Source organism: Phaseolus vulgaris, chromosome 8 (assembly GCF_051622355.1).
Source record: "Phaseolus vulgaris cultivar YP4 chromosome 8, ASM5162235v1, whole genome shotgun sequence".
In the NCBI taxonomy this organism is placed as follows: Eukaryota; Viridiplantae; Streptophyta; class Magnoliopsida; order Fabales; family Fabaceae; genus Phaseolus; species Phaseolus vulgaris.
Genome location: NC_143505.1, coordinates 3227429 through 3297751, shown reverse-complemented (window position 1 = coordinate 3297751; position 70323 = coordinate 3227429). Strand labels below are relative to the sequence as shown.

At 30.0% G+C, this 70323-nt stretch overlaps 9 protein-coding genes across 21 annotated transcripts; 5 read left to right on the top strand and 4 right to left on the bottom strand.

Annotated features, from left to right (window-relative positions):
• Positions 1-1173: 1173 nt before the first annotated feature.
• Positions 1174-6796, bottom strand: LOC137826882 (KH domain-containing protein At4g18375). 7 transcript variants are annotated; one of them, XR_016514597.1, is made up of 10 exons: positions 6047-6778; positions 5053-5469; positions 4706-4963; positions 4333-4593; positions 4175-4242; positions 3972-4037; positions 3243-3350; positions 1711-1823; positions 1544-1626; positions 1174-1409 (listed from the first exon to the last, which is right to left on the bottom strand). XR_016514597.1 is itself a non-coding variant. In XM_068633038.2 (7 exons), the coding sequence occupies exons 1-6, from the start codon at positions 6617-6619 to the stop codon at positions 3992-3994; spliced, it is 1623 nt and encodes a 540-aa protein (XP_068489139.1). In that variant the 5' UTR covers positions 6620-6778; the 3' UTR covers positions 1174-3350; positions 3972-3991. The 7 variants fall into 7 exon arrangements, 2 of the variants coding, with proteins under 2 accessions (XP_068489139.1, XP_068489138.1); XR_016514595.1 differs by having other exon boundaries at positions 1174-1626; XR_016514596.1 differs by lacking the exon at positions 1711-1823.
• A 6685-nt stretch (positions 6797-13481) lies between these two features.
• Positions 13482-19192, top strand: LOC137823503 (polypyrimidine tract-binding protein homolog 1). Of its 4 annotated transcripts, none has more exons than XM_068628672.1 (10): positions 13482-13917; positions 14894-15103; positions 15733-15795; positions 15878-15951; positions 16058-16153; positions 17184-17241; positions 17317-17421; positions 17503-17584; positions 18231-18343; positions 18575-19192. In XM_068628672.1, the coding sequence occupies exons 1-10, from the start codon at positions 13735-13737 to the stop codon at positions 19007-19009; spliced, it is 1419 nt and encodes a 472-aa protein (XP_068484773.1). In that variant the 5' UTR covers positions 13482-13734; the 3' UTR covers positions 19010-19192. The 4 variants fall into 4 exon arrangements, 3 of the variants coding, with proteins under 3 accessions (XP_068484773.1, XP_068484774.1, XP_090149646.1); XR_011083137.1 differs by having other exon boundaries at positions 13534-13917; positions 18231-18464; XM_068628673.1 differs by having other exon boundaries at positions 13534-13917; positions 18231-18296.
• Positions 19193-27021: 7829 nt separating this feature from the next.
• Positions 27022-28776, top strand: LOC137825994 (expansin-A1). Of its 2 annotated transcripts, none has more exons than XM_068631828.1 (4): positions 27022-27214; positions 27389-27513; positions 27599-27887; positions 28137-28776. In XM_068631828.1, exons 1-4 carry the CDS (start codon positions 27147-27149, stop codon positions 28444-28446), a joined length of 792 nt encoding a protein of 263 aa, XP_068487929.1. In that variant the 5' UTR covers positions 27022-27146; the 3' UTR covers positions 28447-28776. The 2 variants fall into 2 exon arrangements, with proteins under 2 accessions (XP_068487929.1, XP_068487930.1); XM_068631829.1 differs by having other exon boundaries at positions 27212-27283.
• Positions 28777-35546: 6770 nt separating this feature from the next.
• Positions 35547-37727, top strand: LOC137825823 (1,4-dihydroxy-2-naphthoyl-CoA thioesterase 1). Of its 2 annotated transcripts, XR_016514967.1 has the most exons (4): positions 35676-35990; positions 36115-36306; positions 36427-36532; positions 37379-37727. XR_016514967.1 is itself a non-coding variant. In XM_068631613.2 (3 exons), the coding sequence occupies exons 1-3, from the start codon at positions 35859-35861 to the stop codon at positions 37529-37531; spliced, it is 477 nt and encodes a 158-aa protein (XP_068487714.1). In that variant the 5' UTR covers positions 35547-35858; the 3' UTR covers positions 37532-37727. The 2 variants fall into 2 exon arrangements, 1 of the variants encoding a protein (XP_068487714.1); XM_068631613.2 differs by lacking the exon at positions 36427-36532 and having other exon boundaries at positions 35547-35990.
• Positions 37728-40592: 2865 nt separating this feature from the next.
• On the bottom strand, positions 40593-41588 carry LOC137826283 (putative calcium-binding protein CML46). The gene has a single exon (XM_068632194.1). It carries the CDS (start codon positions 41260-41262, stop codon positions 40645-40647), a length of 618 nt encoding a protein of 205 aa, XP_068488295.1. The 5' UTR covers positions 41263-41588; the 3' UTR covers positions 40593-40644.
• A 5524-nt stretch (positions 41589-47112) lies between these two features.
• On the top strand, positions 47113-51462 carry LOC137826410 (Biotin/lipoate A/B protein ligase family). 2 transcript variants are annotated; one of them, XM_068632369.2, is made up of 6 exons: positions 47113-47465; positions 47560-47620; positions 48286-48484; positions 49236-49474; positions 50045-50193; positions 50959-51462. In XM_068632369.2, the coding sequence occupies exons 3-6, from the start codon at positions 48303-48305 to the stop codon at positions 51169-51171; spliced, it is 783 nt and encodes a 260-aa protein (XP_068488470.1). In that variant the 5' UTR covers positions 47113-47465; positions 47560-47620; positions 48286-48302; the 3' UTR covers positions 51172-51462. The 2 variants fall into 2 exon arrangements, with proteins under 2 accessions (XP_068488470.1, XP_090149807.1); XM_090293681.1 differs by having other exon boundaries at positions 47296-47465; positions 49401-49474.
• A 3004-nt stretch (positions 51463-54466) lies between these two features.
• On the bottom strand, positions 54467-55509 carry LOC137824273 (uncharacterized). Its single transcript, XM_068629838.2, has 3 exons — positions 55308-55509; positions 55111-55172; positions 54467-54770 (listed from the first exon to the last, which is right to left on the bottom strand). Exons 1-3 carry the CDS (start codon positions 55372-55374, stop codon positions 54633-54635), a joined length of 267 nt encoding a protein of 88 aa, XP_068485939.1. The 5' UTR covers positions 55375-55509; the 3' UTR covers positions 54467-54632.
• Positions 55510-57424: 1915 nt separating this feature from the next.
• LOC137825846 (cyclic dof factor 2) lies at positions 57425-61212 on the bottom strand. Its single transcript, XM_068631630.2, has 2 exons — positions 60625-61212; positions 57425-59081 (listed from the first exon to the last, which is right to left on the bottom strand). The coding sequence occupies exons 1-2, from the start codon at positions 60817-60819 to the stop codon at positions 57765-57767; spliced, it is 1512 nt and encodes a 503-aa protein (XP_068487731.1). The 5' UTR covers positions 60820-61212; the 3' UTR covers positions 57425-57764.
• Positions 61213-66877: 5665 nt separating this feature from the next.
• LOC137825637 (uncharacterized) lies at positions 66878-68459 on the top strand. Its single transcript, XM_068631363.2, has one exon. The coding sequence runs from the start codon at positions 67550-67552 to the stop codon at positions 68225-68227; it is 678 nt and encodes a 225-aa protein (XP_068487464.1). The 5' UTR covers positions 66878-67549; the 3' UTR covers positions 68228-68459.
• The last annotated feature ends 1864 nt before the right edge of the window (positions 68460-70323 follow it).

The window sequence follows — 70323 nt, the reverse complement described above, 5'->3', positions numbered from 1 at the left end:
GAAAACAGTGAATATATATATAATATTCTTTAATTTATAATATAATTGATTATTGTTTAAGATAAAAAATTATTTGCTAAACTTATAAAATAAATAATTATTCTTCTGACTAATTAATTAAAAATTATTACAAAAATAAAGTTTTGAGAACATAATCAATTATTAAATGAAATAATAATTATCTACTAACCAAATGAAATCCAATTTTAATTAAACTCACGATAATATATTAACACAATTGATTACATGTTCATATAAAACAGAAAAAATATATATATAACTAGACAATATAGAAAATGTGATCATCAAAATAAAAAATAGTATACATATATAACAATTTATTTAACAAACAAATGAAACATATATAATAAAACATTTATTAAAAAGTAAAATATACAAGTTAATAGAATAAAATAGTTAAAAGTGATATAGATCCTAATTATTTAAAAAACCTTAAACTAAAATTCCTTAATAAAAAACTATTTAAGAATTTAAGCTTTTGTTATAGAATATAATAAATGCTGTGTACAATATATGCACCTAATATTCATGTCGGTACCAATATCAGCAGATTTTTATTAGACAGATCAATTATTAATTTCTCATAATTGCTACCAATAATATAATTATGTTGTCAATAGGTATATTCGCTTAAAACCTACAAAATTCAGAAGAAATATTCCCCTAACATGCCTCATCTCTTACTAATACTTCGTGTATTAGCCGAAACAAGAGGACACAAAATTAAAAGTAAAAGAAAGACATGACAAGATAAAATATTTTATATTAATAAACTAAAAATATCTTAATAGTTAAAAATATGATAACAAAAACAGAAATAAAGACAAAAACAAAATATAAATATGTACATACTTATTTATGTCTTTATCTTCAATTTTAAAAATAAGATATTACATATATATATATATATATATATGTATTCAATCAATACTAGAATTTTCCATTGAAATTATACTAGAATTCTCCATTTAAATTAAGAAAGATTCAAAAAATACCCATAGAAACTAGCTTATTTGCAATCCCAATAACAATAATAAATATCTTATATTTAAATCATAAAGAGGAAAAAGAAATATTCATGGTTGTAAATATTTTTCGAAATCTCAACTTTTTTATTAATAAAAAGCAAAATAATTCAACACAACATTGGAGTAAAATAAATAAGGGAATAATGAAATAAAGAAAAAAATGATAGATAATTCTAAAACGTGTTACTTGGCAGAACATTGGTTAACACTAGCTCATGTAAAGCCCTCGTTTAGATACACCTTCAGACCTAATAAAAAAGATAAATGTCCAAAAAAGATAAACTTATCCTTTACAATCAACTTTTTTTCATACACTGACTTACCAAATCGTATATTAACAATGAAACATACCAAGCTACCCTGAAAAAGAGGAAAAGCGATGGGAACAGCATCACAAAGAAGGATCAGATTTTCTCTATATTAATTTTTTCAAATCTAAAAATCATGGGAATTAGAAAATTCATAATTTTTAGGCTTGTGAATTCCGAACTCACAGAAAGGCACATTTGCTGCTGGCACAACCATGCATCGTATATAACCTTAAGCCATGGCTTACCTGTTCAATAGTTGAAATGACCTGGAAAAATGAGTAGCATAAGTGTGATTCCGCTGATTCAACTAAGTCCAGAGAATAAGGGTTGGAAAGAAAAACAATACATACCACAACTCATTTTCAATCTCCCACCATATTTAATATTGCTTGATTTCCAAAATCACGGGGATCATAAAAATTACATATGTTTCCATTTGATTAGTCCTTTTTTATCCAACTGCCTAAACAAAATACAAGGGAAACATCTAAAACAAATTCAGATCCTCCACGCTTTCTGTATTCATTACAGCTAAATTTCCAGACACGTACTCGGTAACGTTAATCAACCCATATACGATCTAGAGTATAGCACACTAATAAATGAAAAAATAGAGAAAATCCTAATTTATTTTTCGTTTTGGCATTTACCCTAGTCCAATTGGAGCACTAGCTCAATGCCTAAATAAATTTGGCCTTCAAAACTGTTTTTTCACCTTCAAAATTTCAAATTCAATACCAATTATCCTTCAGTAAGTACTCAATCGTTCCATACGCAACATACATAGACTATCCATAATCCATCTAGTATGAACCAAGCTTCCACCAAGAAATTAACGATCTCAAGTAAACAATTAGTGAGTTCCAAAATTGTACATTATCATCATGCCAGCATTTTGCAAACTAACTATCTTAATGGGTTTAATTTAATTTTTACTTCATAATAAAAATGCTTTCTTAGGTTAAATCTAATGCTTAGCTTGTAAAGTAAAACTTAAGGCAAGCATGGACGGTAAGATAAATGACTAAAAGATACTGTAGTAATATTTTCCTCCTTATCTGATATCAACTTTTAAAATGAGCCTCCATAATAATGCTATCTAAAAACTAATGATATCTTAATTATACCAATTAATATATTATTTTTTCAATAATGTACAATGGTAGAAAAAGGAAATTGAACTATTTCAGAAATAGTAAATTTTATTATGGATTAGATATTTATATTTACACTAATTTTAATAATTAATAGCTGATCTCATGATTCAGGATAAATTTCAATTCTCAATACTGAAAACATATTTCCCATGCAACAGTTTGAATCTCACAATCCCAACAGCCATGATTATATCAGCAATCGTAGACCATAATCACATAAAGCCTACTTTAAAGATCCAAAAAACTGTTTCTTTGTTGAAGGTATATTATCTATTATGTGACGAGTGGACAATAGCAAATGCCTACGAGGAAAAACAAATTGTCTTTACTGCCATAAAAAAATCAATGCCAAAGGGAAAATATTTCAAATCCGTCCCATTGTGGTACATAATTTTTCAATTGACACCAACTGGAACCTCATCCCTCAGAAAATAAGACGCGCTAAATAAATTGGGTTTGGTAGGAAAAACCCAAGAAAGTTGAGGCAATAACTTATCCATGCAAAAGAATAACAATTAAGCTGAAATTACGACTGGGTCTAGAAATTAAAACAACGACCAGCCATGTTACTATATTGGCCATGAGAAGAAAAGACAAGAAACAAGATATTAATCTATTTCTGAATCGTGAAAGATTTTGCATAACTCCAAACGCACATTACCTTAGCCAAGAAAGCACTAAGCTTCAATACTACAATCAACTGCATATATAAACAAATATCATACCTCTAATTCCTCATATCTGAAGTACTGAACTACTTCCATAAATATGAATTATCATAGTCAAACAATGCAGCACACCCTCTTGCTTATGTCAGAGGAAGATATTGACACCTGCAATACAGACAGACACAAGCTCTACCAAATTTTGATGCATAAACACCACGTCAACTTTAACCAAGAATCAACATAAATTTAATTCAAATAACTATTTCATGGTGCAAGCAATAGTGAACTATCAGGAAAACAAAACCCAATAATAATAATAACAAATTAACAATATAGGTATACAAGAGTCAACGGTTTATAGCTACAAGGTGCTTCAAATCTAAAGATAACTGAACAGGAATTGAAAAGCAGCTGAAAAGGCAAGCCAGCTCTATATAGGTTCTTTGGGTAGCATTAGTTATCAAGCTTGTGAAATAAGGTAAAATGGACATGGCCAGTTTCACTAGTCTTCACATGTTTGGTCCTCTAGGTAGAGGTGTCAAGGTGGGCCATGAGTTTGTCAAACCCTGGTTCATCTGGTCTTCCGGTTTAGGCAGTAGGCATCAGGCTTCACAGAACTCAGCTGTTTGGATGGGAAGGGAAAGGCAAGAAAGGGAAAACAAGAGCATCAGAATTCTAAATGGTGCACTGGTCAGGTTAAGATATCAATCTGTTACATACTAATGTGAATGACCTATATTATAAGTTGCCAGATAAAATACAAAAATAATGAAAGCTGTAATCTACCTGCAGAGACCCATCATGTTTTAGTAAGCATGGTTTCTCCTCCGTGAAGAACCATTCTGAGTAGACCTGACAATAGATGCTAAATATCAGCATTGATGAGTTTTGGAACACTGAACGAGGGTAGCTTTCACTCAACATGGACCAGGGAAGGAAGACTATAAAATAATAATGATACATGGAACATAAAGAACTTAATTAGTTACCCATAGGCACTGGTCCGTCCCAAAGAATAACTTCCATATGCTCCATAAGCACCACCACCACTACCAAGCTTCAGATGGAAATCAAACAAATTAAGAAATATCAGTAGAACTGGAGAAGGTTTCACACTAAATTTTTATATGCAAATGTAAAAAATAACCTGTGAATTTCCATAGCTTCCATAACCATCACCAGATGCCAAATCACTTGAACCTCCATACCCACCAGAATATCCACCACGTCCATGACGTTTACCATCTCTGTCATAGTTCAAGCCATCTGATCCATCAACTGAAGCAGGAAGATATGGAAGCACTGGAAGGAATCCTGAGACAGCACGCTCCTTATCAAAAAGATTTGCCCTCAGCCGTGTAAGTGCTTGCACAAGAGCATCCTTGGCAACATCAAGGTCTCCGGAAATCTAGTCAACACAAAAATAAAAATAAAAACACCACAATTCAAAATTATAGGGCCTTGCAACTTCTGATAACACAGAAAACAAAATTACTAGTCAAATTAACAATGCCCCTTACCTGCACCATTTCATCATCGTCAGATGCAATTTTAGGAAGATTTTCCTTAGAAAGGATGCGTATGTTGGCTTTTGTAAGCCTCCTCATTTCAGTTACAATAGTCCCTCCTTTACCAATAAGGCAACCAATTCTTGAGGTCGGCACAAGAAGACGGGTGGTGAAAGAGACAATCCCTGAATCTCTTTCAACTTTCTCGCTGCAGCGGGGCAGCAATCGCACAGCAGCTTCTATTGTTGGTGAGAAAGAATCCTCAAAGAACTGCATCAAGACAATTTAAAAACCATCATAACTGCAAAAATCATGTATTCATAGTTCCATACCACACTTGATTACATTTAATATCTCACCTCTTTGGTCGAAATGATAATCAAACAGTCATCTCCTTCTGTTGCTGAACTATCAACTTTGATGGTAGCCCCAGAATCCTGCCTGATTTGATTTATTATGGCACCACCCTTTCCTATCACACCACCAATGTTGCCAGTGGGACAAACAAAGCGCACAGTAAACTCTCTCATAGAAGCTTCATCCCTTTGGGCAGGATACATAGACCGTGACCAATCACCAGCATCACCTTTATATCCTCCATAAGCACCCACAAAAGGAGCAACTCCAACAATGGGAGCCCCTGCACCAGGACCACCGGCTGCATACCCACCAGGAACTGCAGAAGCAAGCAGATGCTGAGACCGTGAAGGATTATCACGGATCTGAGCTGCAATTTGAAACAAAGCCTTCTTGACCACCGCACCCTCACCCGAAATCTGCACTTTCATAGCAAATAGTTAGCTTAAATCATTCCAGAACATTTCTTCATGAATTTCTCTACATAGTATTCTTGCGAAGCCCTATGTACTGTGCAAACTACTCATACAGTTGGTATCCAAACTTTCCTGTTATCAGCTGATCCAGCTATACAACAGATTGCCTAACCAGGGTTAAATTGCAATTACAGTCATTTATTGTGATCCTTAACGTTGCAAATGTGGTATCAATGCAATAACAGAAAGCAAAAATAAAATGACATTGTAGCCAAAATCAATCTTGATTGGTTGCAGACAAAGTTTTAACAAGCTGTAACCGAGATTTCGGCCAAAAAATATCAGCAGCCACAGTTGTAGCTGCATTTGACTACAATGTGAAGGATAGCATCAAAACCGCGACAGCAATATACAACCCTCCGTGCAGACCCTTTTCAATGGTATTCAGTTAAACCTTCAATATACAGTCTCGGTTACACACGTAAAATTTCTCAAATTAACGAATTCCAATATAAACAAAAAAAAAATCAACATTATTTTTAGTAAGATAAAAAATAAACCAAGAAATTATCAAATTCACCTGAACAAGTTCATCGGAGTTCAACGCACAGGGAGGCAATCGGTCATCCTTAAGGATCCGAATCTGCGCGCCGGTTTCGCTCCGGATGTTCTGCACGATTTGGCCGCCTTTTCCGATCACGCAACCGATCTGATCGGAAGGCACAAGAAGCTTCGCAGTGACGTGGTTCCTCTCCTCATCCTCGTCGTCACGTGCGTCCTCTGCAATCACACGCTGGTGAACCCTAAACAGCGCGTCCTGAGCAGGTGAGACCAGATCGCCAGTGTCATCAATTCGGTTGGTCTCCTCGGAGGAACTGTGAATAGTGACGACACGCTCATCACAGCCAGGGAGCGCATCACCGATGCGGATCTTAGCCCTGGTGTCAGCGCGAAGCTGCTTGACGATGTCGCCGCCGCGGCCGATTACGCTTCCGATCTTGCGAACGGGGCAAAGGTAGCGGAAGACGGTGTCCTCGGCTGTTATAAGAGAAGAGTCATCTGCGGCGGGGTTCCGGCGCTTGTTCTTGGAGCCGGCGTCGGAATCGGAGTGGGAATGGGAGCGCTTGCCGTAGGTACTACGTTGACCGGTCATCGCAGAGAGTGGGCACTGTATTGTGCTATCGCCTACGGTTACGTACGGTTGCGAGAGATAGAGAGAAGAAGAGGAGTGGTTATGCGCGCTAGGGTTGGAGATTTGTTTCAGACTCCTTTTATATTTTTATGTGATAGATTTTTCGCCGCCTTCAATTTCTTCCTTTATTTATTTATTAGCTACTTTTATTGTTTGTTTTCGCCTCATATTAAGGCTAAAAGAAATAAAATATATTAAGCTAAATTATCTAATTTATCATTACCTTCTTTATAAGTTTTAGGTTAATCCTTCATTTCAAAAATATTTTAATATTTTATCTTTCAAATTTGGAACAATGTATTTTTTAATATAGTTATTATTTTTTATTTTAGTTAAATTTTCTCAATAAAAAAATCAATCGCATATTCCTTTTTATTTCAAAATCCTATCATAAAATTGTTAATGATGTTCTTAAATATTCATGGAGGAATTTTAAATTAATTCTAAATTATTTTTTCACTTTCCTAGCTATTAAAAGTCTCCATTTTATGACATCAGTGTCCATCACATATGAAAATCTACCTTTTGTAACAAGAAAATCTTATTATGACAAATTATATAAATGTATTTTTTTTACCATATGAGAGCAAAACAAGTCCTTGGTTATGCCCAACGTAAATACTAACTTAATCTGAAAACAAACTTTAAAAACATTCCGGAAGGTCAAACGTTTAAATATATAACCGCATATAATGTACTTGGCCTAGGAAGAAGATGGTACATAATGGGAAAAAAACAAAAAAATAAGGTTGTTTAAATAAGTAAAAGATGAAAATTCAAATGAAATAAAAAAAATGTGAATGAATTAATTGATATAATAGATTTTAAGAAATTATAAAACAATATATTTATAAAATAACTAAATTATCCTTGTTATTATAAAATAATTTTATTAAATGTTAAATTATAATTTTATCATTAATAAAAAATTTAACTTTATTATTTTCATTATTATTATTATTTATTCTAAATTTATTATATTTATTATTATTATTATTATTATTATTATTATTTATTATTATTATTATTTATAATTATATTATTAATTTATAAATTTACTTCATTTATTATTATTAAAAAAATTACTTCACTTATTATTATTAAAATATTTTATTCTGTTTTTATTAATGCTATATGTAAAGGGAATCCTTACTTGCTATAAATTGTTTTCTTATTTTATCCATGCTTAATATTTTGTTTTATTAATTTATTTTGGTTATTTGAAAATTTTAGAAGTTAATAAAACAGTTTTTTAATTTTAAAAATTTATTTTATTTGTGGTCACTTAATGCAGGAGAGTGGAGAGATTTATTTTCCTAAATAAAATAGTTATGAGAAGCACTTTTGAATGTATAACAGTTTTTCAAATTTAATATCAACTAGTTTTTTAGTTTTCAATTTAAGTAATTATAAAATGACGAAATAACCAAAATAAGATAATAAAATAAAACAATGATATAAGGATAAAAAAAAAATTTGTGTACGCACAAAATGGTTATAATGGACCCCTTATGTATACTGGCGGGAATATAGGCACTTACGTGGTATCCGCATATGGTAAGTTTACCAATTATTCAATTTGATTTTTTTTATTAAATATAAATTTTAATCAAATTAAATAATTTTTTACTATTATCACCAATAAAAAAAAACATAATACGAAGCACTAATAACATTTTTGTCACTTGCATTTTTTATTGTTTGAGTCAAATGTCAATTTCATTTTTAAAACAATATTTGTTTGTTGTTTCTCTTTCTCTGTTAAGTTATTTTTCGTGTATTCATCTTCTTTCTATTCTTAACATTTAGTCTTCAAATTTGTGTTTGTTGTTCTAGTGTTGATGTTTTATCACTTATACTTTTCATTTTGTCATGTAATATATTAAAATTTGGAAAAATAATAAACATTAAAAAAATATTTAAAAATTATAAAAATTCAATATTTATATTTACTTTTAATTGGATAATTTTAAAAATCTAAATAATTATTTTAAATAAGATTATATATTTTTTAATACTATTTTTTGATAAAACCATAGTAAAGAAAACCAAGTTAATAAATAATAAGATAAACCTAGAAGGACATTGATATATTAATTTCAAGTAAATTTTATATTTATTAACAATATTAATTTATCTACAAATAAATTTATGTGATATTTCTTTATCATAAAATATGAAATTGATCAATTTAAATGTAAATGATAACATTATAAAAAACTTTCTTTAATTGATTTCATAAGACTGATTTTGTCTATGAAAAAACTCACATATTACAACACAATAAAATTATAACTATTAATAAAACATGAAAAACATACTATCAATTTATTCTTAATCTTTATTTCTCTCTCCAGTTGTTTTTTCTTTATTTCTTATTAATTTTATTATATTTTTTTTAATATATCAGTTTTTCACAAAATCAAAATGTTGTTACAAAATTTTACATTAGTTAATTATCATCAAAATAATACAACACTAATGTTATCAATTTTCTTACAATCTTTATTTATCTTCACAATAGTTTTTTATTCTAAAATATATCTTTATTAAATTATTTTGATTATACGATTGTCAAAATAAGTATTTAATTTAATTTTTTACATCTTATATCTTATAAGTAATCTTATATATATATTATTTATAATGTATTATATTTTTAAGATGTACTCAAAAGTTAATTTTAGTGTTTATAGTTTATTTTTTACTTTTAAAGTATAATCAGACTAAAATAAAAATAAAAATACCATGTATATCGTAGGAATAAATGTACACTATTTTATTTGAAATTTTTTCTTTTTTTCTTTAAATTTCACTTTATATCCATATAACAATCATAAGTATTTTTTTTTAAAGTTTTGTTTATTCGAATAGTTATTATTAAAATCATATAGTATAGAGAAACTTAAAAAAAATACATAGAAGATAAATTTATAATTTTTTTTAATAAAATAAAACATTGATATAAAAATAAAATATATAAAAAATTATATGCACAGAAAATAGTCAATAGTTATAATGGGAAATCTCATATTTATATATAAGTATTAATAATATATACATACTATTGGTAACCTCTCTCTTTCATCATAAGTGTTCTTTTATTGGTGCTCACCACAAACATTTTTTTCTTGCAGTGTGGAGGTCCATTTGTTAAGAGAAGGTATTCATTGATGGACTCAACTTCCTGGTTTCATTTTGTGTTAATCCTCTTCCAGTATGGGACCTATTGTTACTGTGAGATATTGCAACTAAGGGATAAGGATTGTATGATTAAATAAAAAAAATAAACTTTAAACCTAATTTTATTTCTTAATTTTAGTCAATATAGAATCTCTAACCAATATATTTGGATAATGGTTGCAGTGAAACCACGAGAAAGGAAACTTGGATTGGGGGATTCGATAGTTTTCATTGCGTTGGTTTTGATAATTTACAGCTAGTGTAGTTAATGTGCAGCTCACCTATGTATAAAATTGTACTAACACTAACGCACCTAAGTTGTCTACTCTTTTTATTATTCATGTTACTTTTCTTTTTTATATTTAATTTAGTTAGTTAGTTAACAATATATTATATATGTATATTAAAAAAATTGCGCCGATGGTTCTTTTCGTATATGTAATGTCAATGGGATCGCTTTAAAGAGTTATATTTATTAATTGTTAATAAAGAGACTCAATAAATTTAATTAGAATCTTAGTTGAAAAATATGGAAATTTTTGCTTATGATATTGGTCGAGAAAAATATAAATTATAAGGATTATATCATATTAGATAACAATGGTGTTCTCTGATACTAGTTAAAGTTTGTTCCACTTCCAAAACATAACATAATAAGAAATCATGAAATATCTCTCTTTGAATCACTTCTTATTTCCTTCCTTTATCACTTTCATCATTCGTATATTATGATATCACAGGATATGAATTCCTTTGTCAAAAAGATGAAAGAGAAGTTCCACAACCACAACTCTGATCATAAATCCTAATATTATTTTGACGACAACCACGTAATTTGGTCAATGGTCAAATTTATGAATTTAATGTTTACCACCCTTTTTATCGCGATTAGCATGTTCACAAGGTCCTCGACGGTGGAAAACTATGTGAAAAACTAAAGGGGTAAAGTCGCTTGTGAAATTTGATTGATGTGAGATGATTTCATTTGGCGATAAGACCTTTGATTTTGTGTTCTTTGGTGATTACTTGTTTGTGCACTTGGTGAAGCAAGTGGAGTTTGTGGCGGAGATCAATCAGATGCTTAAATCAAGAGGGTTTGTATTATTTTGTTTTGCAAATCCTAAAAATATGTATAGTTTTAATTGGTTCATTTATTTGTTTAATTGTTTCAGAAGTTGCATGAAATAAAATAGCTACAAACACAAATTCATTTTTTAACTTAGACAATTGTTAAATAATAACATGTAAGGTAATTTAAATTGAAACAAAATAATAAGAAAAGAAAAAGAACTTAAACCGATTAGACACAACTTATGTTGTAATTTATTTATGGGTTTTTCACTTGATAAACCTCTTCCCTACTCAATTTAGGTTGAGGGTCCATGTTGTAATTAAAAAGGAATGTAATTTATATAAAGAATTGAAAAAGATTAATAAATAGATTCAATAATAAATTTTAGATTTACTCTTCCGATTTTTAAGTATGATTTTTTTACAAGTCTATTATATATATATATTTGCATTAGTTGTTTTTTAATATTCTAATTTATTTTAGCCTATCAATAACAAGTGTTATGGATTATTGTTTTATTTTTCCTACAAGTATTGAATAATTGAGTATTTAATATAAAAAATAAAATCTATTACTATATCTATTAATTGACTTTAAAAAATTATAATTATTGATAAATTTAATATTATTGGTGAGTTAACTAATCAAGTACAAATGTCTTGTACTTCTGTGACGTAACATAAATATTACTCTCCCCATTTTAAAACAATATTTTTTAGTTGACTTATTAATTTTTAAGATATTCTTAATTAAATTTCTACTTATTATTTAAAATTTGTATATTTTTCACTTGTTTTGTTATTTTGTTTCGTTATCTTGTTTAATTGTCTTCGCATATTATTTTGTGTTAAAACTAGATAACATAGTTGTGTGGTTAACACGACTAAAGTAAAAAAGAAAATAAAAGGAAAACCTAAACACAATTTTGGAAGACTACGAAACATGTTTGAGATTAAATAGTATAACAAACTTGGAGCTGGAGTTGTGCATGAAGGTAATGAATGACATCCAACAAAGAGGTTTATTTGTGGAGCATTCAATGACATGTGGCTTTTATTATTTTGGTTCAAAGTGATAATAGACAACTTGTTCATATGAGATTGAAAATGAAGTAAAAATGAAAACGTGTTAAACTATGATAAAAAAACAAAACAAACAAAACAAAAACTTAATTATAATGTTAGGAGATTGTGGAACTCGAGTAGAATTGAAGTTGCGTCTAAAGGTCGTGAAATAAAAAACTTACAACCAACTTGATTACTTTTGACTCTAACCCTCATTCTTGACTACTTTTGACTCTAACCCTCATTTTGTTGATATTGTTTTTAAAAGTCTACTGTTTGAATTTTTGTTTTATTTTTGTTTTTGCTTTTATTTATTCTCATCCAACAAATCACATGATAAATACAAAACTAATGATTATAAATGTTTTTTATAAAAATTTAATTAAAAATATCTAAATTTATTATAGATTTTTTTTTTTTACTTTTCCATATTGGTTTATTAACCACAGTATATTTAGTTTTTTAGAATTAAAATTCTAACAATAATTAACAGATAATTATTTTTATTAAAAACATTAAAGACTTCAAAAGTATTTGTTTAATATTTTTATATTAGATAAACATTTGCGTTTAATTAACATTATGCAAAATCAGTATCATTATTGATATGCGAAGATATAGAAAAGTATATCATGCATATTTTACCTCGACAAATCTAATTCACATTTTAAAATATCTATTATAATAAATTAGAAATATATAAAATAAAAAACTTAAATATGAAAGTGTAATACCGGATGATTGAGAAGTTCGATATGGCCGAATAGTCGAGAAGACCGAATAAACTATACTGACCCGAACATAATTCATAAGCATATAATTAACTTTAAATAAATCACACTTAAATGATAAACCGCGATTAGGGGATAGTTGAGCCCTCATTTGGACTCACATGCAAGTTTACAAGAGTTGAGGTTCATCAAAAAAGTATAAATAGAAGAGGGGATCCCAACACTAAAGGTATTTTTTCACTTTCTAGTCACCTGCATATTGTAATCAGTCTAACTTGATCGTTGAATTACCTTCGCAGGTATCCTATTCAACTCGAATGACTGGATTGAGCAGAAGACCATCAAAGCTAAAAGCCAAAAAAACTTAGACCGAAGAAGTTACTTCGCAAGATTCCAACATAATCTTACAAAACAATAAATATTGATATTATTCAATAATATTAAGAGTTTCATTAATTAAAATAAACTAAGCAAAATAAAACTTTTAAAAATACATTGATAATACCTTTGGTAATATATAAGATATAAGTTTTGTACTAATCAAATTTAAACCATATAATTTTATTTGTTTTGGATATCATCTTGAGGATATTTTCTGATCAAATTTAGAATTTTATTTCAATTATTTATATTTGATCAAATGTATCACGTATTACATACTACAAAGATAAAGTAAGACAAAAAAGAATGACATCACACATATCTATGTAATATTTTATAAATTTCTCATGAATTAATAATACATGAATTATTGTCTTTTAAGTTTTTTATTTAATTTTCATTAAGTTTTGTATAAGGTTATTTAAGTCTTATGCGAAAGAGGTTAAATATGGCATCGCAATCACAGTGACAATCGCAACCCAGATAATTCTTCTTCACATATTGTGATAGGAAAAATATCCTCACACTTTCTAGAAAACCAGACGAAGCTAGAGAGTGGCTCCGATTTCGCCCTAAGCAAGAATCTCACATCTCGAATCTCGCATCTCGCATCGATCGCGGTTCCACCGTCGGAATCTTGAAGTGATGTCAACCTCGAGCCAGCACCAGTTCCGATACACTCAGACCCCCTCCAAGGTGCTGCACCTTCGCAACCTCCCCTGGGAATGCTCCGAGGAGGAGCTCAGAGAGCTCTGCAAGCCCTTCGGTAAGATCGTCAACACCAAATGCAATGTCGGCGCCAATCGCAACCAGGCTTTTGTTGAATTCGTAACTCCCTCTTCCTTCTTTCTCTTCTTATTGTTTTCAATCGCTCTTTAATTTTAGGGTTTTAAGCCGTGCATTTATTGATTCGTGACAACTTCAGCTCTGAGTAGCCGGCTATGGCTTTTAGAATCCCCGAATTTTGTTTGCTATCGTGTTTTATTTCACTCTTTTGCTTAGGGTATCGGAATTAGGTATTTCGTTTATATCCATTTTTTTCTTCTCATTTTCACTGGTCTCACTTCTGAAATAAACGCGTCGATTGTTTTACATTTTAAAAGATACGGCTTCGAATAACCTAAGGATGACACTCGCAATTGCGTACATTTATACACTGTTGTCGATGCATAAATTTAACCAATCTGCCCTATCGTAGTGGATTGGGCAAGAAGTGTGGATGGCTAATTAAAATAAACCATTGATAATTTCGTAAACCAAGAGTTAAGATGTTAACCGTTCTTGTAAGGAGTGAAATTTTGGAGAGATTTTTTGTTGACAAGGGAAAAATATGTTCATCATACCGTTTTTAGCGGAGAGGTCCGTATTGTGGATATTAGTGATGACCAACTATTACTGCTTGTTAGGATTTCTAGTAGAGGTCTGGTCTTCACAGCCTTGGAGCACCCATAATGTATCTAGGCGGAGTCATAAGTCTTGTTGCTTGAATTAACTCCACCATGTACCACTATGGCCGTTCAATTCTCTTTTAGTTGAGATAGAAGCTTTCTCCTTATGTTTAGACTGGACCTTAATTATATTGTAAATAAATATTAAGATTTTCATTTCAATACAAGTGTCTGGACTATAAACTTTTTGTTTTTGCTACTTTTCGTCAGTTACTTTCTCTTGAATCTTAATTTGTATTTTAAGTGTCTGCTGAGTGGTTGAGGATGTATTTTGTTTTCTTACGTTGTGATACCTGGTATTTTTGTATGATTTTGCTACTCTCATTACTGAACTCTCAAGTTAAATGCTTTGCCAGGTAGATCTAAATCAAGCCATTTCAATGGTTTCGTATTATGCTTCATCTTCAGAACCTGCTATGGTTCGTGGCAAAACTGTTTACATTCAGTATTCTAATAGACATGAAATTGTCAACAACAAAAGTCCTGGAGATATTCCTGGAAATGTCTTGCTGGTAACTATTGAAGGTGTGGAGGCTGGGGATGTGAGCATTGATGTTATCCATTTGGTTAGTGCGACTGAGTTTTATTTCATTTCTCCAGTTCATTTTTGTGTGTCTGTGATTTTGCAAGCTTATTGTTTGATTAGAGGATGTGGAAAAAAAAAATCCCAATCCCAATAAAAGAGGGTTATTCTTAAAGTAAACATCATGACAACTCCTAATACAACAATCATATAGTAACATATCTGAGTTTTAATACCTTTTATTTCTATACAGTTTCCTTTTTTTTATTTAATAATATGATCTTTTATCTTTTGCCCTTGTTATTTAGATTTAGACAGAATCCTGACCTGATTAAATCATATGTCAATTTTACTGAAATCGGTTGAACCACAGATGGTGATCTCATATTTAGATACTTTTGTTGGAGACAGTTTGGAATATTTGTCATGTACGTCATACACCTTTCTATGGTCACGCATATAAGTACAGGTGTCATTCTGCACTTATTTCTTATCTGTTTGGAACTTATTTTTCTTTCTTGACATTGCTTTGTGATTGTAACATCTGTGATGGTTTTTTGGATTGTCTGCTGAACTATATAATCATCCAACATTTTTATTTAAGGAATAACCAAACAAAGATTAAGGTGAAAAGAATATGATGTATGAACTAGTTCTTTACTCTTTATTCAGGTGTTTTCGGCTTTCGGCTTTGTTCACAAAATCGCAACATTTGAAAAGACTGCAGGTTTCCAGGTTAGTAAATTATCATTGCAGTACTTCAACATGTCTCTTCCTGGTTCAATCATAGTGTTGACAATGTTTAATGCCTTGCCAGGCTCTGATTCAGTTCACTGATGCTGAAACTGCTTCTGCTGCTAGGGAGGCACTGGATGGAAGAAGCATACCAAGGCAAGTAGTGTTTGTTTATTTTCTTCTTATTCTTCAAACCCATCTTTGATTTGGCATAGTCTGATAAATAATAAATTTGCTAATTTACTTATGCTTTGGTATGTAGATACCTGCTACCAGCCCATGTTGGTTCTTGTAATTTGCGTATTTCATACTCAGCTCATAAAGATCTGAATATCAAATTTCAATCAAATCGCAGCAGGTAATGATTGAAGTAAAGACAACTATCATATATTATTATTTAGTTGTTTTAACTTTGTCTTCTGCTCAGAAACTCGTGCATATTGTGAAAGCTATTGCATGTTATTTTTGTGGTGTTCTCTATTTTGCTAATTGATACGTGTGCTTTTATCCTTTAGGGCTTACTGAAGCTTGGTAGTCAGGATACAGTTGACTTGCCTTGACCACTTAGTAATTTTCTTGATCATTTTCCAACTGTTTGATGCATTTACTGTCAATATTATTGAAACCATTGTTCTTATGTTATTGAAATGTATTGGCAAGTTTTTTCTTTAGTGGGTTTTGTTATATCATGTTGACAATTCAATACTAATTATTTGTAGCTGTTGTTGTCAATGTAATCTGGTTTGCATCTTTGCTCCGGAGGCTACTCTGATGTTTGCATAATTGTATTCACCATGTACTGAATTACAGTTGTAGAAGCAGCTTCTACTTGTGTCATTTTAGTTTTTCACAATGATTTTTTGTTACAGCTGAAATTATTGTTTTTTGTTTGTCTTGGAGCTCTAAATTTGATTTATTGTTTCCTAATCCTGGTCACAATATAGAGGTCAAGAAATAAAAAATTTGTAATTGCCAAATCTCGTTACCTCTATGATTGAATTTATTTTTTACATAATATTCTCTATTTCAGGTGAACATTTCTGTTAAAACAATTTGACATAGTGACACACAAACTCCAAGAATTTGTTAGGGAGCCATATTTACATGAATAATCAATAAGCATGTATTGTGAAATTAGCGTCTCCTCTATTAGTCTATTTAACAGGCTTGTCTGCCACTATTGTGATTTAAAATTTTGCCAGTGAAACATTTTGGTTCCATGCCTCTAGACTCTAGCGAGATCCCTATGTTTGTTAATGTGCCCAATTGGTTTTTAAAGCTTTGATTGACGCATAACATTTTCTCAACATGCACAGCTCAATTTCTATTTTCTATGTTTTTACTAATCTTCTGTCAATAATTAGTATTATTTCCCCATAACATTTCAGGGACTACACAAATCCTATGCTTCCTGTTAACTATACTGCTATTGAGGGGACAGTACAGGTATTTTGTTGTTTTATGCTTTAATACGTTCTGCTTTTTACTATTAGTATGGTTTGACAAACATATATTCTTCAGACGGCTATAGGCCCTGATGGGAAGAGGAAAGAACCTGAAAGCAATGTGCTTTTGGCTTCCATTGAAAATATGCAGTATGCTGTTACCGTTGATGTTCTCCATACAGTAAGAATTTGTGTTTTTCTGTAAAACTTCCAAATTTGAAGTGATTTATACTCTACTGTCTAACAACAGCAATCTTTACAGGTCTTCTCTGCTTTTGGTACTGTCCAGAAAATTGCTATATTTGAAAAGAATGGTCAAACTCAGGCACTAATTCAGTACCCTGGTATTAATCTTATTCAACTGTTACTCCTTGCACTAGTACATTGTGTCCCATGCATGTGTATCGTACGTATATAAAATATTAAAATTTATACACCTGCTTTCGCCTAAATGAGAGGTTCCTTTTGCCTGTAATGGATTAGGGAACATTAGTGTCCTAGGAATAGGAATACAGTGTTTATGCGCCTGTGGTTTGACCGTTTTGTTTTAATTCTGTTATACATCTCATTGTTTATTGTTATTATTATTTCATTAATCAATGGTTTCATTCTTCCCCACCTAATGTTGAATGTGGATAATATTTCTTACTCATAGGTTGACATTAATTATGGTTTTGAGATAAGATGCATGTGCCCATATTTTAAGCTTCCTTCTCTAGTATTATTTTTGTTACCTGAAGATTCCTTATACATCCATTGTTCTTTTTCATTATTTTCATATAATATTTGATTGTTTTGACAATTTTTTTTTTCACTCAGACTTTTGTGCCCTAGTCTTGCATATTAGGGTCCACATCATAGGTTACATTGAACACATTGAAAATGTAATTTCAGGGAATGGAAGTGGGTAGCAGTATATACTAGCCCTCCCATCCCCTGTTTCTTGATATAACATTTTTTTCTTGATCGTGGATGAACATTTTTTGGCAGATGTCATGACGGCGGCAGCTGCTAGAGAAGCTCTAGAGGGGCATTGCATATATGATGGTGGCTATTGTAAGCTTCATCTATCATACTCTCGTCATACTGATCTCAATGTAAAGGTATAAAAATATGTGTTTTTGAGTTAATGTTCATGAGTGGAAAAATGAAAAAGGGGGAAAATTAAAGATATCCTTAGAAGCAATGTGGACACTTGATCGGAAAGAGATTTGATTCTTAAACGTATGCTTCTTGACACTTGATTGACCTACCTTTTATAGTAATTTGTTCAAGACAGTTGAATAATTATCCCAATTCTGAGTATTATATTATATAATACGTTTTGATTGTAGGCTTTCAGTGACAAAAGTAGAGACTACACAGTGCCAGATCCTAGCCTGGTTGCAGCTCAAGGTCCTGCAACAGCTTGGCAAAATCCACAGGCTGCGCCTATGTACCATGGTAGTGCTCCTGCTTATCACACTCAAGTTCCGAGTGGGCAATGGGATCCATCTCTGCAGGCGGTTAGACCCAGTTACATATCTGCACCTGGTACTTTTGCAGCTTCCTCACCTCTTGCAAGCAGCCCCATTGGTCATAATGCAAATCCAACGGGAATCGCTCAGTCTGGGGTCCCACGCAATGTAAATTTACAGCCCAGTGGTGCTCTACTTTCAGTTCCTGGTTCCTCACCTCTCGTGCAGACCACCCAAGCTGCTCAAGGATTGGTTCAGCCAAATGCAAGACCTGGTGCTGCTTCACCTCCTGCTCAACATTATTATGCTTAGAAACTCAGTTTTACAGTTCACCGTTACATGAATGAAAGGAAAATGGTTTTGGTGGAAGAAGAATGATAGTATGATAAATTTGTTGTTCGGTTGGGAATTTCATCAGCATCATCATCGTTGTTTTTTGAATGATGTATTTAATTTGCCAAGAAAGCTTCAAAATAGTTAGTCTCTTACTTGAAATTGTCTTCCATTGAATGAATACTCACTAGGAGTGGAGGTGTTAAAATATCTTTCTCCGCTTAAGGTAACTTACAAATAACAAAATCAAATTACGGAGTACATTACCATGTGGATTTTGGACAATTCAGTTTTGTCCTCATCAATAAAAGCTGGGATTTGCTTCCTGCACTAAATCAATTCTAACCTCTACCTAATAACTGATATATCACAAAAATGTTCTCATTAATTTTTAATTAGGGGTAGGGGTGCAGATCAAAATGAATTTCTGATTGAGTTTCTAGAACATTTTTAGAATATGATTTTAGATTTCCATTTTATGAAAACATTTTTCAATTTTGACTTTTTAATTCTAACTCCAAAATACATTGCAAGGATATTTCCCCCACTTCTCAACGTTAACTGAAATCATTGGCATACTAATAAAATGAGAAAAACTTCATTTTAAATCTCAACAACGATTAGCTTAATTGCTAGAATTATACAATAACGATGTGCTTGTATTGTATGTAGCCAAAGTAGTTCAGAATTGTTTTTTTTTTCTCTCTTGAATGAAGTTAGTTTCTCAGTTATTCTCTCTGACGCATATATGGTTAAAAGAACATTTTACACATCCTTCAATTTATTGTTCAGTACAATGATCTCGTATGGTGAAGCTTAAATTGAAATTTGTAAAAAAATTAAAGTTCATACGATCTAAACTTAACCATCTAAATAAATTTGAATTTAGATTGTGCATGTGCGTATGCATGTCCCTTCACTTGGGAACACGAGAGGGAGAGTGGACATATTTTTATCATATTTCATTTGCCCATGAAAACCGAATAGATGAGTCCAACGTGGAAGCTTCTCTTAGGAAATGAAACTATAAAAAGATTAATCTAATTTGTGTACATAATTGAAGGATAATTCTCATCAAACTATTCATCACCTCTTTCCTCTACCCTAGCCTTCAATGTTATGTGCCATAGTCGGTGAGATCAAAGCTAACATCAATCAGTTTCCAGTTGCCTGTCAATGATTTGAAATATAACCTAAAATTGCCTGAAACTGCACACACACTAACACACATCAACAAATATAAACTTTTAAAATCCCCAAGATAGAAAACAAAAATGAAAAGACCTTGATGTTCTTTGAAAGAAGCACTTTATTTTCTTCTGCATTGTCTGATTAATTAGTTTTCAGGAGCTTTTGAAAGCGAGGTACTTAATTACGAAGAAACAAAAGAGTTTGTATTGGACACAATACACGTGCATTTGCTAATGAATTCACAATAGGAATGTAGTTTTTGGAGTTATGAAAGGTATAAGATATTAGAGAAATTTGATTAATGATTTTTAGTTTGAAGATGAAAGTGCAGTACTTGATGAGGTTAGTTTTACTGAAACAGGGTTGGTAGCATAATCATGCGATTGATTGAAGAGAAATAAAAAGGAAGTGAAAAAAAAGTTGAAGAAAAGAATGTAACGCAAGAGAGAAAAGAAGAGAGTGGCATGTGCGAGAAGAAGGTACATGACAAAGCCATGTTTTGATTATGGGTCATGTTCCATTATGATGCTGCACTGTCCTTGTCTTTAAATAATGGTTTTAAATGCAGAGAGGGACTACTCTACAGTGTTAAACCTTTCTCTCTCTCTCTGCCACTAACACCATGCATCTCTGCAACAAACCAAAACTGACCCATTAGAATCAGATTCTTCTCTAAATTGTGTGACATAGATAGTAGCGTACGCGTCGTTTGCACCCTTTGCTCATGACACTTCTGAAAGCAATTGCTACGACACCGTTAGATCCCACATTTTACTAATACATTCATAGCTGGAAAATCATCTTTAACATTTTCAATTCAATTAACCTCACTTTTATAAGATCTGAATCTCAACTTCAAAACATGTGTTTTCAAGTACAGAACTTACGAAAAAATCATGAAATAAAAACTAATTTTTAGTGACAAAAAATAATTAGTTGTTAGAGTGATTAAATTAAAAATAATTTTAGAGACTACAAGATTTGTTGGTTTCTAAATTAGTTTCTATTATTGTTAAATTGTTTTTAAATTGGTATCTAATTAACAACCAAATTTAGAAATTAAATATTTGGTAGTTAAAACCTTGTTGCTAATTAGATACCAATTTAGAAACCATTTAATAATAGAACTAATTTAGAAATCAATTTTTTTTTTAGTTTTTAAAAATCAAAGTTTTTGTTATCAAATTTAAAAACTAAATAATTGGTAGTTAAAACCTTGTTGTCTATTAGATACCAATTTAGAAACCATTTAATAATAGAACTAATTTAGAAATCAATTTTTTTTTTAGTTTTTAAAAACCAAAATTTTTGCTATCAAATTTAAAAACTAGATAATTGGTAGTTAAAACCTTGTTGTCTATTAGATACCAATTTAGAAACCATTTAATAATAGAAACTAATTTAGAAATTTTTTTTTTTTTAGTTTTTAAAATGGTCTCTAATTTAGTTACTACAACTAATTTTTTTTGTCTCTAAATCTGATTGATTTTCAAATAATGTCAAACTTAACTTATTTAACTAAATAAATTGTTTAAACAACTTGATTTACTTATTAAATAAGTTGGACTCAACTTGGTCTCAACGTGAGTTAATATATATATACAATCCAATTCTTTTTCACCTTAATCATGAATGAGTTATTTAGACATATATACATCTAATAAAGTGCTTTCTCTTGTGTAATCATTGAAACTTAGAAAAAAATTATGATAAATCTTTTACTTCATATTGTTGACAGTAAAGATACAAACGTCCCTACAAATTAAGTTTAGGATATCAAGACATTGATTGCAGTAGTTTTTTTTTTATCACATGGAATCTATGTGTATATTGAAAATAATATATGAAGCATGTGTTTCTTTTGCTCTTATTGATTTTAAATTCAAAATTGATTATAATAAAACTTAGCAATTCATGTACTTCAATTTGGTACAATAAGAATACGAGCTTTGATTTGAATTAACTTTAGGGATAATGACTAGGATTTCACACACTTCTATTAATGAATATCTGTAATACATATAAAAATAAGTTTGTCTCTCTATTTATGTTAGTTTTAACTTCAAATGTCACTATGTGAAAATTTGATAATCTTTTTACTTTGTTTCAACAAGAACATTATAAAATAAACTGAAATGAACAAAAAGAGAAAAAAAAAAGATGAAAATGTATATTTCTTGTATTTCTGAATATATATAAACATATAAATAATATATTTATTTTAAGTATAACTAAAGATATCAGATGTAAAACAAAAAATGTTATAAAAAAAATAAAAATAAAAATTATACGGAGAAACAATTAAAAATTAGAAAAGATAAGATTAATATTAATTTTATTATGAGAGTCTTATATTTTATATTTATATCCTTTGTTAATGCATTAATTGAATTAAATTATTATTATACTGAACATTTTTTTTAAATGATTAGAAAAAATAAAACTAAATTATATTAAGTAACTTAAAATAAATTGAGTCATTATAAATTATTGGTTTTTGAACTGTTAAAACTATGAATAACTTTAGGAAGCAAAAAGTAACTCCTTGCACTTTTCCAGTGACGTAACAATAAGCTTATAAGAAAAAAAATGTTCCTTTCTTGTGTATAGAAACATCATATTCTCACGTGTTTGCAGAGAGGTTATGTTCATGTCTTGCAAAAGTAACCAAGGAGCAATTATTTGCTAATGATGAACATTAATCATATATATACTACTATTACTTGAAATGTGTCTTGAGTGGTTCGGACAAGGATCATGAATATTTGTTTTTTCACTAAATCTTCTGTTATATTTTATCTATGTACATATGAAATCTAAAATATATGTATTTATTTATATATTTATTATTGAATAAACTAATAATTCAATAATAATAAAAATCACTTACATTTATCTTGTAATTCATTTGGTAGCTATGTAGCATAGATACCGACACGAACACGAAGATACTTACAATCTCTAAAATGTAGAACACGAGCACATGAATCTATATATTATATAATTATGAATTATATAAATTTACAATAAATATTTATGTGTACAAGTATGTTTCAGATTTTTTTTGGGAGCATAAAGATGTTTTTCATGATTGGTTCAAAAAAAATTGTTTCTTATTTCTATAATCATAATAAAATTTATACAATAAATTTGAGTTTTTAGAAAATTATTGTATTTATTTTTTTAAAAATTGTGTTAAAACCATACAATTTTTTTTCAAAAATCCAACAAATATTTTTTGAATTGAATACTTCACCGATAAGTGTTCTACGAGTGTTGACACCGATACATGTGTCTGACACTGATACGTCATTTAAGAGAAGTGTCCGAGCCTCATAGGTTGATAGTGAATATTAATTGTCCACATTTATCTTGTAATTCGGTGTTATCCACTCACCTCACCTTATAACTCGGCTAATAGACTCAAATGTATAACTCGGCTAATAGACTCAAATGTATAAAGGATAGCTCATAGGTCATACAACGTAGTCTAGAATTACGAAAAAACAACCATTAAATACGAAGTAGTATCCAATCTCATATTCTCATTCTTTTACTCATATTTTATATAAAATTCTTACTAACTTCAACTTTAGAAAATCTTTTTACCCATCGACTACTTAAAAAATTCAGTTTGTTCAGGTAAACACCTCAGAACAAGAAGTACAACTCATCCTCAATAATAATAAATTTTCTCTTCTCAATCAACCTTCAACATATCTTTCCTAAAACATATTTTCTTGTCTCAATCAACCTTCAACACATCCTTCTTGCTACTGTTATGCTTGTCTCCTTGATTTAACAATAAATCAAGAAATTGTTGCATTAAAATCGTTCAGATCCATGATCCATAATCACGTACCTAACAATATATATTTATTTTATTTTAGTTTCTGCACATGACTCAGGAAATGCATATACTGACACAAAGTCAACAAGCTTAGACGAGTTACTGACCATAAGAATATTAATTAAAGCCATAATTTTACAAGAAATCTACCATTTGGTGTGTAGTTGAATCAAAGGCATAACAACAATAAAAAGTGATGTAAAATAGTATATATACACGTATGAAGTTGCATGTGTCTGCATCAATGTGAACGCTTATTAATTACAGGATCTTTATGAATTACTAAGCAGTGATTAATTAAGCCTTTCACATGCTCTAAATAGTGATTACCAAAACTTCACGTTACTACCACTAAGTGTTCTTTCACACATTGTTTAATCACTTTAACCGACACTGACCCAAACCCTATTATTTGTATATTGTACACTGTTATGGCAACAAAATCAATCTCACTTATGTTCAAATTTTATGAACATGATCAAAGCTTATGACACATAAAGGGAACTTATTGGATCGTTACTATATACACCAGAGGGGACAAAAGGTAGTATAAATTGCAATCATACATAATATGAGCAAACTTCTATTCTATGCATGCAATTATTTTCCTTGACTCTTTCTAACTTCTCAATGCTCTTTATGTCAAACATAAAAACTGATATAAACCAGAAGAAGATGTATGCTAATTATAATTAATTTATTGCTGAGGGGAAGATTACAAACATGTCAAAATCATTCTCACTTTAAATTTTAAAATGTTTATTAAAAATATATAAACAATCTGCTTGTCATTTGTATGAAGTTGAGCAATAAAAAACAAAGTGCTATTTTTAACGTTTAATTATTTTTTATCCTTCGAAAATATAATATTTTTTCTTTATTTTGATCTTTATATCTTTTTTAAATGGTACTCATTCAATGTTTTATTTAGATTGTGAGGACCCAAACTAATAAAAAATTACAAGATTAAAAAGAAAATTCGCTATATATTTGTAGAAACTAATAAATATATACAAATTATAGTGAACCATTTAAAAAAAAACTAGATATTATACTAAAAAAAATCATTAAATAGTAATTAATTTAAATAAAAAAATAATTAAAAATTAAAAATTATTTTATAAACTAAAAAATTATTATTATCTAAAATAAGTTTTTATTATTAATATAAATTTATAAATTAGTTTATTATAGTATCCAATATTAATTACTTTTAACTACCAATTACATTAGATTCTAAAATTAGTATTTAATTACAATATAATAATTAATTTAAAATCTAAAATAATTAATAGTTAATGTTAAATATTAGTTTAAAAACAACTTTATAAATTTTTACTAAGAATAAAAATTATTTTAAATATCAATAATTTTTTATTTTATAAAATAATATCTAATTTAGTAACTAATTATTTTTTTTTTATCTAAAATTAGTTATTATTTAATGATTTTATTGTAGTATTAGTTTTTATTTTTGTTTAATTTGAAAGGATGAGATTTTTCTTATATTTCCAAAGTTGAAAGGAGTATGAGGAAGAAATATAGGGAAATTTCTAAGAGGGCATGTGTCCCTAGATGCACATAGAAATGTCAAAAAGATCCTATAAAGTTGAGGGTGTGTGGTAGGGCAAGATGGGTTTGTTTTCCCATGTGAAAAGATAGGAAGATTGTATATAAGTTAGACCCCACTTTCATATGTGATCCTCTGCCGACGAAATCAACGAATCACAATACTTCTCTTTCCCTTTGCTCATTTAAACATCATCTTATGCACAAATCTTAAATAGTATAAGGTTCTTAGTTAACCATTGCATTGGGTAACCATGCATTTCAGACTCACACACTAATTTCTATACATGGAATAAACACCATCTAACTCATCAACGCGTTTCCTTTGTAGGCTTATTGCTTTTGTGGTGTGTAACAATTAAGTAGGTACTTGTGTCTGCAGATATGAATAAATTTCACATGTTTGTATTTAATGTCTAAGCAACTTTGCATGCATGCCAGCCAAACATCGTGTCTTTGCAGATTCTAGATGAGTTATGGCCTCTTCCATTAGGCCATAGCACATAGGTTAAAGGTACAATATACGGATTTTCTTATCTTTGAAATAGATTACGAATTTATGATCATATATCTATATATATTGATTATGCTTGTACCCTCTTGCTTATTTTTGCTGCACCTTAATTAATTGTTTGATGGTAAGGGGAAATGCAGAAAAATCTTTGCTGCTAAATGAATGAAAGGCTGAGATTGAAGGTTAGAGTTTTTACATGGTAACTGAGGATATGTAGCAGAAGCAGATGAAATGTTTGTGAGTTTGTCATATTGCAATTTAAAGTTCACAAACGCCCTTCCTCGATCGCATCCAATGTGTAAATGCCACTCATAAGAACGTTATCTTTGTTGTTATCTGATAAATAGTTGTACTCAAATTCTTACCACCACTTATACATTCACACTTTGGGTGACATTTATTACCATGCATCAAATTATGCAAATAATTCAACACAAAAAGAAGAGTAATTTCAGACAATTTTTCTTATGTAATCATTACTAACAACTATTCAGTACATATAATGACTTGCATTCTGGTATAAGTACATAATTAGATACCATGGGATACACTTGTCAACAAGCATAATACATCAAAAAAGTAAGAAAAAAAAACTCATCTAAAGAGGGTTTGTCACTTTGCAGAAGAAAGATTTTATTCTTTCATTTCTAAAAAGGTTTCAGGTAAAAGAAAAAGGGGGTTTGGAAATAAGGTAAACTTTTGCTTTCCCACACAGATTGTGAGTTCTTTGGACTAATTTTACTGCAGTAGACCTCTGTTTTTTTCTTGCAGGCAATTTGCTGGTTAGTTTTGTGTGAGGAGAATTAAAAGAATAATATCTTAAATTGAAAGGCTCATATAGTGGACTCCATTGTATGAAACTGGTTTCACATTCCCGTTAAAAAAGCATAGTTTTCCACAAACCAGATTCCCTAGATCCCTTGCTCTCTCACAGTTTTCAGCATTTGCATGGTCCCAACAGCTCAAATGTGTCTATCTGTCTGTCAGGTCTGATGTTGACTCTCCTCTATTTATTCCTTTCCAATTTCGCCTTCCATTTCCACAAACAACATCTTTCAAGGTTCACCTTCTTTGAACTCATTCTCTTCCCTTTCACTCTCTTTTGATGTTCTCTTTCACATTTTATAGAGTATTAACTACTCTAGCTCTTCAGCTAGTTAGCCATTATAGCTAATTAATCAGAATTTATTGCACCATGCCGACTTATTTATACTCCAATGATTCATTTATGTAGGGAAATGGCGCTTCTTGGATTTCTTCTGGGACTTTTCTTCATGGTGTCACATGTGAAGGGTTACGGGGGTTGGACCAATGCACACGCTACTTTCTATGGAGGAGGTGATGCTTCTGGGACAATGGGTATGTATGCCTGCACAAATATAACTCACATTGTTGTTTTTTTCACAAGCATATACTTCAGCTTCTTAACTCTCTCAAATTGCAGGTGGGGCTTGTGGTTATGGGAATCTCTATAGCCAAGGTTATGGAACTGATACAACAGCACTGAGCACTGCACTGTTCAACAATGGTTTGAGCTGTGGTGCATGCTTTGAAATTAAATGTGTGAATGACCCACAATGGTGCCTTCCTGGCTCCATCGTAGTCACTGCCACAAACTTCTGTCCACCTGGTGGTTGGTGTGACCCTCCCCAACACCACTTTGATCTGTCACAACCTGTTTTCCAGCACATTGCTCAATATAAGGCTGGAATTGTGCCTGTAGTTTACAGAAGGTATCTAACTAACTTTCATTCTCATTTTTCTTTACCACATGATCATCAAGCCTTTCAAAAACAGTATGCATGTGACCAATTTTGACTGCACCGTCATGGTTTTCAATAACTTCAATATAGAAAAAATTAGATATTATTTTGTACTGATAGTATTTAAACTTTTATAAATTTCCTCTTATGTCAAAGATCATAATGAAACTGTGTTGATGTATTTTGAAGCTGACATTTGTTTGTGGGTGGATGTTGAAGGGTGAGATGCAGGAGAAAGGGTGGAATCAGGTTCGCCATCAATGGCCACTCTTACTTCAATTTAGTCCTTGTGACAAATGTTGGAGGTGCTGGTGATGTGCATTCTGTGTCCATCAAAGGGTCAAGAACAAGATGGCAAGCCATGTCAAGAAACTGGGGGCAAAACTGGCAAAGCAACTCCTACTTGAATGGCCAAAGTCTTTCCTTTGTAGTGACCACCAGCAATGGACACAGTGTGGTGTCATACAATGTTGCTCCAGCTGGTTGGTCCTTTGGGCAGACCTACACTGGAAGACAGTTCAACTACTAACCAACCCTTAATTCAGTACCTTTTCAATAATGTTCAGTAATATATTATCTCAAGATTACAGGTCAAAGAACCTAGTTATAGTGGAGTATTGTAGAGAGAGGGATTAGTGTTGTGGGCTAAATAGAAGATGATTTAGTCCCTTCTTTATATATATAATTATATATATTTTATTTGATTTACATGTACAGCAAGCATTTGCAGATGATGTGCTGGCTTAATTTATGCTATGCCTCAGCAAATGGAATACTTGCTCTGTTCAGAAAGAAAAATGGTAAGAAAGATTCTTGAATATGTTCTTGTACTTTAGTTACTGCTGAATGAATGAGTGAGTGAGAAAAAAGGTTATGCCTCAATTGCTTAATAAAAAGGAAGAGTTGCATTGCATGCATTCCTTGAAGTGTGGTGGACAAAATGAGTGATTCAGGTTGTTGCTCAGATCTCTCGTGAACAAAATGTAATAATTTTTTTGGTTAACTCCAATTGAGCAAAGTAAAGAACAAAAGTATGGTGTTCATCATTGCCCCTTCTACTGCATCTATAAAGTCACTTCTGCAGCTTTTTGTACTTTTCTTTCTTTACATTTTTCTGTTGTCTTTGTTGCTTTGTGCCTCATAGCTAAAACAAATAAAAAAGTTGTTAGAGTTACTCATTCCCCTAAAAAGTGTTATCCTTAAACAAAGTTCAAAACAATTTTCTAAGCATGTATTGGATTTCAATTTCTATTCCTTTTTAATTATTTTTAGTTAGTATAACAAAATTAGTTTACGGATTAAAATTAAAAAAATGAAATGAAAGCTTAAAAATATCAGAAACTTATGTAAGGTTTTCCTAATCAATATGGTAATAAAATAAAATTCCAATAACCAAAATAATTATTTTTTACATAGCTATACAACTATTTACTCTCCCAAAATCAAACATCCCATTTTGTATCCAATATCTCTTTGATCACCACAATTCCATTGTACCGTGGTTAGAAATTTTATGTATCCACAATTTCATTATAGAGTGGTTATAAGTTTTATGTATATTTATCAAACTTATATTTAATTTTCTCTTTTGAGTATAAAAATAAAATTAATTGAAGGCTAATATGGATATTCTCCCCAATCTTGTAAACAAAACTATATTAAGAATTGAACTTTAAGTCTAACTCAACACTATGAAACCAGCTCATGTGATTGAGGTTTGCACCTACTTATATACAATGAAATGTCCTTATCTCTAGTCGATGTGGGATCTCCAACAAACTATATACATATAATTTTATACAAACGGTCCAATAGAAAAATAAGTCAGAAGTTTCCAATTTAAAAGGAGAATCAACAATTTTTTAGATTAAAGGAGAAAGAGAAGATGATTACTATTTTGGAAGCATGCCATCAAAGTTGAAATTCTTCTAACACAAAGCACACACAAACCTTCAACAACTTCCCAAAAGTCTTAATAAAATTGAAATAAATTCATCAAGGGCAAGACTTTATTTCCACAACAACTTTTCATAATTTCATTTTATGTAAGTTGGGCCAAAAGATCCTCTAATTTGGTCAAAGGACATACATGAAAAATTAACCACATCTAGTGATCTAGATTTGGTTAATCCAATAAAACTTCATACAAAATTCCTGAAAATATTTAGTGATATAATCTCATGTTCCACCCAATCATACAATGTTTACTAGTTATTCATTATTTAAACCAAAGTCACTGACAAAATTAACTTGTAAAATAAAGTTTAACTTAGTATAATTTAATTTTATTTCTAGTTAATGTGTATATTCAACTATATTATTTTTATAAAGTTGAATTATTCTTAAAATTCATTTCTTAATATGAAAGTTATTTAAAGTTTATTTTTATGAGAGTTTGTTGAACTTATCAAACAACTTGTTATCAGAGCTATTATATCATTCATAATATATAGTCTCATATATGAATTGACACTGTTAATATAAAGAGGTATATTAACGATATTACATTAATTAAAGATAAAAATATTTCATAATATATAAACGAGTGCAAATCTCATTTTATAAGTATATTTCATAATATTGAGTTAAACTTAAAATTCAATTTCTTCATCTTAAATTTTACCCAAACATAAAGAAAAAAATCTTATCTTTCTCATTTGCTCACATAAATTCTGAAAGTCAAAATCTGCTTATTTTTAAGCAAATGAAATAAACAGGAGGTATAAATAAAGTGAGTCAATGGTTTTGGTTGTTATGTAATGAGTCAAGAAAAAGATTATGAGCATCAATCTCGCCAAGACTTATTATTTAAGAAAAGTGATATTTTTAAAGTAATAATAATAATAATCAAACTTAATAAATAGCTTTACAGAAGTGTGCAAAAGAAAAAAGTGACAGACACAAAAGTGATGCAGTGATAGTTCAAAGGTATGAAAACAACCTGTATTGACCCTACCTTCATTTTTATGAATTATCTATTTCTTTATTTAGCTCAATTCATTGAATAATGACAATTTCACTTTTTTTAAAATTTCACAAATTTTATAAACAATTAAATAATAAAGAACCTTTTTTTTTTATCACATTTTACATATTTCTCTGCATGTTTAACACACCCTTATTGTCAAATTTCATTTTTTACATATTTCCAAAAGGATTACACAGCTGGAGAAAAGGACTGAAAAAATTATACATTTTTTGTTATCATTAAAAAAATAGAAGTAAGAACACAAGGCATATGATAAACTATTTCATTTGATGAATGCTATAATGTCAAATTTATTTGTCAAACATCTATAGTGCATCATTTTTTTCTTGGTCAAAACCTTTTTTTCTTTAATACAAAGTTTTGACACAGCTTCATGAATCCACTGTGTTCCCACTGAAAATAAAAATACCCACCAATCACTCATCTAATTAAGATGGTGCAAGTCACACTACAACATTGGAATATGACATACAACCATTTTGTTGTTTTTTTCCATGGTATTAAAGAAAATTTAAGTTTGTTTTTATTTTGAAAATGTATATATTTTTGTTATAAGTACATCATTTATTTTTAAAAGGAAATAGCAGCAAAAAGTGAGAAATTAGAAAAATAAAATAGTTTAATATATTATAATCCAAACAAAGTAACATTCCACAGAAAAAAAGAGTAAACGAACGAATTCATGAATGAAAATATGAGACACTGTCTTTTAGTAATACGTGATGAAATAAATATAGGATTGTTTAATATTGATAATGTAGATTTAAACTTATTCTAAATTTAGATATTTTTAAATTATACTTTTGAGCTTGTGGAATGTATTAGAAATAGAAATTTACAATCCAAAATATTAAAGTATAAAATTGAAAATTCAATTTAATGGGGTGAATGATCAATAGATGGGGTGCAGATCGTAATGCCCATTTTTCATGATACTCACGTTACTCATGTTTTGGGCTAGAAATAGTAGCAGTCCATGATCACAGTTTGAGGGGAGTTTTCCTTTTCATCACCATACTTTTCTTTTGCACTTTATAAATATGATTTTTTACTTTATTAGTCTGATTTAAAGTTTTTCTGAATTTTGCAATTCATAAACTTTCCAAATTTTACTTTTCAGTCAAAAGTGTCAATTTTTTTATAATTTTTTTAAATCGTATAATCTGAAAGATAGTTTTGACTTTTGAATTATATAATTCACATTAAAAAAACCTATGAATTACAAAATTTAGAAAACACTTTTTTGCAAAAAAAAAAATTTAATTACACCATTTAAAAATATATTTTCATAAGAAAAACTTTCAAAGTATAATTCGAGAATGTTTTTCATACTCCACAATTTTGACAGTCATTTTTTCAAAAAAAATTAAAATTATTAATTTCAGTAGTCACTTCAAGATTGCACCATCCAAAAGTTATTATTAAGATGTGATATGTTAATCTCTTTTAAAATAAAAAAGAATAAGAGATAGAATTGTAGAATCAGAAGAAGACACGATTGGATGAGCGACCATGGAAGGTGACAAGGAAGGATCCATGACGACGACATAGAAGAAGATGACAGATTAAGAACCCATGTGGGGTGCAAGAAGAAATACCTCAATTTGATTTTCATTGAGTTCGTGGGCTGGCCCATAATAATCATTGAGAAATGGGCTTCTTCTTCCTGCACCCCTATATTTTTCTTCCTGCACCCCCACAATTTTGTAAATCCCAAAACTGACCTTCACCTTGTTTCGAAAGCAACTTGTTGATTTCCGGATTGCTGAATCTGGAAGTCTAATTTTTGTTACGGATTGATGGATCCGGAAGATTACCGGATTCATCAATCCGGAATATTTATGGATTTTCCAATCCGGAATGCAAAAAAATAAATGCGGATTTCCCATTTTGTAAAATTACCGAATTGTATTGTCCGGAAGAAGAAAGAGTAATGTGGATTTTGTGTGTATTTTGGGGTTTTAAAAAATAGTAGGGATATTATTGTCTTTGCATTACATTGTGGGGGTGCAGAAAGAAAACTGTAGGGGTGCAGGAAGAAACTGCCTGAGAAATGATGAACATATTCCATTTGTTGAAAAATTCTTCCCCCATCTTACCAATTGTGATATGCACTCGAATTTTAAATTTTTTTTATTCTGAAATTAAAAATTCAGAATTTAAAATATTTCTAAAATGAAATTGAAAAATCAAATTTCCATTATGAATTTCAGAATAAAAAAATACATACATTATGAAAATCAAAATTCATAAATATATTCTTGAAAAAGGATTTTGGAAACTAAAATAGTATTCCAGAAATCACTAGTAAAAGAAATTCGGAATGTATTTTGATGTGCGTCTCCCTTCTATTTAAGCGCAGTTTTGTCATTTCATATAAAAATGGGTGCAGCTTCAAACTTCGTAGAGTGTAAAAAGTAATTGTTCCGTTTGTTTAACACAGCACATACCATTTGAAGCTATCATTGCTTGCAGGCTGCTTCTTCCTGCACCTCCATACCTTCTTGTGCCACCCCCATAAATTTTTCTTATTCCAAAAATACCCTTTTCAATATTCCGAATTACATAATCCGGAAGTTTTTTGTGATTAGCTTCCGGATTACATAATCTGGAAGTCTTTTCTATACATAAGATTAACTTTCGGATTATGTAATCCAGAAGTCTTTTTTCAAATGTGTTATTAGCTTCGGATTACATAATCTGGAAGTATTTTCTAAATATGAAATTGACTTCCGGATTATATAATCCAAAATTTAACCGGATTACCTAATCTATAGGCTTATTATTTCAAATCCAAGGGGGTGAAAAAAAAGGATAAAATGGTATTTTCATATTTAGTATGGGGTGGCACAAGAAGGCATGGAGGTGTAGGAAGAAAGAGTCTTGCTTGCATTTTTGGGCCATATTCACATTGAAGCTTGAGAACTTGTGCCCAATATGTGTTGCTTCATTCCTTGATTTTAGTTAATGCTATTTACACCCTTTCTTACTCCACACCCTATTTTGTGCTTTTCATATTTCCAAAAAATCACCTTCACACTCACTTTATTCGCAGATCTTACAAAAACAATTTTTCACAGTGAATTTGAAGCTGTATAACACTAGTCTTTGGTTTTAAATTAATATAAAATAAATATGAATAAAACTCCAACTCTGAAAAACACTCAAATATTTTGTCCAACTGAACAAATTTTAGTTATTTTCATAATTAAGACTGCAAAAGGAAAATGAAATATTTGTATGAGAAGATAAAGAAATATCATTATTTATTGATTAATTACTGAGATAGGCGATTTTAGAGTAATGTTGATGGGAAAATAAAAGAGATCAACAACAAGAAGATTTTTTTTCCAAACATCTCAAATTTTTTTACAAAAATTGAAAAATACATAACCAAACTAAAATGACAGTAATAATATGAATATACTTTAATACATTCGAGATTTTTTATATGGTTGTAAAAAGAGGAATTAAGGAACAAATGTCTTGACGATTTTACAAGGAAAACAACACAAAGTATCATGAAAAAAATAAAATAAAAAATTATAATATTTTATAAATAGTCATATATTTAATAATAAATTCCCAGTGTCTATTATATTCCCAGTACCTAACATTTTAATATTTTATCAAATTTCAATCGAGTCTCTTAATAGCAAATCCATCATTAACACATTTAAATTTGTTAGAATTAAAATGATTTTATGATGACAAGACGTCTTAAATTGATTTTTTTATTTAAATGTTTAATACAAATTTTAATTTCACCATATTTTTAAAAATGTATTGAATTTGTTGTTATATCTCTCCTGCCGTTAAAATACAATAATACCACCAGTTGTATTTTTTCAGAATAGAAAAACACCTATAAATCACATAAGATGATTGAATATTCTTAAAAAAAATCTCCAAATATCTCTTTCATGTATTTGTTTTTATAAAAAAACTTGAATGTATACATTATATCAGAAAACAAATAATTATTTCAAAACATTTGAAAATAGAATCTCGCAATCTAATTACAAAGTAGTCTTTGTGAAATAAATTCATAACAACATCACCTCATAAAAATGAAATTACAAAATAAAGAATAACATTTTTAGATAAGTGTATTGTATTGGTTGAATATGTCAAATTATTTGTTATGATTCAAATATTTTGTAAAAGTTCTAAATTTTTTATGTTTTAAACTAAAATAACACCACTAAAATCAAACAGAATGTTATTCACCTTAAAACTTAGATCTTGAACTCCATCACACTTTCACTCTTTATAGATAAAAACATATTTAAAATACTTTTAACATCAACTTTTAAAATGATGTAAAATTATTAAATCTAATGGAATGTTAATTATAAAGTTAATATAGTTTGTAGATAGTAATGGATAGATCCAATAGTTATTATATAAAATATAAAAAATATAAAAATTCTGTTACTTGTTATAATGAGATCTCGCGAGGGTTACGGTGAGAGCTCTACTTGTACCCTTCACACATGGTTTTCAAGATACGAGGTATTAGGAAGGAAATTATAATTGGTTTGGTCGAAATTAGCACACATTTTAAATTTACTTTTACAATGTTAACTTTTAGGGTCACAAAATTGTATATATTTATTGGTATATGTTGATCTGTATCACAAATATTTTAAATTGAAATGGTTAGAAAAAACTGAAACTTGTGTTGTTATCCAATTTATTGTATCAAATGGTCTATGTTGGTGTTCTCCCAAAAAGTCATAAACTGGGTTTTGGACCTTACCTTCCACAATTCGAACGAACTCTCTCACCTACCACCAACACTCTTTTTGTCCAATTCATCATATAAAATAAAATAAAAAACCAAAGGCTTCCCCTGCTATCATTTCTCCCATTTATTGTTTCTCATGACAAGTGTCCATCACCATTGTTAATTCCAAGCAAACCCATTTTTCATCAAACTTTTCTGATAAATGGAAAACCAGCAGCAATCATCAAAGACTTTTGAAGTGGATGTTCCTCTCCATTCAATTGGGTTTGAGATTCAAGATTTGTCTCCCCAAAGGGTATCTGGCCATCTCACTGTTACAGAAAAGTGCTGTCAGGTTTCGCTCTCTTTTCCTCCAAACCACCACAACACACATACAAAAACATTTTCTACTTTGGTTTTTTTGTTGTTGTCTTTAATAAAGATGGGAACTTGTTGGTTTGGTTTGGAACATGGTGAAGCCCTTCAAGGTGTTACATGGAGGGGTGTCAGCATTGATGGCAGAGGCTCTTGCGAGCATAGGTGCTCACATGGCTAGTGGTTACCAAAGAGTGGCTGGGATTCAGCTTAGCATCAACCATTTGAAAAGTGCCATGCTTGGTGACTTGGTCTATGCTGAAGCTACCCCTGTAAATGTTGGCAAAACCATTCAGGTATTTCGGTTTCTTCTTTCACTTTTTCTTGGCTTAATCCACAACCATATCTTACTCAACAGATCCAATCATAAGGGAAGAAAATCAAACTTATCTCATTGAAAATAAACTATCTCACAGCACAACCAAGGGGACATTTTTCTTGTCTGGTCGAAATAAGTGTGCACGTGTTGTTGTCCCAAAAGAGGAAAGTGAGAAGGAACAAGGAGAAGAAATAGTGAACTTGGTATATGAAATTGTATTTTTTCATTCATTTTTATTACTCCATTACGTTATAGATCTGTTTGAAACTTCAATGTATATTAAAGATTAACACGATAGAAGCTTTAATTTTAAAGATTGATTTGATATGTTTTTTTAAAATTAGCATCTGTGGCAGAGTCACAGCTAAACTACCATTTCATTATTTGGCCCAAGATTAGGTTGAATTATTATTTAAGATCTGGCTTTAGGAATGGACTGGAACTAATAACCCTCTAAGTATATTTTAGGATCTGTTTGATCATTCACTGCCTTCTTCCTTCCTCCTTCCCTAATATTTTGTTGCTTTCCAATTGTAAGTTCTTAGGTTGGTGGTAGTGGTGTTTTGTCTTAACAGTGGATGATCATGGCCATGGTGTCTTGCCACTGAGGATGTTGGAGATGGGAAGGTTAAAATCTACCATTTTCAGGAGGGTGCTGCTAGTATTATAGAGGGATATAATTCTCTTTTCATTGTTTAGAATTACATAATTAAATTGTGCTGAAAAAGATATAATCTATTATGATATGTTGTGCTGGTATGCTCTTATCCTTGTTTATTTATTTATCTTTTCATTCAGAAACCTTCATGTATTTTTTTTATCCAACAACAGTTTTTTATTCTGTTTCTCACCCTTTTTCATTTTTTTTGAATTTCTTTCTTCTATGTCAAACATAGACTTAACAAAGTTCATAAAGATAAAAAAGTAATTTTGATAGTCAACTATTGTCATCCTAATCTATGCACTCACAATAGTGATCACACTAACTTTCTTATTGATAATTGAGATTTGTTTGTTTCCCATCTAAACCAAGTTTTTCATGAAAGCAGGTGTGGGAGGTGAGAATCTGGAAGCTGAATCCTTCAAACAAACAAAAGAGAACTCTGATATCATCATCAAGGGTTACTCTACTCGCCAACATGCCTGTCCCAGACAATGCAAAAGAGGCAGGAGAAACACTCAGGAAGCATGCTAGACTGTGAATATTCCTGCTGTTTAATTTACCTATGCATAAGCAAAACTTTTCCTCTTTTCTGAAATACAATGAGGAAAGGATTGTTGGGGGATTTAAAAAAGCATCACTAGTGCTTCAAAATGTAAACCATTGTAATAATTTGTTGCTTGAATGGAAGGACAATTTCCTGTAGTTATAAATGGATCAAGATATTCATGGAAAAACCACCACACTAAAGCTAACACCACCCATGAAAATCATCATTACATTACTTTTTTAAAAGAGTTACCATAAAAGTCAACAAATTTATAATATACCTAACATTTTGTAATAGGATAATAATGCTATAAAAATTTCAGTAAGAGTGGTACATACATTACCTACTACTTTTTAATGTATTCTTTGTAAAATAAGATCCACTAAACAGATAAGTTTTTTCTTCTTTTGCTAAGATGTTACATAAATTTCAGTAAATTGTAAAGAGTGTCAGACAGGCACTGTTCTCTGCACAAGCATTGAATCAGTTTTAAAACTACAGACGCCTTAGACAAATGCATGATTCCACACACAAACCGAAATTTGCATTTGAAAACACATAAACACTGCCAAATCTAAAATTTAAAAGCAGAACAAAAGGTAATGACTCCACAACAAAAGATCAGCATGACCAATAAATGGACCAGGATAAAGTGATACACAAAAACCAGTCTTCTGAAAAAAATAATATAATAATTCAAACTTAAGAATAAAATAAAGAAAATATTTTTCAATGAAAGCATCTGAAATAATCTAACCAAAAGAGATAGAAAAAAACAATTTGGTCAGAAGAAATTATGGTAAAAAAGAAATAATTAAGTATACAAACATATGAACAAAGCATTCAATTTTCATAAGCACTGAACTATGCGAATGCAATTTCCACAACAAGCAGCATTCTATATTGTCCCATTGATGAATTCTATCCCACATAGTATACCTTATAAATTGTTGTCTAACCTTTTGCAACTATTTTTTGAATTTGAATAGTGCAAGTTTTATGAATTTCTTGCTCTGTGAGAAGCTTAGTGGTATGAACATATTCAGAAACAAAGGGAACACCTACAGACTCCAAACAATTGGCTGCCAATAGCCTTAATGGTTCTGTCAATAGAAACAGATTATAAGTATCATGAAGCATGTTACAATGTTTAAATTTAACCAGACATTAAATCATTCAATGGAATCTGTCTTTATGCTTCTCAAAGCAAAATCAGAAACTCTGAATGCCCCTAATGAGATTTTTACATGATTTGTTTTGTTGAGAAAGTGGAAGGGGACAAAAGAATGTGTACAAAAGTAGACAGAAGCAATTGAATTGCACCTTGGCATGATTTCTAGAACAATTTATTTTTCTCTTGCATTCTGTACCACATTAAAGTTTGGTGGGGAAGACAAGAAGAGAATTGTCACCATTGAATTAAAACACAATTTAAACTCATATAACATGCATCATGTGTGAAGAAACTGTTTGGAATTCCCTTACACAACAACAAAGAAGAACCTGAAATCCTGACACACACTCTGTTAAAAAACAGACTTGCTGAAATACTTCCACTTAACACAAACTAACAACGACACCAATCTAAACAAAATTACTCCCAAAAGAGCACCCTCCTTTTCACACAAGCAATATCCGGTTTCAAACTTTAATCTGTCAAAAACTGTCCCTACCCAAATAGCTTCTTCTGGAGGTTTATTCTGATAACAAGTTCTGGTAGTTGTAACTTGAATGCCAAGAACATTTAACATATTGTTACACATAGTTCACTAATGTGTTAAGCAAGTTCTGACAACATATCTTGTATGTGACCAATCTTTAATGTGTTTGATAGACATATTAGCATCGGATTCTGCACATATATAACAGAAACTTTCCTTCTAAAAATCTCACACAAATGTAGAATATCTAAAAACCTCAAAATTAATTTATGCTAGACTCAATTAACTATTTGGTCAATCTCTTTTATTCCATGGATTAAAAATAAAGATATTTTATAATATATAAGTTAATGTAAACTCACATTTTAAATTAATTTTATAATTTCATAAAGTTGATTCACTTGTTAACATGATATTAAGTGATCAGATTTTCATATCAATTACTAATTCGTGCTGAGGATGCTTTCTCCATAAAAGTTACAAACCCATGAGGCCTACATCACAATTCAATTTTCTCTTATTTTTTAAGTTGAATAACTAAAATACAAACAAGGATATTTGGTAGTTATTTATTGCAAATTCTCATTTTCCTTACTTTCTCTCCAATCATTTATATTTTTCATTTTTTTCTCCTTTTCTTTTACTCTATTTTATTTTAAACAAACAATCTCACTTTGCATATGTTTCTTCTCTTTTATTTTTCTCTTTCCTTTCCTCAATTTCTTTCACACCATCGAAATCATAAAAAAACTTTTAACTTTCAATATTAAGCTTAAAAGAGGAATCTATTCTGAAATGATCCCAAATCCATGTCTTTCATATGTAAATAAAAAAGAGTATTATTTATTTAGATAATTTTTCCATAATGACTTTTGAAAACAGAATAAAGAAAAAATTATATAATTTTTTTCTAAAAATTAAATTTAGCTTACATATAAGTAATGTATAAAAATTCTTATGAATTAGTTTTAACTTAAAAACAAAACTTTTTTCAGTTTTTTTCTCTTATTTTCTTAGTCTGTAACAAAGAAATACTTACTATACATCCAAAGCAAACTCTATATAGAATTCTATGTTACTTTTCTTTCTTGCATCTTTCTAGTAATAACTGGTGTATTATGGTTAAAGAACTACAAAACTAGATAGCTTTGATTCTTCTGCGAAAAACTATATGAGAAATTGAGGCTTGAAAAATTTGGTTTATCTCACAGTTCTTTCTTTTCTATGTTTCTTCCTAATTTACTTCATCTTTATATATATTTTTCTTTAGTATGTTTAATTCATGGATTTTAAGTTCATACAAAGCATTTCCATTAGAGTTTTTTTGGGCTGTTGAAAGTGGATTCTGATTTCGATGATAACAGTATGAAGAAGCAAGAGCTCAAAGAACATATTAAACTAACTCATACATTAATATATAAATAAAACAAGAGAACAAACAAATCAGCAGAAGCGATTTTCCATAATTTTTACAAATTCAATGAAATCTATTCTTCCATCTTGATTTGTGTCAAAGACCCTGATCATCTTGTGGCAGTTCTCAAGTTTTGCTGCTTCTTTCAATCCCAAAACGCACAAAACTCTATGCAACTCCTTGGCATCGATAAACCCATCTTTGTTCTCATCAAAAACATCAAAAGCCTGTTTCACCTCCTCCAAACTTGGCTCCTGCTCCTCAAACAGTTCAGAAAGCTCCTTGGAACCATACTTCTCTTGAAGTTCCTCACTTTCTGAGCTGCAAAAAAATCCCAGTTTTGCCATCACCATTTCGACCTCACCCCTCTCAAGACATTTCTCACTATCTGTGCTTCTCTTCGATCCATTCTCTTGGAGGCTAGACTCAGGCTTTGATACCTGCTCCTCTTCCCTCACCTTTGAGTAATTAGAGTGAAGTTGGCATTGAAGGAAATACCAAAAACTAAAGAAAAAACTCTGGATTTTGTAGAAACATGTATAGTACAAGGAAAGTTCAATCAAACCAAACAAGGGAGAATTTGAGTTGCCATCATTCTGACATGCCCTCTCCTCTGAAATAACAAAGTCAATTCTTCCTAGAGTCATGGCTGAGATATGTGCAAGTATAGATAAAGTGGTAGCAGAATTGTGTGATCCCTTGTGTAATAGGGGGCTGAAATGGTTATTGTTAAGTTGTTAGTTAGCCAAACAAAGATAAGAAATGTTGCAGTGGATGTTGTTTGAGGGTGTGGTGATGGTCTTTATAACATAATTCAGAAGTTGGAACCTTGAAGCAGCCATGTTGAAAGATATGAAGGAAGGTGCTTGACAAGTTCATTAGGAATTGGAAAGAAAGTGATATATGATCACTTTGGTTATTTCTTGACACCATCAAAGGAAATTTCCTGTTTCCTTATTCCAACATATGTGGATTTTTTCTTAGGTTGATGTGGTCTTTAAAGAAAGGTATATCAGGCAGGCCTGCGTTGTCTATGTCTTTTTCTTATGTCACTCTGTCTTCTATAAAATATATTTCTTCCAAGACTTTCTGGCAGCTATTTTGGTCAAAGAAAAAAACAAAAAAAGACAATTTTCAGTAGTTTCCAAGAAGTGACTGAACAGTATCTGCCTACCAGCATCTTATGTATCACATTTCCACTTGTTGGATACTAAGACTTGAATGTTAAAACATTTATTACATTTTCTAATGAATTTAGTTAAGTAACTTTTTTTACAATCAATTTAAAAAGTTAATTTTCAGGTCATTTTAGTGTAAATTTCTGTTCAATCTTCCTTGTAATCTTCTCATCCTTTTACTATTCCATAACTCTTCCAACTTTACTATTTTTATTGGTTCTTGGCCCCACTTAGACGATTTCTTTTTTATTAGTATGATAAATTTGGTAAGTTGGAGAGAAAGTTGTAAAATCTAATTGTAAAATATGTGTGTAGTTTCTCCACTATTATTAAACACCATTTTCGTTTTGACAGTATTTTCTACGAAATAAGTGTCTTTACTTTTTATCAAAGGTTAGACCATTGGAAGAAAGTGGAATTCCAAAACGACCGTCTAATCTTTTAATATTTCCCTTTCTCATTGGGAGGAAACCATTACCCTTTGTCTTAAGTTTTCCAATGTGAAACAATGAATTGGACGCTTCTAATGTCAAAAGCCTAAATTACTAAACTGAATTTCCCAGAAAGTGAAATATATAGTTTTCTTTTCTTTATGAGAACTATCTCTTTTCCATCTTTTACATTAGGTTAGTTTGACTTTTTTTAAATGAGTTGGTGACTTTTTTTTCTCTAGTTCAACACTATGCAGATTGATTTGATTGGCTTTGAAAAAGTTTTAAGAAATCAAATAAATAAATATATATATTAAAATTTAAATCATATTATTCAATTTAAATTTAAATTTTAAGTATAGTTTTTTATTATATATAAATCCAGAGGGCATCTTTTGAATTTTTTTTAATGATGGTGATGGCATGGAGGTTAGGAAATAGGTATCGCTCAAATTAATTATCCAAATTCGTTGAACTAATCTTCTGGATTTTCGAGTCTGTAGGACCATAAGTGAGAGGTTAGAGTTAATGCATAATTATAAAATAGTTTATGTTAATTTCTCCCCTGTAATATTCATGGCTAGTTCAACTACTATTTAGACATATAAAGAAGTGAGATGGGATTTCTTTAAATATAGTTTATTAAAATTTGTAATCTTGATTGAAATTTTATTAACTTTAGTTTTGAAACCTTCTTTAATGAAAGCAGTAATCACCACTTAATTTTATTTTATAAACTACATATGAATTTATTTAGAAAATAACAAAATATTTCTTATGGGAATGAGTAGTGTGAGTTTCACATTCTCAAACCTTATGTATAAAGTAAAAATTTATTTCATTTCTATTTTTATACTTAACTTAACTGGTTCGATTTTTTTTGTCTATATTTATATCCATCCATTTTTATTATTGTTCTAAATATTAATTAAATATTTTCTAAAAAAATAAAAAAAATATGATATTATGATTCAATTTCAATAAATTTCCATAAATTTTAAGAAAAAAATTATAATTACATAAATATTAAATAATGGTGAAACAAATGTCAAATAGTTATATATAAAAGTAAAAATTTTCAAGTAGCATAGTGATCCCTAACGTGATCCCTAACATGAAAGTTTTTTATAAAAAAAAATAATAATAATAAAAATATGTATTTAATAAATAAGTTAGGAAACAAATGACCAAATAAAATTTAGTATAATTTTTTTATGTTACCTAATAAATTAAAAGTATTTTAGTAATTTAGAATGGTGACAACTATTAGGATGGACGAATATTGAAAGATGTATGAGAATAAAAATGAGACAAATTTATACATATTCACTATACTCACTTTAAAAAAATACAATATTATTCATAGTTATACTTAAACTCAATTAATATAAGAATTTTTCGTTTAAGACGAGTTTAAATAATATATGGGAAGACAGATTCATTTGTTATTCCTAGTATCGATATTTAACCAATCATTTATTTTATATAATAACTTTAATTTTCAAATTCCTTTTCATTCTAAAGTTGCTTAGATCAATTGTGAAACATAATAATCACTTGATTTATTATGTACGATAAGTAATTAATCTTAATCAATGTTTTAAAAGATTTTACAATTATAAAGAATCTATCAAATAATTATTTTCACGTAAAAGAAGAGATTCTTTATCCATACGGATAGTTACTTCATGGTAAAAAAATATTATATTTTCAAACATATCTTTGTTAAATTTTTAAAAAAATTGTAAGGTGGGCCTTTAATTGTTGTATAGCAATACCATTGCTGAAATAGAATCATTCATTTTAGGTTATAAAGTATGAGATAAATAATATATATATTTATATATATATAAGTGTGTATGTGTGTAAACTCAATCGAAGTCTTTCGGAAGACTACACGAGTCAACTTGTCATGTCAATTTTATTTTAATTATGAAGTATTTGTCTCATGCATTTTGTTTGTGTAGTAACATACATTAATTTAATAATAACAAATAAACACAATGATAATAACAAATTTAAAAAATAAATAATTAAATTACAATAAATAAATTTTAAAAATTCCGGAATTCTAATTTCTAAAACATGTTACTACTTCAACTCTATAATTTAAATTCTGGAACAATAGAAAAATAAGAATGAGAGTAGTATTAATAATAAAAACGGGGATGTGCATTACCTTATTACTTCAAATTTCAAATTTACTTTTTTAATTATATAAAATAAAAATAGTTATATTATGAATTTTTCAATGGATAATACCTAATATTCACATAAGACATATTATTTTTGTTATCATCTTCTTATATAATTTTCTTATATTCATTTATTTGTTTTTCATTGTTGTTCATCACTAAGTATGTCTACCTGTTCTTATCTCACTTGTGTCTCTGCTTCTCATTGTGTTATTTTTTTTTATTCTAATAACTTATTGTTTTGTTAGGATGAAAAAAATGGTTCTTTGTTGTATTACAACAATTACAATGCTGTAACATTTTTATTGTGGTTTGATTTTTATAATTATTCTTTTTTAATTGTTGTTTAACGTTTGATAGATACTAAAAAAAAAAAGTACAAATCACAACAATAAAATAAAAATAATACACCTTCTCACTCACATTTATATTGACTAACAATTCCACACAATCCACACTCAATAGTTTTGTACAAGTTTGAATATTTTTGTTATACATAGAACTTGTTTGAGAAAATGTGTCTTTAACTAGTTGTATTGTTATCTTCTTGCTTGAACATTTTGTATTCATTCAAACAAATTTTGTTCTACTAATCACAATTGGGTGTGACATTTATATGAATGAGTGCATGTATCTGACTTTACAAACTTATGGATGTGAAACAAATGTCACATGGATAAAAAGGCGTTCAATAAAGTGCAATCATTAATCATCAATGACAATAATTACACCACCTCAAATGGAGAGAGGTAAAGTAACCGTCTGGTCATATCATACTAGCACAACACACGCTCTAACAAATGGTATTGTGAACAAGTCCCAACCTCGGACATCAGTAATTTGAGTATTAAGAAAATAATAATTGTCAAATTATACACAATTATTGTATGCAATTGTGGTACGTTAATTATATGCAATTAATTTAATAATGATAAAATCTCATATGACTAGTGGATCTACATAATTAACTTATAATTTGGAGATATCAAGTCTTCGTCCACACAAGACTTTAAAGACATATTCATTTTTCTTATCTTCTTATATTTCAATAATAAGAATGTCGCCTCAAATGACTTTTTATTGGAATGATGATCATCGTATGAGTCCAAATTACTCTAACCCGAGTGTAACATCATCTATTTGGATGTGCATAACGTCAATTGTGCATATATGACGTCTGATCATGTGACTTGATGCTAAAGGGAGAATCTCCTCATATGTGCGATTCATGTCCTTTATTTCTATCACGGGGAAGTACTCATATATTCACATTTGTTTCATCATAAACAAATTATTATTGATATCTTTAAATGAAAATAAATGTAAGTTTTTCAAGTTATATGTATTATTTACCTGTAAAAGAATGACATAACCTCCAAACTACTTTGTCTAGCATCACCCAATTGGTCAAATACGTCATGCATATCCACCACACAACCTTAAAGAGGCAAGTACGACACCTAACAAATGTTGCACTTTTATCAACACAAATAATGCACTGTGCAACAAATAAGTCTGAGTTGTATATTGATACACCCCTTGTACACCTCAAGCAATCAACTTAGTTTGACATCAACACCATGACACTGTTGTGACATAACTAAACTCCACTCCAAGAAGCTCAGCCAACAATGATGATGTTGGTATGAAATCCAATGTCAAGAGCAAATTGTCCCACTATGCGGAGATACAATAAGGTTGTGTTTGGACTGGGGAGAAGATTTGGGGGAGTGAATTTAAAGTGATTTGAGAGGAAATTGTAAAGAAAGTGGGGTTATTTGGATTAAGGTATGTTAGAGTAGATTTGTGAGGAAAATTTATTGAAATTGTGAATTATATGATGGTTATGAGGAATTTTTTAATTTTTTTAAATGTGTAAAATGTAATTTTACAAATTTACCCTTATCTTTAAAATTATTTAAATAATAAAATATGAGATTTTTTTTATAGATTTAAGTTAATTAAAATATTTTATGTAAAAAATATTTATTTTATTGAATAATTTTTTTTATAAATACATTTAAAAAATATTTTCATCAAATCAAATTAAAATTATTTTATTATTATTATTGATATTATTATTTAATAAATTTATTTTAATTATTATTAAACATGTAATTTTTTTATATTTTTTATTATTGTTTATAATTTATTATTATTGTTATATATATAAAGTTAAGGATAATTTTGACTTTTTAATAATGTTATTTAATATTTTTTTTGGTTTCGTTATTTTTCTTCGCTGCACACTGAAAATACAAACATATATTTTATTTGCTTTTCAATTCTAGTGAATAGTTATTCACTCGGATGTCAATAAAGCCTAAAGAAAACACATCATCAAATGTGGTACAACCTTTTCACAAAGATTGAAATAAGACATTTATTAGTGGTCTCATAACTAATGATAAAAATTGATAAGAACCCGATTTTAAACATTGTAAACTCAATTTAAAAATAAAAAATCTAAAACTTCGTGAGATTAATCTCATAAATCTTACCCTTAGACGACGTGTTAGTATAATTGATTAGAAATAACGTAATAAAATGACTGTCGACTCCTCCAATCCTCTTACAGTTGTTCGTAATACATTTCCAAAAGGTATGTAAACAACTTGATCTATGGATGAACGTTGTTGGGATGATAAGAAATTATCAAAATTTTACTACTTAAACTATAACATGTTTATATCATGTGTTTACTTCTTTATAATTTTATAACGTTTTTGGATCCATCATCTCAATGTATGTATTTTTTTTTTTCATATCATACGAGAAAAAGAAAAAAAAATTATCAACCGCGGTAATTTTAGTGTTTTTTATTTTATTTTTTTTCCCTTTAATTTTTCACTTTCCCTCTCTCAAAAAAAAGTTTCAAACAAAATCTGGTTCACTGAACTCAGTTCTGTGCCTTCGTCTCCAACTCCCTGTGGTAACGATTCTCATTGTTTTCGCCGACGCTCTTGAGCCTCCGACGCTGTTACTCCGACGAGCCTAAGAAACCCTTGACGGCGCCATCACATTCATCTCTCCTGAAATTCAAAAAGTCGGAAACATTTTTTTCATCTCTGTTTTCTCTATTATTCTCCAGTGGCTCGTCTCACCCACTCGTCTTATTTCTTCAATTTTCCATTTGTTAGGAGAATCGCCTAACAGAGGTGCGCATCCAATTGCTTTGTTTTCCATTGTGTTCATCACCAGGTATCTCTACGCCTATACTCATATCACCTGTGCCTCCGCTTCTCGCTGTGTTAATTTTTTATTCTAATCACTAATGGCTCTGTTAGGATGAAAAAAATGCTGTAAAGTTTTCCTTGTGGTTTGATTTTGATAATTATTATTTTTTAATTCTTGTTTAACTTTTTTTAGATACTGAAAAAGGAGTACAAATGACAAAATAAATAATGTAATAATACACCTTCTAACTCAAATTTACATTGACTCACAATTTAACACGGTCCACACTCAATAGTTCTGCAGATGTTTGGATATTTCTGTTACACACAGAACCTGTTTGATAAAATGTGTCAGAATTGGGTGTGCTTCAATCAATCAGCTTTAGTTTGTGTTGTTTTGGTAGTACTCTGTTGGGCATGAATCCTCATCCCCATTAGTTTCTAATTATCTTTCATTTGGTCTTTTGGTTCCTAATTTTCTCACTTTCTATTCTAAATTTTTTTGTCGCTCTTCAATTGAAACTTAAAAAGTTGGCATTTACGAAGTTACTATTATTGTGTCTTTTTCTGTTTTTGGTTTAAGACGAAAGACAATAAGTCTGAGAAGATGCTCATTTGATTTATTTATTTTTTATCGTGGCCCAATGCTTGTACTTTATGAATTTTTTCAATGATTTCATTCAATTGCAGAATCAAAGCATCGGATAATGGCTGTGATGGGTAAGGCAAAAGAAGCAGGACTTCCATTGATGAAGTTGATTAAGTTGAGAGGGATGCCTATTTTGCAGCAATTGCATTTAGAGGAACGGCTGCTTCGAACCAGTTCAGATAATTGGTGCCTTATCAACGACGGAACAAATTCCCCTGCCATTGTAATGGGCTTGTCTGGGTATTTCTTTATACCTTTATTTAGACTGTTTCCCTGCTTTAGAATCATAATCTGGTTCTACAAATATTCGTATGTAACCCACCCTTCCCCTATCCACCAAAGAATATTTTATTTGAGATGAATATCTATGTTTTCAGTTGATTTATTATTTGTACATTGAAAGAGTTTCCATGTAGTCTAATAATCAGATGCACGGGTATAAACAGAGAAGTTTATATGTTTGAAAATAGTCTAGGTTTAGTACCAGTGTTGATTCCTACCCTATAGTGTACTTTTTTGACTTTAAGTTTTAAGTGTGGTAGTGATGCACTTGAGGTACACGGATGACATGAGTGCAGTGCAACGATGATAGGTTGGTCTTAACAACAATGGTGTTCATAGTGTGTAGGTGGTTTAGGGTTTAGGGGTTAGGAAGACCAGTTGGGCATGCGAAAGTTTGGAGAAAGGGAGCGGAAGGGGGAAAGCAGTAATGTTGTGTTTTAACTTGTTAAAATCATTCACAGATTATGGGAATATTAAGTTTTCACCTCCTCCATGGGGGTGGTTTTTCATTGATCTTGCGTGAATGTTGCATTCTCAGATATGAAATGCTTCAGACTGTTTTAATAGCACTAGTATCTAACAAATGAATGGTAGATTCCCGAGGTTTATTCTTGTTTTTCTTTATTTGTGTAATGCCTCCTTCAATCCTCTTTCTCTCTTGATAATAATCACCAAGGAAAGAAGATGTAATTTCAATGTGTATACATAGGAAACTTACAGAACTCGTCAAAGTCAAGCCTGTGTTGCAAGATCGTATACCCATTATCAAAAGGTTTACTGGGGGAGGAACTGTTGTTGTTGACCATGACACTATATTTGTTACGTTGATATGCAATAAAGATGCTGTTTCAAATGTGCAACCCTTTCCCCGCAGTATCATGTCATGGAGTGGTTTATTATACAGTGAAGTCTTTAAAGGGCTTGATGATTTCCGTCTTCGTGAGAATGGTACACTGATTGAGTCTTGTATCAATATGCTTTTTACAGTGTTTATGTGAGCATTATACTATCATTTTTTATGTTAGATGTACAGAGGAAATTGATAGTGTAAACTTGCGTGAGTGATTTGCTTTATATAATGCCGGTTCTCATTAGTAGATTATTAATGAAACATTGTGAAAGGATCAACATTTGATTTTGTTTCTTCACAAACGATGCATTTTATGAGTTTAAGTTGTGTTTTAATTCAATAGTGACGAGTTTCTTGTTGTTTTCCCCATCAAACTTTAATGTGGTACAAAAGCAAGCAATTTTTTTTTTTAATTATTCTAAAAGTATGTCAAAAGTGCAATTCCTGCTCTTCTGTCTACTTTTGTATATATTCTTTTGTCACCTTCCACCTTCTCAACAAAACAATGCATTTAGGGAGCATTCAAAAGCTTTTAATTTTGCTTAGAGAAGCAGATAGACTGATTCCATTGATTGATTTAAAGTTTGGTTATATTTTAACATTTGTAATCTGTTTCGTTAACTTATATTCCATTTCTAATTGGATTCTTCTGTCCTATGTGTGTAAAGATTATGTGTTTGGCGATCGCAAGTTTGGTGGTAATGCTCAGTCTATAACCAAGAATCGGTGGATACACCACACATCATTTTTATGGGATTATGAGGTCAAGAACATGTCTTATCTCAAGTTACCGGCAAAGGCTCCTCAGTACCGATTAGTAAGCTTATATTCTTTTTCATTTATCCTTTTTCTGCGTTGGAGTTGCTAATGAGTCCTATGCTCCATATCTTCTTTTGGTTAGTTGATATGCTGCATGCCATGCATAATTTTTTTATCAGATTAAAAGGCTGTTGTCGTGCACACATTTCTGATTAAGGCGACTTGATGAAAAACTTGGTGTTTCAAACTTTTCCAAACTAAAGCAAAAGTTTGATACTTTTTAAAAAGGAAGGGAAGATATTATGGCCTGTTTGTAACCTCGACCTTCCTGGCGTATTAGAAGTTCGAGTATATCTCATCTAGAAAAGGTAGCAAGTGCAGAGACAAAGGGTTGAATGAATTTGAATGAGAAATAAATGTTTCTTCATTTTGAATTGCATCTACTACCTATTGTCGTATCTGCTAATGTAAGTGAGTTCACTACCGCACTTAGGACCTGTCTAACTGAAATAGTTCTATTCCTTCACCTATTTTCTTGACTTCTATGATTACTAAATATATATTATGTGAATCATTTCTGCCATGAATGATTTTAGGTGAACAAAAGTTGAATTATTTTGTCTCCATTTACATCTGCATTTAGCACAAAATAGGAGTCTACTGTAATGAGTGGCAGGCCTCACTTATTTTTAGCTATTCTTGCGTGTTTTTGTACAATCTGGTGTGGGTTCTTGCCCCAGAGGCCATCAAACTTACATGTTTTAAGTTTATTTTGATTCAGTTGTTTACCAATCCATATTAACATTTAATCGCTATGTTGTAGACAAGAAGTCACATGGATTTTATTTGTCGAATGAAGGAGTATTTGCCTAGATCAGAATTTATTGAGAGAACCATTAAGGCTCTTGGCAGCCAATTTTCGGTGAAATCTATTAGCTTGGAGTCCATAGATGTTCCCTCTGTTTCTGAATATGTTCATACCACTAAGCTTCTCACAGAGCAGGAAATTCAGGAAACTTGCATTGTTCAAACTTGACAAAATAGTTGCAAGAGGTTTGACAACAATTTATAAGATATAATATGGGGGATAGGATTCATCAATGGGTGTGTTGAGAATGCTGTTGCTGAAATTTCATTCTCCTACTTCAGTGCTGATGAATATTGACTGCTGTGTTCTGATATTATTGTACGATTAATTCCTTTCTTTTTTACCATAATTTATTCTGACCAAGTTGTTTTTTCTTTTGGTTAGATTATTTCAGATACTTCAGTGAAAGTTACTTTATTATTATTATTATTATTATTATTATTATATTATTTTTCAGAAGAGTTTGGGTGTATACCTTTTTCATCGGCAATTTATTGGCTGTACTGATCTTTTGTTGTGCTTTAAAATTGGCATAGTTGATAGTTAATATGGGGGATAGATTTGGCATTGTTGATGTTTGTGCAGTTGCAAATTTTTGTTTGGGTGTGGAATCATGCATTTGCCCAAGGCATTTTTAGTTGTAATACTGATTCAATGTCTCTGCAGTGAACAGGGCTATATCTATTTTATCTAAGACACTGTTTACAATTTTTTGAAATTTATGTAAAATATGATAGAATTAAAATGGATCACCCTCCTTATTTAGTTGCTTACCAAAAACAAAAAGCTTATCTATTTAGTGGATCTTATTGTAGAGAGAATACAATAAAAATAGTAAGTAGTGTATGTACCAATGTCAGTGAAAAACCCTTTTTTGTATTATTCTATTACAAACTGTTAGTCATCATAAATTTATTCACCTTTTCGATAATATATTAATCGTTTTTCAAGTATGTAATAAATTTAATTTAAGAGATGGTGACGCTTTCTAAACTTGTTTTAGAAGTGAAAACAACTAATCTCAATTATCAATATGTTAGTGCTCACTATTATTGTGTGTATTTGCTTAATATTAATAAATCATTTTCTTACTTTCCCTTCTTTTTATGTTTGTAATGGATTGAGAACTTGGCTGCATATATAGAATTCAAACAAAATTCTTCCTGCACCTCCACGCTTCAAAAAATACCAAGTCTTTCATAAAATTTGCATTCTAAATTCTATAATTTAAAGTACAGTTTTTTGTATTTAAATTATAAAATTAAGAATATAAATTTTACATTTTAATTATGTAATCTAAAATGCAAATTTTGTTTTTTTAATCATTCAATCTAGAATACAATTTTTTTTTTTTGAATTATACGATCCACATATTAGTTTTCAGATTCTAGATTCTGAAATCTGAAAAGTCTTCCAATTTCACATACTCAGATTAGAAAAATCATGAATAAAATATGAAAATAATTTTGGTATTTTCAGAAGTATGAAGGTGTAGGAGAATAATATTGAGGTGCAGGAAGAATTTGTCTTTAATCCAATAAGCACTTTGGAAAGTTGTCCATTATTAAAAAATGGTTCGGACTTTGCAAAAGAAGTGCATGTTCCAATTGATGCTAGAACATGCTAAAATATCAGTTAATGTAATTTAAGAAAAATATTTATATGTTTAGTCCTGTATTGAGAAATTAATTTTGAATCCATATTTGATTCTAAATTGAAATTAGTTTTAAATATATTTTATGTGTGATAACAAATTATATCGAATTTTACAACAAAACTATTGTGATGTATTTATTTCTTTATAATTTTATTACATGTCTGGATTGATTATATAGATATGAGTGTTCTTATTTTTTTCATATCTTAAAAAAAAAACTTGTTTTTATGAAATTTTTAAATGTGAACTTTTTAAACACCGATGGTTGAGAAGCAAGATATACATAGAAGCACATTTTTTGGCAAAAGTATTTAACTCAAACTACGGAACAATTTAGTCCTAATAACTAAACTGAAATAAATTGCAAGTTGCAAATAAAATAAAAAGGAATTTCAACTATATTTATTTATTTTAGTTATTGAACCATTTTTTTCGTTGACGACGAGGCAAATTTTTCCTGCATCATCTTCATATGTTCTTTTGATATCCTCATATTTTCCAATTTTCTTTTATATCATTGTATTTTTTTAAATATTAAAATTATTTATTTTAAATTTTATAATTCAAAATACAAAATTTTACATTTAAATTATACGTTTCAAATTGAAAGATATTTTTTTGAGTTAAAAAAATTCAAAAGAAAATATCTTTCTAATTTTATAATTCAAAATTCTAAATTGTAGAATTTGAATGATATTTTTTTATTATAAATTTCAACTAAGAAAATCTGAAAAATACCTATAAAACTCTACAATTCTAAATTCTAAATTGTATAGTTTGAATGATATTTTGTTTTATTATAGATTGTAATGTTTAAAATTTTCAAATCTGAAAATACCTTTTTGAAACTCTATAATTTACAAATTTTAAAAAATATTTTTAAATCCAAAAAATATCATCCGAATTCTACAATTAAAAATGTTAAATTAATTTTTTTACAAAGATATAAAAAACTGTGTATATATATTGAAAATAATTTTAATATTTTTTATTACTGCATAAATGAACATGTACCCAAACATAAAACTAGTAAAACATTGTGGTTAGGTAATTAAACCTATCCCTTTACCAAATTCCATTATAGTAATTTGACCATTACCAAATTGGTTATACCATCCTTCATTTTTTGACATTAAATTAAACTACTTAATGGACCATTTAAATGTTTTCCATTTTTATCACCTAAAAATGTCATTTTTAAAGAAAAACAAGTCATAAAAAATTACTAATAATTTTTTTAAAATAGATATTTAACAGCGGAAGCATATATCAATCACCCAGCACGTTCTAAACAACAAGTAATTTGGAAATATTTTTTTTTACATAAAAAATTCAGCTATTGTTAGGTGAAATTGCATTTGGCAAGTGAAGAGAAAATAACACCGACAAACTATTGGGTGTTCCCCCACCCCACTAATGAATCGCTTGTTAGAAGTTTCTTATTTTAGTGTATAAATTAACATAAAAAAAAAGAGAAGGAGAAATTCAATTTTATGTTATTAGTTTGATATATCTGGTCACAGTACCCCAGATTGCACGTGAAGATAATTAACAGCACTGTGATTAGCTTCAAATTTGGCTAATCATGCATCGATAGAGACAATTAAGTCAACTATTAATTTACATGTCTTTTGTCATTCATATACTTCATGGAAGAAAGGGTTCCATGTGTTCTTTTATATTTTATTACCACTCTCATACTAAACATAAGTTGGCAAGAACTCATAATTGATCCATGCTTAGTTATAAATATAATCAAAACATACCAAAAACACTTAGTTAAACATTGTGCATATGTTGATAGACAGTGATGAAACATTTAACACTTTATTTATTAGCATAATTCACAATTTTCCATTTCGAAAACATGAAAAATGAAAGGGGTAAAAAGAACAGGAACACAGTTACCAAAATCCTAATTCTATGAAAAACATAAACCAGTGGTTGAAGTGTTGTTGTATTGTTCTTCCATTTAAGGTTTTGGAGGATGTGTTGGAGTTGGAGTCGGTGAAGGAGGCGTGAAAATATACCCATTCTTGGGATTGATATTTGGCTGTGGATCAGCATAATCTTCAATCTCATACTTAACTATTTTACGAATGCGAAAATCCTGAAGCCAAAAGCCAAACACACAGATTCCTATTTAACACTCTTCTCCATAACCCCAAAACAAAACCATCAAAAGTAACAACAATTTCAAAATTTTAATCAATTCTCCATTTCATCACAGATGATCATTTTCACATTTTGATATTGTTTTAACCTGATCCGCTAAAAAAAATATAATTCGATTTCTAAAATAATAGTAAAATAATAAGCAATAAATTGTTCTTTAAAAAGATACCATGATAACAAAACATCTCATAAAACTTAATTGTGAAGAGTGATAATTCTGAGAGTTTTAACAGTACAAAACAGGAAAAAGAACAGAAAAGGTTAAAGAAACAAACCGGTGATGATGAAGGAAGCGTCTGTATCTGGCGAGTCTCCATCATTGCCACCCGGCCGAATCCTTAAAATTCACAAAAGAACAAAAACATGAGAACAACCATTGAACGAAACAAAGGACAAAAGCGAAACCCATAATAGAAAGGAAAAGAAATGGTAATTTGATTTTAACAATGGTGGAGAGTTAGAAATGGCATACCGTAACCAAAGGAGAGAAAGAGAAGGGAAGAAAGAAGAAGAAGCATGAGAAAACGTGAGTGAGGCATGAATTGTTTATGGAGAGAGAGAGAGAGAGAGAGAGAGAGTGGAAAAGGTGAGTGTGTGTGAGAGTGCAGAGCATAAATATGAGCGAAGGAACCGACTTTGGGTTAGGGTGAGATCCAACCATACTTAAGACTTACGAAACTCTGTTTCTTTTCTTCACTTTCTTATAAATGCAAAAATGGTAAAATTGCAAAAACTGGAAAAGAAAAAAAAATGCTAAAAACAAATGTACAGTAACTGTGAATTACGCTATTTACGCGGCTTCTATTTATTATTTACATATAATTTTTATTACTAACATGGATTCAACTGTTATGATGTATTAATTTTGATTATTTGCTGAGAAAATATATATTTTTTATTTTTTTATAAAATTATCTTGTTAATATGAAACTTGATATCTTATTTAGACTAAAAAAAAATAACAATTATCTGTCATCACATAAAAAAAATTATTATTATAAAAAAAATACAAGTAAATATGAAAATTACACCAAAATCTATATATTATCAAAACGGTATATAAAAAACTTATACTTATTAATAAAAAAAAATTCTAAAAAAAGACTAAATGAAATTTTATTATATTAATAAAATTGATCTCTATAAATAAATAATAAATTAACAATATTATCATCATAAATATTTTCTTCACAAAAATATAAATAACTCGAAACTTTATTTTCCAATGTTAAAATTAGTCTTTACAATAAATACATCATAAACTAAACTAAAGCACAATCAGGATCAATGTGTAAATAAAAGGGACATGGTGTCAAATGTTCACCAGTGAAGGGCATCTGAAGCCATGCTTGAATCTTGCACCAGATACTATGATTCCAATGAGACAACTTTGAAGAACTTTTAAAAGTTAGCTTCTTCTAAGTTCCTTTACCATACTTTTTAATAAATAAGTTTATAAATAATAAAGAAATATAATTTAGTTGAGTTTGGAATCCTTAAAACCATTAAATTTAATGGAGATTTGCATTTAGATAATGCATAAGAATGGACTACTTTTTGTAGGCAATAAATAAAGGGTTTTTCCACTAACAAAAGTTAGAATAAAATATGGCCTTCACATTTTGGCCCAAATGGGATTCACTTTCTATACACTACCTTATTCTTCCACTAACAAAAGTTACTCTTCTTTTTTACATTTATTCAGTATTTATATCTTCTAAGTTATAAAAATAACTATGAATATTATTTAAATCTGTGTCTATAGCAACTAAGAATGTCTAAATTAATGAGGTATGAATAATACTTAGTTTATCTATATTATATTCATCTCTATTTTTAAATAAAACATTCTTATTTTATTTGATGTTTTATTTTAAAATTTATATAATTATAACTTTTCTTCATTGTTATATAACATTGAACAAGAGAGCATGTGTATTGTTTTAATATTGAATTATTGGTAATATAATATTTTTTACTTTGATTTTATTTTTATAAACAAAACAATAATTTATATTAAAAAGACATTAAAATTTAATTTAGAAATAAAAATTAATAATAATTAACAAGGTTGTTGTAAAGGTTGGAAGGGTGATGATGTTTTTTAACTTCATTTTTTTTCTTTAATCACTTATTGAAGAATTTATTCAATTTGACTTCATTTCTATTCCTATGTGTATGACAAAGTGTACTAAGAGATCATGTTGTTGAGCATTGAATGTTGTGCTCGTGGTGAGGGATGAGTTCTGCACCTTTAAGGTGACCTTCATCACAACATCTAAACTCGTAAATAAAAATAAAATGTTATGCAAGGAGGTTTTATGATTAGTCTTTGGAGGTAGTCTTTTATTGAAAGGAAGTTGGACCCATAAAACTCAAGTCAGAGTACTGATTCAGAGACTATCTAGTTATTTCCCTTTTTCTGTCAGTAAAATTTTACTACATGAAGTGAATTTCTTTATGTAACAATCAGATTTTCTGTCATAGAAACGAACCTCTCATTCAATGATAATAATATGTGGATTATGAACAAAAGTCAATGAAAAGCATCAAGGTTACATTCTCAAAGAAAGAAACCAGAACAAAAAGTTCAATTTGAACTCCCATTCTTATTCTTATTTATCCACATATAAGGTCAAGGAAAACAAGCTCACTATACTATGTACTTATATATATACACATGAACTAAGAAAACCATTTAAATAAAAGGAAGAGGGTAAAACTGCCTAGATGTCACCTAAGGAAAGGCATGAAGAACCATCTTGCTGTTCCTTCAGTTGGCTGACAACAGAACTAACTCTTCTTACACAAGGATGGTGAACCAATGCGGCTTTACAATTTGTGTTTCCCTCAGAACCGGTTGAACAACACTGCCAAATCAGTTTGCTGCACCTAAAAACACAATTGCTAATTTATATGAGCTACATGGCTATGAGGTCTCATGAAAGTTAAGTGACCTTGACAATGCAGCCGGATTGGCCTGCAACACTGGCGAGGCTTGCATTGAATGGTTTTTCTCATCAAGCTTTGAAGGGAAGCCTTTGAAGAGTGTTTCCCTAGGAACTGAGTCAACCTTGTCATTTCTAATCCCCAGTGTTGTCCATATAGTGCTTTTTGCTGCATCTCCCGAGTCATCAATCCTTAGAGTTTTTGGAACCCACAGGCACTTCTCTTTGTTGTTTTCTTTGTTGTGTCCATCCTCACCACCACCAGATTCATTTGATTTCAGAATGTTGTCTTCCCTTGAATGTTTACCCAAGGTTGGTGAGTTAGGGCCAGAGTTAGAAGTTGCACCCTTGGGTGAGGACGGTTGTGCTATCCATGGGATGTTCCACGCACCAGACACAGCACAACCCCAATAAGCTGCTGCGGGATAGAATGGCACCGTGAATCCGGGGTGACAAAAGGCAGGCGGCGGTACTGGAGAACTCCACTGCACTGGATTCCATGGAATAGGCCAAGAGTTACCAGTAAAGTAGGGAACCTGTGGTGGGAAAGAATGAGAGTTCGGCATAGCTTGTTCTTGGGCTCCATTGGTGCTTGCACCTTCCGCTGACTTTGTGGAGGTAACTGAAGATTTATTGGATTGATCATCCCTTTTTTCTCCACTGGCATGTGGAACAGGAATTTTTAGTTCTTCAGGTTTATGAAATCCATTTCTGGGATAGTTGTGCACGGTTTTATCAGCAAGGTTCAAAACCGATGTCATCGATTCACACAAGGGTGTATCAGATCCAAATGTAAGGACTGCCCCATTGCATTTCAAGGAAGGATGATACGCTCCATTTGGCAAGTCAATTTGAGGATTCTGGAGTGCAGCATCAGGAACAGTTATCTGGCGGTAGTGAGAAGTCGAGCTCTTGTTCTTCCTGCGACCAGCACCTACAGGAACATTCCTCATAGTCCCCCCAGCAGTCCAGTATCTCTGGCAATTCTTGCAGAAGTGACGGGGTTGGTTGACATTGTAGTTATTATAGTAGCAGAACTTTGTATCCATACTATTACAGCGGGGACAAGGAAGTATTTTGTCTGGTTTTTTGAGGTTCTTGTCCTGTGATTTACTTGTCTCACTTAGTTCTTCTTCAGTTTTTGAAGTTCTTAAAGTAGTGGTCTCCTTGTCAATGGGTAGAGCATTGGATTCTTCACAGGTTCCAGAGGTGGTATCTAGATTGTTGACCTCTTCTAATGATTGGGTTGGGGCTCTATCTTCCTTCTTATTATCAGGTGTTTTTTCTCCCAGTGAGTCCTGGATTCATGAAAACCCTACTGAGTATATTGCTATTCTCTAAATTTTAGCAGAACAATATATACTATCAAAAAGATATCACAACACAAACAAATATGTGCCTCCTGCAAGTAAATACAACCTTCCCAAGACAAACATATTGAACATTAAAAACTAAAACTTACTTATTCCACAAATTAAAAAGACTTTAGAAAATATAGATGTAACTATACACATTAGAGGAGCACTGCATTAGAAGACAACCTTGCATGGAAAGCTATTTCATTAGAAGAAAACATTGCATGGAAATCTACTTCATTGGAAAAGAAAACAAAATTCGAGCAGCATTGCATAAAAAACACACCATGGAAGTTACTACAGAATCGTAGCTCCAGCAATATATTATATTTCACTACATATATCTCTGGCCTCATTTTCCCATCAGCTGTATGGAATCCATGGAGCAACATCAACTGTCAAAATCCATTTTTACGTATTCTATACGCAAATCAAACATTTTATTCAATTTTCTTAAAAAGGTTGATGCTGGAAATATAATCATCTAATGCTGGCTCAAACCGAGAGAAAAAGAGTATGACTGAAAATTTCAAAGTTGAAAATTGCAGAAAAAAAAAACAAGGTACGGAAATCCTGAGGAGACCACTCGTTGTTCACCTTTTGTGAGACAGAACAGAACAGAAATTTCAAATAAGACAAACCTAACCATGGATGTAAAAAAATGTGAAATAAACAATGAAATCAAAGACAGAAAAACATAGGAAATTCACTCATGAGTCATGATGGTACCTCATGATGGTACCAAGGCTATTTCAATACTTCTTATCGATTTTTCAAAACCCATACAAATCTCAGAAGTCAAATAGAAAAATACTTTTCACAAACATGCTGTCATAACCAAGTAAGAAGAACCAAAAGAATCCAATGCAAATGAATGATTTATTGTCACACAGATATATAAAGAAAGAATAATTTCGGTATTGTAAAGCATGAGTTTAACAAGGTTTTGAAATTTAGAAAGCACACAAGAGACTGATTTCTCAAATATGGCTAAATCCATATTCCATCTCAGAACCTGGCAGTGTCAGACTAACCAAACAACTGAAGAACAAATCGAAATGTCCATCTCATATAAAATCAATCGTTGCTTCTTCTTTTTTTTCAAAACTTTCACTTTCTCGTTTCAAACACAAAATAAACCAATCCGAACATGGACCAAAATTCTCTTGAACCACCAAAAAATCAAGCTTCAGTAAGTAAAAAACAACAGTAGAACCACTGAATGGGGATTGAAAATTTGAAACAAACCACCAAATCACTCCCCAGATTGAAACAAACCCCAAAAAACCCAATTGAACACTGAAATCCACGAAAAAAACAACAATAACACAACAAAACTTCAGAAACTACAACACAAGCCAGAAAACCAAGTCAACGGAATCTTCAATGCCCGAGCCAAACCAATACCAACCCATTAATTCTTTCAACATTTCAAATAAAGGGTGAGGCTCAAAATAAAAAATTCCCAAACCCCAAAATCTCATACCTTGTCAACAACACCTTCCTCTCGCGTATGAGACTCCCTCGAGGAGTTGGAGGAAGAAGCATGGCTCTGCTCAACACTCTCATCAACAACGTCACCGGAAGAAGAAGCCGGAGCTCCGGCGGATCCAGTGGTAATCTCTGACAAGGGGATCGTCTTCCCGAAGAGCTTGATCGTCGGGTCTTTTGCCTCCGACATTTCTGCTAATAAAAATAGAATCTTTTATTTTTGTATTTGTCTGAAAGGGGAAAAAAAATAGAAACTGTAAAAGGGTGGAGAGAGAAAGGGAAAAAGTGTAGAGAGAGAGAGAATGGGTGTGACACGTTGTGTGAGAGTGTGGTTGATTGTGCGTTTTGTTGTTGATCCGGTGAAGCAGGTAGGAGTGCCACATCAGAAGCTACCTGCAATTTCAGCCACAAGCTTCTTTGTGGCCTTAAAAAGATCTTTCTTTTTCTTACTTTTTGCTTCTCTTTTTTCTCTCTCCTTTCCTTTCTTTCTTTTCCCTTTCTGATTTGCTTAACCAAATGTACACACACACACGTTTGGGTATCTATGACCATGTGTGTCTGTCCAATCCTAGTTTCCACCAACACATATTTCTTTACTTTACTTTACTTTACTTTACTTGCTTTTCAACTTCTCCCAATCAATAACTCTCTATTTTAATGCACACTCTAAAGACTCAAAAGTTCTACACAAGTTGCACTTATCTTATAAGATAACTACCACTTCTCTTCTTTTGTATAATCTTTATAAATTAATTTTAAAAAAATGTGGACATGGAAGAAAAATGTTATCTCATATATCAAATAGAGATAATAAATTTTTACAGATAGGTGCAAATCTCAACTTATAAGTCAGTTGTATATATTTAAGTTAGACGATCTCTGACCACAAACAAACATCATTTTATAACTTGGTAATGTAGTTTCAAAATTGATGCATTTCGGTAAAAAGAAAATTAATTGTAAGTTGGTACAAAGTTGTCAACATATCAACACTCTTATCTCAAATTTAAAATCTGAATTTATGAAAAAAATATATTAAATATTAAATTTGTTTACTTTAAATGATTGACTTAACTTATATTGATATGTGTTTTTATTTTGAAATAGATTTTTTATTTATTTATTAACATTTTACAGTTTTTTTAATTTTAATTTAAAATATATTTTAATTCTAATGTGTATTTTTTAAAATTAATTTTTAACTAAATTATTTTTATAAAAATATTAATATAAAAAAAATATTTTATTACATTAACTAAATCCACTACAAACTTTTGATGTTCTTTTCTTAATTCAAATAATTTATCTTCTATTATCTTTTTTTTCTTTATTCAATTTCTTCTCAATTCAATAAAAAGATAAGTAATCACACTGAATAAAAAATGTAAAGTAGTTTTTATATTGTTGTTCAAATATAAATTAGTATATATGATAATTATGTTTTCTTTTGTAATAATAACCTTAAAAGTCACATAAACGTAATTATTGATTAATAGGCAATATAAAAGTTTTTATATTGACAATATGCAGCTGTTAAACTCAATTAAAAAATAGTTAATTAAGTCTTAAGGAAAAAGAAAGAGACTAAAAGTGGCAATGTCCAATTTTGACTTTGAGTAACTCTCATAATGTTATAATACTTGTCAAAAGATAAAAACATACATTTCACACATTAATAAATTAATATATTATTCACTTTTATTTATTTTTTAATTTAAAATATTATTATATTATTTTATATTTTTTCACTCTTCACATGTCAAAGAAACTTTTCTCCACTAAGTTATTATCAAAACGTATCATGATGGGGTGACCAAAGAGAGTGAAAATAAAATGTTTCCAATCCTCTTTCGTATCAGAATTTTTCTTCCTGCATCTTCGTATATTCTTCGTTAATTTCATACAAAAATTTGAAAATATCTTTTTATTTTTTTTTATCATTTTTATAAAGTAGTTTTCGAATTATATAATTCAGACATATATTTAAAAAAAGACTTTTAAATTATATAATTTGAAAGCTAAAAAATACTTATGAATTATGTAATCCAGAACCAAATCATGCATTTGAAAAAAAAAGACTTTCAAAATTCAGAAACTAATTACGAATTTGAAAAAAGTTTTTTGGATTATGTTATCCGAAATATTAGAGAAAAATATTTTTTGAAAATATGAAAATTTATGGAGGTGAGTGAAGAACAATGGAGGTGCAGGAAGAAACTGTTTTCCTGGAGTGTCAACCCAGGGTTGTGCTCAGGGCTGAAAGGAGGTGCAAGAAGTAGGGGTGTAAGAGAGGGTCTTGTTATGTGGATTTCAATGATGTATGAGAAAGTGTGGCTTATTACTTAATGTGATTGATATTGGTTTTTGTAGAATAAACCAAAGGCTAATATTTATTCTGCTAAATAAAAACAAAAGTATATGATGGACTCAATTAGATATACCTTTGTCTTAAAAGAATAAATAAATAATACCTTAAGCTACTTTATCTTAGATATAAATCAAACAAAAAAGTAGGTGCAGTAATTAATAAAATAGAATATTTTTCTCTTCATGGCAAATTTTTCTTAACATTAATTTTCACAATTTGAATTTGAACTTCTCTGCGAATATTAAATAGAATTTTCATTTTAATATTGGACAAAGAAATTATGAAATTATCTATCTAAGCACGGTATTAAGATTTTGATACCGTGTTTCGCTTCAACGATTTATTATTTTTAATAAAAAATAGAAAAAATAAATTTCTATTAGGTTATTTTATTTATTTGTATTTTTTTAGACTTTACCAAGTAATTTATTTGCATAGTGTTTTCTCTATTTATTAAATTTCTCTATTTAAGTGAATTAATTGAAGTGGTCCTGAAAATTGAAAGGACTTTAAAGAGAATAAAAAGGGAAAAGACAAAAGGTTCTTGGTGATGGGAACCTTCAAAATTTATGTGATCTTTCAACTCCAACCATTTTTTCCATTTTTTAACCAATAGTAATAATGAAACCCATTTTATAGATTGAGGACAAAACCATAGAAAAAAAAGAAAAACAACAAATATAAAACTTTAAAATGGAGATACTAAGTAATACAATATAGGGAAGTTAAAGAACTAAAAAAAAATTATCACTTGAATTTGAAAATCCAAGATAAAAACAAAAGAGAATTTCAATTTAATAGAAAATACAACCTTATCAGTCTAGCATTAAAAAAACTAGACTAAAAAAAGTAACAAAAACATAAACTAATTCTAGGAAATTAAGATATTTTTATTGCAAGGATTATAAAAAGAGTAATAAATTTAAGATTTTGGTCTTAGAACCTTCTCACACCTAAATACGAAGACAAGAGATAAAATTTAAAACTATAATCCATAAAATAAAAAAAGTATTTTTCTATTCTAAGAATATATATATTTTTTCCAATAATATAATGCGACATAGTAAAATTAAAAAAAAAACATTAATATTTTATAAAATTATTCCTTATAATAAGATGAAATAAGTATAATTTACAGTTTAGAGTTTAAACTAAAAAATATGTTAATCTTGAATTAGAAATTACTTCTTACTAATTATTAGCTATTAAATATGAGTCATAGTTTTATGCACTCAATTATGAGTTATTCAAATTATTCATTAGATTATATTTAATTATAGAATTATATATTTGAATAATTATATTATTAATGCTAATATTATTTTTTAGTAAGAACAATTTTATTTTTTTTGTTCGTTTCAAGTTTTTATTTATTTCTTTCTTTTTTATTTTTATCTAAATTTTTATATTGTTATTTTTCTTTTGTCGCATTTGATTTTTTAAAAAAAAAATTGGATAGTGATTTTTCTTTGAACTCGATGCTCTCTCTTCTCATTATAATTTTTTTTAATTGAAGTACATGTGCTTGAAATCGAAGAATGCACTAATCAAAACAATAAGATTTTAAATTATACATTTCTAAGTAGATATTTGAAATTACATTGAAATGGATAAGATATTTTTTAATAAACTAGTATTAATTGGTATATTATTTAGTATTTCAATTTCAATTTTTTATTAATATTAATATACACAAACGAATCATGTTTTAAATAATTGATTTTTATTAAATAGTGTATTTAAAATATAGAAACTATGGTGAAAAGTAATTTAGTAATATTTAAATTAATATTATATAATAAATATAATTATTAGTATTATTTTTAAAAATATTTATGTATGTACAAAATTGTTATCTACTACAATAATATCTGAGTGAGAAATACTGTTATTGTGAAGTATTTACTTGTTGACTAAATATAATAAAGTTAATTAAATTTGATTAAATGTAATTGCTATTAAGTTTTTATTAATAGCTATTACATATTTAAGTCTCATATATATATATATATACATAACTATTATTATTATTACTATTATTATTATTATTATAAAAATTAATATTATTATTATAGCATTTATTGATATTTATTGTTCAATTTTTACTTTCATATTTTATTTAAAGATACATATAATTAATATTATTACATACATATATGCATAAAGTTTTAAAATAATTAATTTTAATTTAATGACATATTATATTTAAATTAATGATGAAAAAGTTATACATTTAATAAATTTATTAATGTATTTGTAACAGTTTACCATATTTAATAAATATAATAATTAATATTATTAAAGAAAATTATTAAACTAATACTATTAAAAAATTATTGTTAACTAGAAACTAAAAAAAAATGGTTTCTAAATTAGTTTTTATTATTGTTAAATGATTTGTAAATTGATATCTAATTAGCAACCAAAGTTTTAACTACCAATTATTTAGATTCTAAATTTGGTAGCAAAAACATTGGTTGCCAATTAGATATCAATTTAGAAATCATTTAACAATAATATAAACTAACTTAGAAACCAAAAATTTATTTAGTCTATCTCTAATTTAGTCACTATAACAACTAATTATTTTTGTTCTCTAAAATTGGTTTCTATTTTGTGATTTTCGTGTAGTGTATTGTAAATAATCTATTGTGATGTATTCAACTCTATTTTTTAAGTATATATTTTATTAAAATTTTAAAGAAAACAAAAAATTTCTAAAATTAACTTTTTATTTAATAATTTTTAATGGTTTTATAGTTTTTCTAAAAAAGTTCGATAACAATTCACAATAATTGATTAGTGTTTACTTCAACCTTGAAAGTTATACTCACATTACTTCTATTCTACAATGGTATATAAAACGGGTCTAATTTTTTAATATGAAATTTGTATGTAAAATCAGATTGCCAATGGTTAGTAAATTTGTCTACACATAATGGTATTTATGAATTTAAGATAGGAAATTTTTGTTTTAATTTAATAAATTTATTCTCGTATGTAAAAATCATATGTTATTTTTTTAAAAACATTTTATGCTCTATGATTTGTGGTTTGATTTTAGTTTTCTGTTTTTTTTTTTTGCCATTTTTCATGTCATCTTGGATCTTCTACATGGGACAGATAATTGACCCACCAAAGCGGGTGGAAAGGGACATGTTAACTCGTCAAGGTTATACAAGTTGAAATTGATAATTCGTTCATCAAGGTAAATTGACAAGTTAATCCCCTACTTTTTTTTAATTTTTTGTTTGTTTTGAATCTATTTATTTAGTTGTAGTTATAGATATCACTTATTGGATAATAAAAATACAAGAAAGATAAATAAAATTGAATCAAACTTTGATATTATAATCAAAGAAAGTTTAATACTTAACAAAATAAAGTAAATATTATTCATACTTTAATGAATCAAATGATATATAAAAAAATAATGTAAATAAAATTCTATATAAAACATTAAACACTATAAATTTTAATTCAAAAAATATTTTTTTTTTAAATTGTCAAATCATAACTAAAAAAAGACAAGTTGACGAGTTTGTGACTCATCGAATTGACAAGTTAGACAAACCAAATCAATATCATTAACAAGTTAAAAAAATTGAACTACCTTACCTAAATGATGAAAAACAGGTTGACATATTAGTTTGCATATCACTAATTTTACGGTGATTTTGCAAAGAGTAATATAATTTAAGAGAATAATTACAATGAGATAATACTTACAAATACATAGGACAAACCCTTTTTATTTTGTTTTTGTTTTTCACAAACTAAGGACATGGTTATGTTGGTAAGGGCATAGGAGTAGGAAGTAAATACCCCACAAAATGATTGACACATAATGCAACTCTTTCCTTTCCTTTCCTAAGCCCATTCCATACCTTATAACCACAGCCCATTCAGTCCCACGCACACAACTGTGGAACACAAAAGCGTGTCCTTTGCATAAATCCAAACATGTTAATTACTAATTTACTTGCCATTTCCCAATTCATCATCATCATCATCCATCGTTGACCATTTGAGATTTGACCCTCCAAGTGCTTGCGAGAAAGAAAAGAAGAAAGAAGTGGCATCACCAAAACAAACAACCTATCCACTACGCTTCCCTTTGAGAACCAACGAACGTGTCTTCTGCTGCCTTCATATTCATAATATTTATACCATCCTATTCCCATCGTCATAACAACGAAACACAATGAAGCAGTGACGCTTCCTCTTCTTCCTTCCTCTTCTTATGCCCTCTCTCCTACCCCTCTCATTTCTCACTCCCATTTTCCCTTTCTCCATCCATTTTTCTTCTATCGTTGTTGTTATTATTATTACTATTACACACATCACAGCTGGGCAATTTACCTGAAGAAAAAAAAAACCCTAAAAGTTTTGCTGCTTTGGATCCATCCAGGGGCATCCCCCGGATCTCCAATCCTCTGGATCGTTCCGAAATTCTCAGCTTTTTCAATTTTGGCGAAGTGGGTCGCGTTTACATTCGTCGTTTCTGATCTGGGTTTGATTCAATTTGGGGGTTTCTAGGGTTGTGATTGAAATGGTCTATTTCCACAGCTCAATCTCTCTCTGCAACTCCTCCCTTGGCCAACCCATGGCGAATTCCCTCGATTTCGGCTCGAAATCGAGGCACCGGAAAACCCCGAACTCCCCTCAGGCTTCGCCGTGCCGACGATCTCGGTCGGCGGTGGTGGACGTCGTGATTTTCGTGGCGGTTGTCGCGGCTTTTGGGTTCTTGCTCTTCCCCTACGCCCAAATTGTGGCGAGTGAGAGTGTCAAAGTTGGTGTTGTGATTGTGGATTTGTTCAAAGAGGAGGTTTCTGTTGCTCCTTGGGTTTACATGTTCATTGGTGTTAGTGTTACGTTTGCTGCATTGACCACTTGGGTTCTTGTGGCTTGCACCACAAGGAAGTGTGGGAACCCCAAGTGCAAGGGTCTGAGGAAGGCTGCAGAGTTTGACATTCAATTGGAGACTGAGGATTGTGTGAAGAATTCACCTTCATTGACTAAGGATGGTGCGGTTAAGACTAAGGATGGTGCGGTTAAGAAGGGGTTCTTTAAGCTTCCTTGTGATCACCACCGCGAACTCGAGGCCGAGCTCAAGAAGATGGCACCTCCCAATGGAAGGGCTGTCCTTGTCCTCAGAGCAAGGTGTGGCTGTTCTGTTGGTAGGTTGGAGGTTCCGGGACCGAAGAAGAATCGAAAGATCAAGAAGTAGGATACAGAAAAGGGTAAACAAAAAGTCTAATAGGAAGGAGAGCATAATTGGATACAGTATGTAAGTCCTAAATGGGCAGAGGAGTTGGTTATAGTTATCTGGTCATATTCTATTTAGAATTAGGTTGTCTTTTGAATAAGCCCCTCCACCTTGACAATAAGTTGTTAGGAACTATGGATCATACACAGTTTGGTTATTTATACCTGGGAATATAAGAATCCTTTTATTTGAATTGAATTACTTCACTGTTCTTCCAAATATTGTGTTTCTGTTTTTTTTATTATTTCTCATGGTTTAAGTTTTTTCAGTTTTGTGAAAAGTTGATGTTAAGTTTTATGATTTCAATCTTTTTCTACAGTTTATGATCGAGTAAGTGGTTGTTCTGGTCTTGTGAATGCACAGTTGAATTGAACCTTGTTGAGATATAATTTGGGAGTTGTTGTTTTGAACCTTAACGGTTTCACTGAAATTTAATATTCTCTGTTATTGATACATTTATCTGCACTTTCTCTTGTTTAATTGTACTGATTGCCGTAGAAGGCGGGTTCTTCTTGGAGTTGTTGTCTTGTTAACACATATTTTATAAAGTATCTGTAAACATTGGTTTACTGTTTGAATTGCTATTCTCTTTTATAATATGTAATATCCTGTTGCATCTAGTGATCTGTTCTTAGCTTCATATATACTTGCTATCTGTTCTTAGCTTCATATATACTTGCTATCTGTTTTTAGCTTCATATATACTTGCTATCTTATATCAGTATTATCCGTTGAAATTAGTTTTAGTTTTTGTACATTAAAAATAAATTAGTTTGGTCCTTGCATTTTTGAAAATTGGTGGAATTAGTCTCTAACCTTAACTCCATTAGTCTTGATTCACTTGTCAGCTACACGTGACATAGCTTCAGGAACTAATTCCACCGTATATTAGAAATGCGAGGCCAAATTCATCCTTTTACTGTACTGGAGATTCAATGAAATGGGGATAGTCCATTTGAACTGGTTGTCTAATGCTAGTTCTGATTCTGACTAATTTTCTTCTATTGTAATTGCATTAAGTTAGACGAAATCACGAGGGACTAAGTTTACCCTTTAGTTTTATTTCTCTAATATGTTGGTACCAGCCTTTCTAATGTTTCTAATCATTATTGATACTTGCTTTGGCTTCAAATATTTCCACTTCTTGTGGGTATTTTTACCCACAAAAAGTTAGTGGCAAAGCAAATGTCATGTTTGTATTAGCATAGAATGTGACACAGACATTGATACACAGATCTACGAGTGTCCTACGAATTTCTATGTCCGATACGTGGCGTGTTTGACATGGACGCACTATTTAAGAGACGTGTCCGAGTATAATAGGTTCAAATGTGACTAGATAGCATTATAGTGGCTATTTTTATTTTTAATAACCCCAAACTCATGATATTGCACAAGTGGTTGTCTTTTGTAGTTGATGGATAATCGGAGGGATAATATGTTCAAATGTCGCTAGCATTATACTGACTTTTTTCATTTGCAATATCCCCAAATTCATGTTATTGCGTAAGTGATTTTCTTCTGTTCTTGATGGATACTATGCAAATCTAAGATGGTATAACACTGATTTATACAGCTTCACATGTTTGTTTCTTGTTGTTAATTATAATTCACAGGTAAATATTAGTTAGTACATTGTTCTTTAATTGTTACTGTGATTTTTGAGAGGGAGGTTGGGAGGTGCAACATAAACAAAGCATGCACTTAAGTTTTGACGTGAGAATTCAAGGTGAGGCCGTGACAGTAACCTTGTATTTTTACTAAAAGGTCGTAAATTGTAATGAAGGGTTTATGTTAAAAAAAGTTAAATTAAACCAAGAAAGTAAAATTTGAATCCTTCAGTAGTGGGGAAAACAAAATATAAATACTTACTTAAAATTGGCTATTCAAAAAAATTGTAATTAATATTAATTTAATTGATTTTTGAATGTGAAAAGAGACATAGGGAGAAAATTATATTTTAAGTGTTTTTTTTAGGAAAACAACAATTAAGGAAACATGACTAGAACCTACTCTAAGGAATTTTTGTTGACATGAATCTAACTAAATGAAGAAAA

What these genes read in the sequence shown, in the direction of transcription:
- LOC137826882 (XM_068633037.2), bottom strand. Translation starts at nt 6,619, where the DNA reads ATGACCGGTCAACGTAGTACCTACGGCAAGCGCTCCCATTCCCACTCC. An exon ending in ACTCCGATGAACTTGTTCAG is followed by an intron (nt 5,470 to 6,046) that starts GTGAATTTGATA and finishes ATGAAAGTGCAG; the next exon opens with ATTTCGGGTGAGGGTGCGGT. An exon ending in ACGATGATGAAATGGTGCAG is followed by an intron (nt 4,594 to 4,705) that starts GTAAGGGGCATT and finishes TGTGTTGACTAG; the next exon opens with ATTTCCGGAGACCTTGATGT.
- LOC137823503 (XM_068628672.1), top strand. Translation starts at nt 13,735, where the DNA reads ATGTCAACCTCGAGCCAGCACCAGTTCCGATACACTCAGACCCCCTCC. An exon ending in CTATTGAGGGGACAGTACAG is followed by an intron (nt 17,242 to 17,316) that starts GTATTTTGTTGT and finishes TATATTCTTCAG; the next exon opens with ACGGCTATAGGCCCTGATGG. An exon ending in CCGTTGATGTTCTCCATACA is followed by an intron (nt 17,422 to 17,502) that starts GTAAGAATTTGT and finishes CAATCTTTACAG; the next exon opens with GTCTTCTCTGCTTTTGGTAC.
- LOC137825994 (XM_068631828.1), top strand. Translation starts at nt 27,147, where the DNA reads ATGTTGACTCTCCTCTATTTATTCCTTTCCAATTTCGCCTTCCATTTC. An exon ending in TGATGCTTCTGGGACAATGG is followed by an intron (nt 27,514 to 27,598) that starts GTATGTATGCCT and finishes CTCAAATTGCAG; the next exon opens with GTGGGGCTTGTGGTTATGGG. An exon ending in GTGCCTGTAGTTTACAGAAG is followed by an intron (nt 27,888 to 28,136) that starts GTATCTAACTAA and finishes TGGATGTTGAAG; the next exon opens with GGTGAGATGCAGGAGAAAGG.
- LOC137825823 (XM_068631613.2), top strand. Translation starts at nt 35,859, where the DNA reads ATGGAAAACCAGCAGCAATCATCAAAGACTTTTGAAGTGGATGTTCCT. An exon ending in TTACAGAAAAGTGCTGTCAG is followed by an intron (nt 35,991 to 36,114) that starts GTTTCGCTCTCT and finishes AACATGGTGAAG; the next exon opens with CCCTTCAAGGTGTTACATGG. An exon ending in ATGTTGGCAAAACCATTCAG is followed by an intron (nt 36,307 to 37,378) that starts GTATTTCGGTTT and finishes TCATGAAAGCAG; the next exon opens with GTGTGGGAGGTGAGAATCTG.
- LOC137826283 (XM_068632194.1), bottom strand. Translation starts at nt 41,262, where the DNA reads ATGACTCTAGGAAGAATTGACTTTGTTATTTCAGAGGAGAGGGCATGT.
- LOC137826410 (XM_068632369.2), top strand. Translation starts at nt 48,303, where the DNA reads ATGGCTGTGATGGGTAAGGCAAAAGAAGCAGGACTTCCATTGATGAAG. An exon ending in TTTCCGTCTTCGTGAGAATG is followed by an intron (nt 49,475 to 50,044) that starts GTACACTGATTG and finishes ATGTGTGTAAAG; the next exon opens with ATTATGTGTTTGGCGATCGC. An exon ending in AGGCTCCTCAGTACCGATTA is followed by an intron (nt 50,194 to 50,958) that starts GTAAGCTTATAT and finishes GCTATGTTGTAG; the next exon opens with ACAAGAAGTCACATGGATTT.
- LOC137824273 (XM_068629838.2), bottom strand. Translation starts at nt 55,374, where the DNA reads ATGCCTCACTCACGTTTTCTCATGCTTCTTCTTCTTTCTTCCCTTCTC. An exon ending in CTTTCTCTCCTTTGGTTACG is followed by an intron (nt 55,173 to 55,307) that starts GTATGCCATTTC and finishes GTGAATTTTAAG; the next exon opens with GATTCGGCCGGGTGGCAATG. An exon ending in CGCTTCCTTCATCATCACCG is followed by an intron (nt 54,771 to 55,110) that starts GTTTGTTTCTTT and finishes TTTTGGCTTCAG; the next exon opens with GATTTTCGCATTCGTAAAAT.
- LOC137825846 (XM_068631630.2), bottom strand. Translation starts at nt 60,819, where the DNA reads ATGTCGGAGGCAAAAGACCCGACGATCAAGCTCTTCGGGAAGACGATC. An exon ending in AGGAAGGTGTTGTTGACAAG is followed by an intron (nt 59,082 to 60,624) that starts GTATGAGATTTT and finishes TCATGAATCCAG; the next exon opens with GACTCACTGGGAGAAAAAAC.
- LOC137825637 (XM_068631363.2), top strand. Translation starts at nt 67,550, where the DNA reads ATGGTCTATTTCCACAGCTCAATCTCTCTCTGCAACTCCTCCCTTGGC.